Here is a 72,089-nt window from a genome sequence, read left to right on the forward strand (position 1 = left end):
CTTACCTATATATAGGAGTAAGATCAAATGAGAACACCTAAAAGGTTGAGAACGCGAGAACAGATCTGGAACATCTAATATACAAAAAACATAAATTTTTTTGTTTTTTTTTATTTTTAGAAAGCCATTTTTATCGAAAAATTATTTTAAATATATCAAAATTCATAATTTTTTATTCACTATAAATAGACATTCATATTGATATAGTTTTAAAATAAAATAAAAAATTTATTTTTTTTAGAGTTTCAGCTCTCGTTATTTATAAGTGAATAAAAATCTATCAGATTTTTATTACAGTACATTCGTTATTCACTTATGAATAAAATGTATGCTTAACTTTTTTTTATAGTTCAAGTATCGTTCATATATGAATATGACACGTAATAAAGTTTTCTTACTTCAAATATATTTTTTATATCATCTTTCGTCATATATTATATTTATATATGAATAAAACGTGTATTAGTAGTTTTCATATTTTATATTCATATATAAATAAAACATTTATCGGGTTTTTGTTACAGTTAATTTGTTATTCATATTTGAATAAGTAGTATAAATGATATTTAAACTGTAAAAAAAAATTAATTATATATTTTTATTCATAAGTGAATAACGAATGTACTTTAGCAAAAAACTGATGCATTTTTATTCACTTATGAATAACGATAGCTGAAAATATAAAAAAAATAAATTTTTTTATTTTATCTTAAAAGTATATCAATATGGATGTCTATTTGAGAATAAAAAATAATGAATTTTGGTATATTTAAAATCATTTTTCGATAAATATAGCTTTTTTAAAAATTAAAAAAACGAAAAAGCTATGTTTTTGTATATATTAAGGTAATGATTAACATAGTTTAAGGAAACATGTTTTGTTGGAAACACATGTGTATTCCTTATCCATTTCCGCTGGTACAACGGAGACTTTTGCAGCAAAAATAAATGAGTGACTGAGAATGATTCCCTCATTCTCAACATTTTTTATTTTCTCAATTGAACTTACCTATATATATGAGTAAGATCAAATGAGAACACCTAAAAGGTTGAGAACGCGAGAACAGATCTGGACCATCTAATTTTTAAGATGTGTGGTTATAATTAATTGTTATTTTTCTAATTATTAATACATTTAAATTTAAAATTTTAAATTTTAAATTAAAGAAAATTATAAAGGCTATTAACATAAATAAGCATTACCCTAATTTTGTAAACTCCTATAATCACTCTCCGCCTCTCTATTTCGTTGACCTAATCTCATTGAGCATACAATCGACATCTTCATCGTATCACCGCCTCATCCCTACTCCACTGTGACATCCCCAAAATCACGGCCAGAAAAGACCGGTTTCATTTATGCTTTTAAAATAATTTCAGAGTAAATCCATTGATTTAAAAGAGTTGCGGAAATTTGTCCCCAAGACAAAACATGATAAAATAAAGTTTATCAAAGCATTTCTTAAAGAAATGTATTTTCATTATATATCAAAACTCGGGATGTCATGTTCCGATACAGACCAAAAGCATAAACAATACAATATAGACCTTACAACAGTTACATATAACTACTGGTCTATAATCCAAAAATATCTTGACAATGTCATCCAACTTATGCTCTCGCGCCACTACCTGTAATACAAAGAAACTGAGTGGGTCAGGCTTGGGAGCCTGGTGAGCATATATGGTTTTCAACCCACAATAGATAATTATATTTAGTTCATCGACCAACAATAACCCGATTACCCATTCCCGTTATCCTCGCTTTATGTCCCTAAAACAACAACTATTACAAGGGACCTAATCTACGATTTTCATCGGGACGGACATTACTGCAAAGGGGTTTCCTTAACAATAGATGTCCTACAGGCAACCATGAGGGGGATAGAGTACACCGGTGAACACATCGTTCACAACACCTACAGGTTATGAGTCTGCTAGCGTTCCACTGGACTGTCTAGAAAGATTCTGTGGTCGTCATCCATACTCCGCTAGATGACTAGATCAATAACAACATCGAGGCCTCTCATCATTTTATTTTATCACACACCAACTGTCTACCCTTGTTCTACCCAACATATTAGTAGATAAAATATATACATTTATATACAGCTTAAAACCTGTACAAAACATCCATTCAACAACTAGTTCAAATAAACAAATAATATATAAACACATAGCACGTATTTTATAAAGAATACTTCATATCTATGTGTTAGAAGAAAACGAAAATACACTCACTTGATAAAACGATGATCGGACAGCACCTCGTCTCTTAAAATAATCTTTTCCGATAAAACCGGGATGTTTTTCTTGAAAACCGGGCTTCTTGCGGGCAGAGTTTCGGCTTGGAAACTTCACTTCTCGGGATCTTCGGGGCTTCGGAACTTGCCTCGGGTCTTGGGAATAATACCGGGGCTTCGGGGTATTTCTTGCACGCAAAACGAGGAAAATTGGGGAGAGAAAGAAAGAATTTTGGCAAAAGAAGTCGGCAGCCTCGCATACCCTTTTATAGCAGCGAGACCTCGAACTACGCTGGGGGTACCGAGGCCCTACGATGGGCGTACTCCGGATAAGGCTTCCACGTGGTGAAGTCTCGGTGGAGGAACGTGGCCTCTTCTGGACCGAGGAAAGCAGCAGTACGCTGCGCGTACCCATCTCGTACGCGGGGCGTACTTCGGATCAGATCGATGACTCCCCCCTCCTTCGGATAATATCCGAATTAATATTAAAATTAATATATTTTTAATTATTTATAAAACTTCCAAAATTCATATCTTCCTCATACGAACTCCGTTTTCGACGTTCTTTATATCCACGCGTAGGTGAGACTATGCTCTACAATTTTCATTTAGACTTCGTCGGCTAAATTTGACTTTATTTTATTATATTATTTTTAGTAGGTCGGGACAGGAAAATTCCGTTATAAAATCATAACTTCTTCATCCGACATCCGTTTTCGTCTGTCTTTTTACCGTTGGACTACTATCGATGAGATCTTCAATTCTCATTTAGAAAGTTTCGGCTAGAAACCACTCGATCTCAAATTCGAGTATTCGGGCTGCATACTGCTAAGCTGAAACTTAGAAAAATCATAACTTCCTCATACGAAGTCAGATTTGGGCATTCTTTTTATGCACTTTCTCGGTTTAACGTATTCTACGACTTTCGTTTAGATTACTAAGGCTAGATATCGCTCTATCTTAAATTTGTATTTTACGTCATACAATGTCGTGCCGGTTCTGTCGCGAAACTTCGACAGGTCATAACTTCTTCGTTATAACTCGGATTTTAGCATTCTTTATATATTCGGAAACCTCGTCACGACCACTACGTCTTCATGTATCAATATTGGGTTTTTCTAACATTTCATTTTGACGCTTATTCTTAACCTTAATTAAATTAAGACACACTATTAAGCACAAAACACACAATACTCAAATAATACACTTCTATTATTTCAAAATGGGTTACAAAGGTTAACCTAGACTATCATATCATCATTAATGTCTTGCCCAGAAACACGGGCGTTACATCCACCATGCTACTATTATCATCATGAGACCTCGCCATCACAAAACCCTCCAAGGCTTCAACGCCAAATCATTCTCCTGCAACTCGATCTCCAATCGGTCTCCTACAACTCGATTTTAGTTCATCGGTATTCATTAGAGATTCTAGACCTGCAAATCGATTTCAATTTGGAAGGTATGGTCTCGATTTTGCTTGAATGTTGTTGTGAAGATAAAGGCTGATGATGGAGTCGCTTCTTTTTTTTTCTCTACTCATTGAGACAACGCCCCATTTCTCGTCCGTCTTCGATCTTCAACAATCCATCTACCTCTCACCAATCTGCAACGCCGTCGCCTCATTCAGCCGCGCCAACCCTGCCAACGCAAGCTTCGCCGAAGATGGTTGCAGCGACGTCGACTTCCGCTTTAGGTATGGTTTTTTGCCCTGAAAATTGAATACAGATAGATGTTTTGTATTGTTTTCTTTCTGGAATCTTTTTTATATTGTTTTTTTCTCTAAATCAAATATATATTGGTATAACGGTGCTTATTTTTTTTCTGGATCTGCAAGCATGGTTGTAGATGTTGAGTTTTCTGATGTTGAAATCATATGCTTGTTTTTTGTGCTTGATGAAGCATATGTTTTGCTTGAATATGATATGATAATGATTTTGATAAAACCTGTCATTAATAGCATCAATTTCAATTTCTTTGCTTATAATATGAGTTGAACAAACTTGTTATTTGTGGTTTCACATGCACCCTATGTGTTTGATGAAATGCTTGATTGAAATCATGATACAATAATAATAAGCAATTAATATGTACTCATCTGATGCTGAAATCACATGTTTGAAATCTGATCTAATTTGCCTAAAATCTGATCTGCTTGAAAATCTGATGTTGAAATCATATGCTTGAAAATTTGATGTTGAAATCATATGGTTGAAATATGATCTGATTTGCTAAAAATTTGCATTTGTTTTTCTGAAGATGTGCAGGGCTTGTTGGATGAAAGGTTTCAAATTCAGATTTATGAAGTTTTTTGAATGTTCTGTTAGATAAGGGTATTGTACTAGTTTATGATAGAATATGTATTTATTTATGAATATCAGTGTATTCATGTGTGAATGGTTGTATCTTTTTTTATGAATAGTAGTGTATTCATGTGAATGAGTGTATTTATTTATTTTTAGAGGTATGCATTTTATGATAGAATGTGTATTTATTTATGAATAACAGTGTATTCATTTGTGAATAGCAGTGTATTCATGTGTAAATAGAAGTGTATTCATTTGTATTTATTTGTGAATAGTAGTGTATTCATGTGAATGAGTGTATTTATTTATGATTAGAGGTATTAATCTTATGAAGAAATGATTATTTTTACACTATTTTTATTTTCAGTTGATGAAAAAGGCATTGAATTATTTGTAAATTGATGTGTATTCATTTGTGATTGGAGTAGTAATAGGTTTTTTGAAGAAACATTTCGTTTGTGAATACAAGTGTATTGATTTGGGATTGGATTTTTATTCATTTTTTTTTAAAAACAAAAACGTGAAATAGGAGAAAAAAATGATTTTTTTAAGAATTTTTTTTCAGATTTAAAATAAATTTGAGTAAAAATGTTTTTTATATTCCATTAATAAAAAAAATAAAAAATTGAATATTTCATTGTTTTCTGGTAACTGATCCTAAATTTAAGGGAATTTGATTGAATTTTATTTTATTTTAATTTAATTAAAATATACAGTTGCTAATATGCCCTTATATATTGATTGGTCCAGAACTGCTCCCGCGTTCTCAACCTTTTAGGTGTTCTCATTTGATCATTTCCATATATATATATATATATATATATATATATATATATATATATATATATATATATATATATATATATATATATATATATATATATATATGAGTTATGTACCTATAATGGATAATATCGTAAATGGTGGTGTCATATAGAGATTCCATTATGTTTTAACTTATGGACACAAAATTTTGTTTCCTTTAGCATTGGGACCTTTTATTTTGATATTTAAAACTTATGGCATACATCGAATGTCAAATTATGTATGTATTTCGTTGAACTTGTTAATATTATTATGATTATCATAAATTTTGGGGTTAAAAATCCAAAGAAAAAAAAACTAATATTAGTTTAAAGGCTTTTAAATTTGATGTGTCTGATATATAAGAAAATATACATTATAGAAGATAGTAAGATGATCTTTTGATATAAAATATTTTTAAAATTGAGTTTATTCAATTCAAGAACCACATGCTTCAACTTTACTTTGGAATGGATGTTGTTCAAATAAAAAAATAAAAAAATTGGAGAACTTATCCAACTAATGACGTATATGTTGTACTCCATGTAATATACAAAATAAAATGTCTCTACATATATAAAATTTAATAAAAACAAAAAAATATTAAATTTTCAAAAGGAATACATTAAGCACGAAGCAAGAAAAAAAAATTACAAATGGAATATTATTGGTTGGCTTTTGGAGCCAATTAACCCAATTCAAATTTTATTCTAGTGTTTTTATGTAAGAACCACGAATACGAAATAGTAACTAACTAACTATTCTATTAAAAAGAACTGCTTCTCAGTTTGGTACTAGCCAAAACGTACGCATTCCTGAATTTACGTATGGTTCACCACGACCACATGTATTAGAAATAATAAACCTTCGAAATAATTAAAAAAGAAAAACGTTAATTAGATAAATAGACAGAACATTGGCAAATTTTTTACAACTTCCCTTTGTGGCTTAATTGGCAAGGTTATAAACTAAAAGCTTTTACTCCAATGAAAGCAAGGTTGAAGAGGCTAAAAACATTGATTCGGGATCTTCCGTGTAGTAGTTGCAATTTATTGTATTATTTAGGAGTGAACGGTTCGGTATGGTTATTGGTCAAAAGCTCCTCACTAACCGCAAATGCGGTTAATCCATTTTCAAAACCGCTTGGTGCAGTTATTTTTACGATGTGGTTAGACGGTTATTTTTGCGGTGCGGTTTCGTTTTTTTTTTTTTTTTTTTGTGTTTTGGTTATTAATCGTATGGATTTGGTACGGTTATTTTGTGTGGTTTTTAACTGCAGTTTGGAGTTCAAATGGTTTAAGAGTTCAAACATATTACTTATAATAATAAAAAACAATAATGTATAAGACAATTAATTTAAATCACAAACAACTAATTAAAATTGTCAAATTTCACCATTTTCCAAAGTTAAACATAACAAAAAAATCAATACTTTTATCTTTTAGAATTTTATCATTCTTTTATCCATAAAATTTGTCTTATTTTTAATATTTAGTATATTAATAATTAATAAAAAAATTATATATAATATATGCGATGTGGTGCAGGTTTTTTTTGCAGTTTTAAAAACTAATAATCGCACCGCACCGTAAATTTGCGGTTTTTACAGAAAACGTAATCATCGATTTTTATTGTGGTTGCGGTTTATGCGGTTTTTGCTCACCCCTATACTATTATTGATGTAAGGGTATCCATAATCCATTGAACTTTATAGAATTGACACATTATCTATTAAACATTTATACAACTCCACGTACCACCCATAACCCATTAAACACTTATTTCGTAATCATTATTGTATTTCTTCTATTGAACCATTCAATAATCATTTAATTCTTCCATTCAACTCTACTCCATGTCATCACACACAGTCCATTTAACTCTTAGGTGTTGTTTGTTTTTTCGAAGCGAAAATGTCTGAAGTCTGCGGACCACCTCTGCAACCCTCTATAGCATAAGAGGGGGTCAAACGGCTGCAACATGTAATAAAGAGTTTGTTTGTTTTTTAACCTCTGCAGACTGATGCAATAAGTTAAAGTAAGTCTTCTGAAAAACAAACAGTTGTGAAGGGTCAAATGTTGTGCGGCGTAACAATAAATGGTCAGAAGTGGTTTTTTAGAAAAAACAAACAACACCTTATTCAATCCTAATGATCATCCTATTTAATTCTTATATTACATGCATTGTGGATGCTCTAACTTACTAGCATCTCACTAGCTTTGCGTCAATGAATTTCTTTTTGTTAAAAAAAAATGGAATTTAACACTATGACGTATTCTATTCGACTTCATATAACATGCATTTTGTAAAGAATGGTTCTATGAACTTAGATTGCACATATTATTCATTGTATATGTTGATGTCCTTGGGAAACGTGGGCTCTATACTCTCCGAAAAGAAAAGGTTCATTTAATTCAATTCAATCAAACAAAACATTATATAAACCGTAGGATTATAAAAAAATCCACTACACGTTATGGGAGTTGTATTGATCATATTACATAATACATGGATATACATAAATTAAGAAAATAATAAATACAAAGTAATTATTTTTTTACTTTACAAGATTTACATAATCATTAAGACATTTTAAACGATATATCATTAAGGGAGGAGGGAGTCGTTCCCTCCCAACCCACTGAACACACTGTCACATCAATTTTTATCTTTTTTGTTTCTTTATCTTTCCCAACCGACAACATACGGAAATCCTATCTTTATCAACTCACTCAATTAAAAAAAAATACAAAACAACTAAAGTACAAGTTTTAAAACACATGAGACAAGAGAAAATAAGAAAAAGAAAGTAGAGAGAGATGATGAAGTGGGTTAATGAAACCAATCAACCCACTAGTTGAAGCGGGAGTGGTACCGCCGATAACTCTATTGCTAATTATGATTTTACCTTTGATTGTTTTGTATTTTTTTTAATTGAGTGGGTTGAGTGAGTTCAAAAAAATAAGATTTCTGTGTGTTGTGGGTTGGGAAAGATGAAGAAAAATAAATTAGAAAAAGTGATGTGGCAGTGGGTTCAGTGGGTTGGGAGGGAATGACTCCCTTCTCCATAATACCCCTCAAACAAATAGGTGGTGGACTAATTCAAAATTTTGCAGAAAATACTCAAATAGTGTTTGTTAAACAAAACAAAATCTCTATGGTCCAGTCATTAACAACAGAGTGATCGAAAGATTGCTCACATTGTGTGCTGACGACAGAGGTCTTGTTGACGACTTAATCGGCCAGATTCGACCTTAGTTATGTTTTTCAAGAACGTTGAGATGGTTTATTCTTCATATATACAAGGTATTTCATTTGATTCAGACCCAAATCGACTAGGTCTTGTTTCGATTCCCTCTTTTGTGTATAAAGAATCTAAGTTGAATGAAATGCTTAATGTTGAGAACAAGGTTATGCTACTCATGTCTTTTAGAAATTCACTACACCTTGGGAGTTCAGTTGTTATATTAATCAACCCGTGTAGTATATATGTCTCAAACCTAGTATATAATATAAGACAATTAACAAAATGATAAATACAAAGTAACTATTTAACTATTTTCCTACTGCACATGACCCAAATTTTTTTATTATATATTTTTATTTAAAAGGTAAATATTTATAATAACGATAAGGACATTTATTTTCTGATTTGTTCCGGGGCTTTGAAAATATTTAATTCCTGAAGACCGACCATGAATTTAAAAAATTTGTGAGATATATTCTAATATAAATGATATAGATTTATTCATTATAGTTGTAAACAACTCTATGGTTTATTATGTTAAGCCTCTTTTACCTCTAACGTGAAATAATTTCTAAATTCCTCCCCACGTGTATGACAGTATGAGATATGGTTGCGTACGTGGGTTGCAATTTGTTTCTTCTTTGTCGTTGACATTTGGGAGAAGGATGTTCTTTCATATTTGTTGTTGCCAATGGTGGACAGTTGGTTTTGCATTACTAAACTCGTGTCATCTGTTTACGATGCATAGATTCTAATTTACCGAGTAAATTGCATATGTACAAGACTTAAATGTATTATCTTTTATTTGTAAGTTTTTTTTTTTTTTTTTTTTTTTTTTTTTTAAAATGGTGTTAAGTAATAACATTATAACATATGAGCATCGGAAAAGCCTGAGCCCAAGGCCCAAATCCGAAACCTAACCAACTCATCACTTTAATCTTTAGATCATGTCTTCATAATCCAAAAGTGATAGAATCAAGATCAACATTATTTTAAGAGTTTTATGCAGGTTTTTTTAGTAGGTTTCGATAAAACTGAATTATTCAATTGCACAATTTGAATCGGATTATTTGGTTCGAATATTCAGATTTTTTTTATTGGTTTTCAACAAAAGCGAATTATTATTTTGGATTTCAAATTGGTTTTTTTTTAAATAAGAAGATAATAGTTTAAAAAAACCGAATAAAAATTTAAAATTTATTTATTTATATTATTTATTTTAATATTTAATAATAATAATAATAATAATAATAATAATAATAATAACAAACTACTAAAATGGTTCTTGTGGTTTGCCAAAGTTTCGTGTTTGGTCCCTAATGTCATTTTGCACTCGGAACATCCGTAGAGTTTGATTTTATTGCGAATTTTGTTCCTAACACACCTGAAAAGACTATAATGCCCTTACTTATTCTTTTTTCATTTATTCAATAAAATAAAAATGTTTAGTAAAGACGTGGGCTCCACTCCCACCCATCATCTCCTCTAATTGCCCCTTATCAGACTCTTTCTTTCTTTCGTTCCACATAAAAAGCTCAAGAACTCACCACTGACGACCTTTACCACAGGTGACCTTCTCGCTAGACTTCTCACTTAGGGCTCAGGCTGCATGCTTCAAGTACCCTTCTTCCATCTTCGTCTCTCACCTGACCTCATAATACTTTGGCTCCATCTCTTTCTAGGAGAATCATCACCACCACCTCTCCATCTTCGGTCACCGCCGCCTCTCCCATCACCCTTCTTCTTTTGCGACACTCTCTCACGATACCTGTTAACACGTTGTTGCGGACGTATTAAACAAATAAAATAATCACTGTTGGTTGCACTAAAAATATAGCAAAGGGAATTAGGGTCGAATCCTCAAGAACTCAGCCTAACGGTCAATGTCTTTTTGCATCAGACACATTCTAGTCAAAACATAAATTATTAAGAAGGGGGGTTTTTAAAAACTAAAATTGTAGTGAAAATAAACTAAACGAAAATCAATAATAAAAACGATTTCAGTTCTGCTGCGACTTTCCTAATCATGCAATTAGTTCAGATCTGGTTATTCAGAATGCGTTATATCTAAGCTGGTACTGAGAAAAACTAACAGACTCTAGTATAATCTATTTTACCTAAATTAGTTAACCAAAACAGGCTCTTCAGTTAACCCTAAATTTTTACTGTTCAATTAAACAAGCTCTTAATTAAATCAGAAAAACAACTTTATGATCTGTGTAAGATTCACAACAATACCCAATACTTCTCACAAGCTCGAAGGCGTAAGGATTAGGGGTGAGCAAACCCGAACCAAGAAACCGGAAAACCGACGAAACCGAAACCGAAACCGAAGCAAAACCGATGGTTTGGTTTTCAAATTTTTAAAAACCGAAATATCGGGTTCGGTTTCGGTTTTTGCCTAGAAACCGACCCATCCAACCCGAGAAACCGACTCAACGGTTGAGTGCCATGTTTTTGTATATGTAATCATATATATATATATATATATATATATATATATATATATATATATATATATATATATCTGAGGCGCGAATTATATATACAAACACCCTCTTGGCCTAGCGGTTGAGCGTCTTCCCCTTGAACCAGATGTCAAGGGTTCGAATCTTCCTGCTTGCCAAAATTTTCCCCAAGTTTTCTATTTTAATTTGGAACTTGGTCTATCCCACATCGACGGATGTATGAAAGTTACGCATGTTTCACCCTTAATATAAGGAATCGATACCTCTATCCTGTCCCATATCAGTTTATTTGAGATTAATATTGGGTTTGGGTTTAAACCCGGAACAGACCCATGAAGAAATTAAAAACCGAGAAACCGAACCGACGGTTTGGGTTCTGGGTTCGGTTTTTATTTTTTTGAAAACCGATTTTATTGGGTTGGGTTCGGTTTTAGGTCAAAACCGACCCATGCTCACCCCTAGTAAGGATATGGTTTTTACAATTTATATCAGAGTTAAATCCCAAATAAGGAACCAATCTGATACTTGTTACTTATTACCAGTTGACAAGAACAATTGCAGATTCTATTAACTGATTAACTGGAATGATAAAACCCTAGCTAGGTGATAAGACTAATAAGAATTTAAAACCAAACGTTCATTAATATCAGAACTGAAAAATCTAGATAGAAACACAAAAAGAAAACCATATCTGAAAACTAATCACATGAAAAGTACTAATATAATGTAGAACATAAAACTAGGTTTTGAGCCGGTCATGGCTAAAAACAAAAGTAAACTAATAAAGAGAAACATTTACTGATAAATCTAGATAAACTAAATGTGTGAGATGATTCGTAGCTTCAGATCTCCAGAAATCGTTGAAAGGTACTAGAAATCATCTTCAGAAGGGTATTATGTCATCTGGAATCGTCCAACCTCTGGATCTGATAATGAGGGTCGTATTTATATGCGAGACGGAAACTTCCGGTGAAAGAAACCGAAAAATGAGATCGGATATTCTGAAAATACGATCGTATATTTTCTAATTTTTTCCATATTTGCCCCTGAATGATGCAGGATTCTATTTTCAACGTTTTCGGGACTCCGGGACAAAAATGTGATCGCAAAAGTGAAAATGCGATCATATATTTTGTTTTTTTTTTCTTCAGATGACTTATTTTGACCCTCGGAAACTTCGTGGCAAAAATGGGATCGTAGAATAAAATGTGATCACTTATACAATCACATTTTTGGCTTATGTGATCGCATTTTTGGTCTTTTTCACAAACACAAAAGTCGTCCAAAATTTTGTATAGTTTTCAGAACATTTTGAATCTCGTCAATCGGAGATACGAGTCATGAGATATGGTCAAAATACTAAAAGGGGGTCAAAGTTGCCATCAACATCCTTTAGGCTTCAGATTGTAGCAATCTATCTTCCTATGATCAATTCGATCGAATATTTCTTGACCAAAACATCTTCCAAGCATTCCTCAACATCTTTGTAACACCTGGTTTCGAATCGCTTTATTATTCGGGGTTGCGACCCGATCATCAGTTATCATAAGGTTTGGGAGCTTGGGAAAGCAAAGTTCTGGCCCCTTTTGGATGAGGATGTTAAAGTCTAAAGTGATCCGAGTGTTCAATGGTGTTTCAGAGCCCAATGGCATAATCATAATTTGTTAGTTTGGGCCTTTATGAATTTTGGGTTTTGGTTCGGGAAGTTGTATGTAACACCCGAGAGTTAGGCTAAACATTAAGGGGAAAATAATAATAAATATTTGTTTTATCAAATAATTAAAATCCTCAAATAAGATAAATTTTCTTCATATGCGTATGCGTTATAAGATATATAAATACTTATTTATTGTATACGTGTTATGTGGACAAATATTATGGGTATGTAATATTTATATAAATCATGTTATAAACTTATCGAAAAGTGATAAAATAACATTTTTAAATAGAAAATTATTTAGGATAAATTATCTTAACGAAAATTGTAACGATTGTAAAATCTCAAAGTATATAAGACGTATTTGGTCTAAATACATTTAAAGGTGAACCCAAGTAATAAAACGATAATTTTTCTGTTTTTCGATAATAATTGACCGGGTACTTTTTACGACGTTAGTTATCGATTATAAATAATGTGGATAAGATCAAATTAAGTAATGTGGATAAGATCGAATTAAATAATGTGGATAAGATTGTAGATAAGATCGAATTAAATAAAGTGGATAAGATCGAATTAAATAATATGGATAAGAACGAATTAATTAAGCTTAATGGCTAAGTAAACTTAGTAGCTAAGAAATCCTAACACTATAAATAGGGACTCAAGTCTCTTCATTTTGTCACACCTTTCTCTCTTAAATCTCTCTGCCTCAAGATCTCAGTCATTATGAATTGGTTTCATGTTCTCGAGTGTCGTTAGTAAAACATAGAAACATTAGAGCATTGGAGAATCTTTTATTAGAAAAACTCTAAGCATCGAGATTACACTCGCAATCTTTCGGATTCCATTCGTCAAGTTGATACACGACTGATCAGGTGAGTGCATAGTTACTTTCATCTTACACACACACACACACACACACACACACACACACATATATATATATATATATATATATATATATATATATATATATGAAGTATTTAATATAAATTACGTGCTATGTGTGCATATTATATGTGTTCTTGATATCTATATTGGATAACCAAAATATACATGTTTTATTCGATTTAAACTGTATACGTATTTTATAACTATTATTATGATGAGTAAAGATGGATAGATTAGAGATGAGATGAGAAATGAATGATGAGATGAATGATGAGAGATGAAAGATGATATAAATGATGAGAGGTGAAAGATGATGAGAAACGATGACCCAAGCGATGGCCCAGTCATCTAGCAGAGTATAGATGACAACCACAGGCTATTCTAGACAGTCCAGTGGAACACTAGCAGGCTCGCAACCTGTAGGTGTTGTGAACGATATGTTCATCAGATGTACTCTAAAAACCCATTGAGATGTATTGTGGGTGGACTCCCTAAAATAATATTATCAATAAAAGAGAGAAACCCCGACAACTATGGACTTAGTGCCTAACAAATAACCTCGACAACTATGGACTTAGTGCCTGTTGTATAAACCCTGACAGAGATGGACTTCGTGCCTATTCCTTAGGAATGAATGAGTGAATGATAGATGAATCTTAGGCTAGATCCTTAAGAAATAAAGAACATAATGGGGATAGGTAATTGGGTTAATTGTTTGATGATGAAACATAATAACTTTATTATTGTGGGTTGAAAACCCTATGTACTCACCAGGTTTCCCAACCTGACCCACTCAGTTTACTTGTATCGCAAGTATCGATACGAAGTTACATTACGCTGAGAGATTAAATGAGATGTAAATTACTAGTGTAAATAAATGTAACGTCTGTTTATGCTTATGTTTCTGCATTGATGATGACATCTCAAAGTTTTGATATAAACAAAATACATTTCTTTAGAAATGCTTTGATAATATATTTATCATGTTTTCTGGGAACAAACTCCGCAATAATATTCTTTAAAATAAATACTCTGATTTTCAAATAAGCATGAATAAAAATTTTAAAAGAACCGTGAATTTGGGGATGTTACATTGTAAGGCTAAGGTGAGTTGTTAGAAGTGTAGGGCTTCTCGTCACCTTTCCGTGGATATAAAGTTCGTCGGAAACAGACTTAGATCGAGGAAGTTATGGCCTTCAAAATATTTAGGATTTTGGAAGGAACCTTAGTACGCGGGGCGTACCAAGGGAGTACGCAGGGCGTACAGCTGCGGAGATCAGTACGTGTGGCATAGAGAGGCATACGTTGGGTGTAATGTGAAGGTTGGTGCGGGGGTGCGAAGCCTCGTACGCTGGGCGTACGAGGGTAAGTTGGAAAACCCTAATTTTTGTGTTGTGCTATATATAAGCGTTATGATAGTCCATTTTGTTCATTTCTAAGACAACCTCCATGCTCTAAAACCCTAATTCGACCCCCTAGCCCATGTTTGGTGATTTGGAAGCTCTTGTGAGATTTTTGGAAGGTTTTGTGGATCTAGAAGAAGAAGGGGAAAAATTAAAGACTTGTTGTTTGAAGGAAAGCTTTAAGATCCAACATTTGCACATCCTTTTGGTAGCTTGGGAGGTATAATGTCACAACCTTGCCTTTTCATTTCATAGATCTTCTTCTTGGTTCATTTTTGGTCATTTTGACCCTTTTAGTGGATGATTGGGAGTCTAAGTCGTTTGTGAAGCTTGAAATTTGTGGATCTAGTTCTATCATGGGTTCCTTGGGCATAAAGGTGCAAACTTTATTGTGGTTTTGGTTCCATGCATGTATCAATTCAAGTATTAAGCTCTTTTGAGCTCTAGAGTCCCATTTAGCCATGCATGCACATAAAGTTGGAAACTTTATGTGATTAACCACCGTGGGGAAGTCAGATCTGAGTTTGGATCCAAATCTTAACGGATTAAGTGCTTAATTGGAAAGTTGGCTTTGGGCTGGTGAGTATGTTGGGTGTACAAGTATGTACGTTGTGCGTACAAGCCTCCCAAGCAGTACACAAAGCATACAGGCTGAGTACGTCCCACATACTCAGTAGACTAGGGCCTTTTTGCATTTTGGGCTGGGCTGTGTTGGGCCATATTGGGCCACCTGGATTTTATTGTTGGGCTGTTGTATTTTGTTAGGCCTTCTTGGGCAAAGGCCCATGAAAGGAATTAGGCCCAATTTGGAAAATTAGGCCATATTTGGGCCTTAGATATTATTCTTGGATTTTGGGCATTTGGTCGTTTAGTTAAACCTTGGCTTTGGGCCAGGCTTGAGGAAGGGTAAAAAGGTCTTTTACCCTAATTTGGACTCATAGTGTGAGTCAGTGGCTAGACGTTGATGGGTTGTCATTTTGGTATTTGATAGCGTGTGGATTATAACGGATCTGCAGTCAGAGATTATTCATGGAATCATGTAACATCCCGATTTCCCGATATAAGTTTAAAGCTTCTAGAGTCATGTTCAAGGGCGACTCGACGAGTTGGAAGGCCTAACTCGCCGAGTAGATACCGAATCATCCACGTGGGTTTTAGACCCTACTCGACGAGTTGGAGGACCTGACTCGATGAGTAGGTGCTGGAAAGTGAAAACCCTATTTTTTTAGGGTTTGCACCCTATTTAACGTTCCTTAACTTTCCTCCTCAGCCTCCCTTGTCACCTTCACGTCCAGAGAAACCCTAATAGATAGCTATCCTCCATTCTTGAGTGTGGGAGACCAAAAGAGAGTGTATTGGAGCATTTCTTGAGGAGTTAAGAGCTTGGAACAAGGAAGAGCTTGTAGATCTAGCATTTCCAGTGTTGTGGCAGCAAGATTGAGGTATAAAGCTACCACCTTTACATTTCATTGCTTAGATCTCCCTTTTTGTAAAAGAAATGGTCATTTCTAGGGCAAGATGGGGTCACATCCGGGTTTGAGCTTGTCACAAGGGCATAGTTTTAGATCTTGACTTCCCAAGGCCTTATGGACATAAAGCCTCAAGCTTTATATAGCTTTAGCCCTCCTTCATGTCCAAAACCTTCTCCTAATGCTAGGTATGAGTGTTTTAGCTTCATAGAACCTTGCATGCACGTAAAGTTAGCAACTTTACGTGATAACAACACCCTAAGAGCATAGATCTACTGTTCGGAGCTTTGGAGCAGCTTAAAATCGTCTGAATGAGTGATGGACTGAATGGGACTCGACGAGTTGCATGGTCGACTCGACGAGTCGGTTGAAGATTGTCGTATTGGTTTTTTCATGGACTCGGCGAGTCAGTAAGAAGACTCGACGAGTCAGTTAGGGTTCTTCCCGACATTTGGACACGCATGGACTCGACGAGTTGGTTGGAAACACAGCGAGTCAATTAGGGTTTTTATGGTTTTCTGAGTTTAGGAGGAACTCGAAGAGCCAGTAAGCTGCACTCGACGAGTCGGGTCAACATGGACTGTTGACCTTAACCGTTGACTTTGACTTTGACCAGGGGTTGACCAGTTGGACTTTTAAGGGTATTTTGGTAATTTGGGATTATGATGGATTTGGTCCTATGGAGGTTATAGGTGGTCGAGTTCGTGACAGTGATTTGGGAGTTGGATTTTATCACTACAGTCGGCATTGCAAGGTGAGTTATCCTCACTATATCCAAGGGTCTAAGGCACCAAGGTCGGCCCTTTGAATTATTACTTGGATTGTTGTTGTTATGATAGATTAGATCGATATCCTAGTAGATAGGATGGTTATTCTTAGTAACTTGTAGTTTGGTCTGTCTGTTTGTATGTTGTTAGATGATTACCTGTTATTTGTGCACATGCTTATTATGGTAGTTGAGGGTATTCCATCCCGAGGATGAGTGGACCCTAGTATGTTGTCTTTATAGACCGTTGTATGATTATCTGATATAGGTTCACTTGTTTGATTGGTTGTGGGCATTCCAACCCGTTGGTTGTGGGCCGAGAGTATTCCATCCCGATGGATGATTGGATTCGTAGTATGTGGGCATTCCAACCCGATGGTTGTGGAGCGAGAGTATTCCATCCCGATGGATGATTGGACTCGTAGTATGTGGGCATTCCAACCCGATGGTTGTGGGTCGAGAGTATTCCATCCCGATGGATGATTGGACTCGTAGTATGTAGGCATTCCAACCCGATGGTTGTGAGCCGAGAGTATTCCATCCCGATGGATGATTGGACTCGTAGTATGTGGGCATTCCAACCCGATGGTTGAGGGCCTAGGGTATTCCAACCTGATGGTTGATTGGACCCATAGTATGCAGTTTATTATTATATGTGTATTGTTGTGTGTATGGGTATATTGGGGGTAACTCACTAAGCCTTCGAGCTTACATTCATCGATTATTGTTACAGGTACAACGGATGACCGCGGGAAGGCGAAGGTGTGACCGTACACTTCCTCGATTTATGTTTGTGATTTATGGGAACTCTGATGTGAAACTATTTTGAAAACAAATTGTAATAACTTATTGGTTTTGAATGTTTTTAAAAGTTCAAATTTGGCATGATTTTTATGGATGTTACAAGTTGGTATCAGAGCCTTGGTTTGAGTGAATTGGAGGAACACTCGTGTGAATCCAGTCTCAAACTAAGGAAAATATTTTTCAAAATGATTTTTAAATGATTTTTAAATGGTTTTCAAAATAAGAAAAGGAGGATGCAGAGTGTACGATCAGCCGGAGCCAGTAAGTAGACCCCAAAATACTATACAGATATTTGATTATGTGATATGTTAGAAGCACATGCTAGTACTAGGCTAGGGATCTTCAGGAATTGCATGATAGAATTGCCTGATTGTATGATGCCTGATAGCCTAGGGTTTTCTTTATATGAGATTGACATCATTACTGTAGTTGCTTAGTGTATGCATCACGGCTGTACATAATTAAGATCTTATAGCCTGAGAATGTTTGGTTTGGCCTTATTTCCTGTTCTTGTCTGATGAAGGGCTTAGGGTAGCATCAGGTATTCGAAAGTATATAGGGTCCAACGTTATGTATGGCTAGCATACACGAGTGTTGCAGGGTTGGTGGAAGTTTCATGGATGGATGGGTTGGTTGGGATGACTCCACCGGTTATGAGATATTTAGCCTTCCTCTAGGAGTGAGGATTGAGTGCTCGCTATGTTTATGTATGTTGTTAGGTCGTTGTGATGATACTTGAGACAAATATGGGTAGGTGTGGAAGGTAGTATGTGCCCGTACTACTGAAATCAAAGGACCCATAAGCGTAGCAAGGAAGTCACAACCCCTAGGGTTTTGGTTGGGAGTTGGTTCCCAGATTGCTAGGTGGAATATCTTATATCTTTTCGGTATGTTTTCAGCATGGTGGTTACACGACGATTCGTGACTGGATCCGGGTCAGGATCAGGAGAGGGCGGACAGGAGGCGCCAACAGCACCCGAGACTATCGGCCATATGAGGCCAGAACATCCATTCGTTTTCGGTATGTCTACCCATGTTCTACCCAACATATTAGTAGATAAAATATATACATTTATATACAGCTTAAAACCTGTACAAAACATCCATTCGACAACTAGTTCAAATAAACAAATAATATATAAACACATAGCACGTATTTTATAAAGAATACTTCATATCTATGTGTTAGAAGAAAACGAATATACACTCACTTGATACGACGATTGATCGGACAACACCTCGTCTATTAAAACAATAATCTTCGATGAAACCGGGATGTTTTCTCCAAAACCGGGCTTTACGCAGGCAGAGTCTCGGCTCGGAAAATTTACTTCTCGGGATCCTCAGGGCTTCGGTACTTGCTTCGGGTCTCGGGAATGATATCGGGGCTTCGGGGTATAAGTTGCACGCAAAACGAGGCAATAATGAGAGAGAGAAGAATTGAGCAACAAAACTGGCAGTCCTTGAGTTCTATTTATAGGGGATGAAACCCCGATTTACGCTGGGCGTAAATCCTGATTACGCTGGGCGTAATGCCTCTACAAGCAGTACGCTGGGCGTACGAAGATCTACGCGGGGCGTAGTTCGGATAAGCTTTGGTATGCGTGCCTCGAACTTCAAAAATTCATAACTTTCGCATACGAGCTCCGTTTTTGACGTTCTTTATATCCACGTGTAGGTGAGACTATGCTCTACAACTTTCATTTAGACTCCATCGGCTAATTTTGAATTTATTTTTATTATATTATTTTTAGTAGGCCGGGACAGGAAAACTTTGTTATAAAATCGTAACTTCTTCATCCGACGTCCGTTTTTGTCTGTCTTTTTACCGTTGGACTACTAACGACGAGATCTTCGATTCTCGTTTAGATTGTTTCGGCTAAAAGTCACTCGATCTCATATTCGAGTTTCGGGCTGCATACCGCTAAGTCGAAACTTAGAAAAATCATAACTTCCTCATACGAAGTCAGATTTAGACGTTTTTTTTATGCACGCTCTCGGTTTAATGAACTCTTCGACTTCTGTTTAGATCACTAAGGCTAAATATCGTTCTATCTTAAATTCGTATTTTACGTCATACAGTGTCATGTCGGTTCTGTCGCGAAACTTCGACAGGTCATAACTTCTTCATTATAACTCGGATTTCGGCATTCTTTATATATTCGGAAACCTTGCCATTACCACTACAACTTCCTTCATAGATATCGGACTTATCTAATATTTTATTTTATATTTCTCTTATTTTTAACCTTAATTTATTTAAATCACACAATTAAGCAATAAACATATAATACTCAAATAATACATTTAAATCAAAACGAGTTATAAAGGTTAACCTAGACTATTACATCAACATTAATGCCTAGCCCAGAAACACGGGCGTTACAATTCTCTCCACCTTAGAATGATTCCGTCCCCGGAATCACACATCAACAAACAAATGCGGATAGCGACTCATCATGTCACTCTCCATTTCCCAGGTGAGATTTGGCCCATTCGTATGTTTCCATCGGACAAACACTAATTCGACCATCTTGCGTCGCAACTTCTTAGTCTTTCGGTCAACGATTGCCTCCGGTTCTTCAATTAACCTTTTGTTCTCATCAATTCTTAACTCAGAAATTGGAATTATATCGGGAACTTCTCCCGTGAACTTCCTCAAATAACACACATGGAAAGTGTTATGAATTCCATTCAGTTCTTCGGGTAATTCGAGCTTGTAAGCTTGGTTCCCAATCCTCTGAAGAACTTTAAACGGTCTAATAAACCTTGGACTTAACTTTCCCCTTTTGCCAAACCTTATAAGTCCCTTCCACAACGATACTTTAAGCAAAACCGAATCTCCAACTTCAAAAGTCATCGGCCTTCGCTTGTTGTCAGCATAGCTCTTTTGACGATCCTGAGCTGCTAACATTCTCTTCCTAATTATTTTCAACTTTTCAGCAATTTGATGGACTATTTCCGGTCCCATAAACTGCTTTTCCCCAGCCTCAAGCCAACAAGACGGCATACGACACTTCTGTCTGTACAAAGCTTGATAAGGTGCCATCTTTATGCTCGAGTGGAAATTATTATTGTAGGAAAATTCTACCAAAGGTAAATGTTCATCCCAGTTACCTTGGAATTCCAGGGTACATGCTCTCAGCATATCTTCAAGTGTTTGTATCGTTCGTTCGCTTTAACCATCAGTCTGTGGATGGTAAGCTATACTTAAACACAACTTGGTACCCAATTCCTCTTGTAGACTTTTCCAAAATCGCAAGGTGAAACGGTTGTCACGATCTGACACAATCGTTAACGGAACACCGTGAAGCCTAACAATTTCCTTCACGTAAGAATTCGCAAGCTTATCCATAGACCATTTCTCATTGGCTACTATGAAGTGCGCACTCTTAGTGAAGCGATCAACGACCACCCAAATCATCTCGTGACCATTATTTGTTATGGGCAGTTCCATAGTGATGTCTTCCCACTTACCCATAGGCACAGGTAAAGGTTCTAAACTCCCGTATGGTTTCTGATGTTGTGCCTTGACTCTCGCACAGGTCACACACTCCGCCACATACTTCGCAATGTCGAGCTTCATCGTCGGCCATCAGTAATAGGGTTTTAGGTCCCTATACATTTTAGTGCTGCCAGGATGAATTGAGTACATGGTTTTGTAAGCTTCTTTCATCAGAAAATCTCTTATTCCTCCTGACTTAGGTACCCAAATACGATCTTGGAATACCTTCAGTCCATGACCGTTTATACCGAACACTAACGTTTTGCCCATACGTTCTTCCTTTCGGTCATTCTTCTCAGAAGCTTCTTCTTGAGCTTTCTTTATACTCTCCATAATTGTCGAGACAACTTTTATTCTCAACGCTTTTGGCCTTTTTCTTTCAAGATTGACTTTCCGACTGAGAGCATCAGCAACAACATTGGCTTTACCGGCGTGGTAAAGTATCTCACAGTCGTAGTCCTTAAGTAATTCTAGCCAGCGTCGCTGCCTTATATTCAATTCCTTCTGACTAAAGAGATATTGGAGACTCTTATGATCAGTGAAAAGTTTGCACTTCGAGCCATAGAGGTAATGCCTCCATATCTTTAGAGAAAATACTACCGCTACCAACTCCAAATCATGAGTGGGGTAGTTCTTTTCATGCTCTTTCAGCTGTCGATACGCATATGCTATCACCTTTTCTCTTTGGGTCAACACACAACCCAATCCAACACCAGATGCATCGCTATAGACAGCAAAGTCTTCAACTCCATCGGGTAGAGAAAGAATTGGTGCTTCACATAGCTTCTTCTTTAGCAACTCAAATGCTTCTTTGTGCTTATCACTCCAAGTTTAAGTAGCTCCTTTGTGAGTCAAAGCTGTTAATGGAGTAGCGATCGAAGAAAAGCCTTGGATAAACCTTCGGTAATATCCGGCTAATCCTAAAAATCTTCGGATCTCCGCGGGACTTTTCGGTTGTTCCCACTTCATTACAGCTTCAATCTTTGCTGGATCAACCATTATTCATTCTTGGTTGACCACGTGACCCAAGAATTGGACTTCTCGAATCCAAAAATCACATTTGGAGAACTTAGCATACAGCTTCTCCTTCTTCAAGACTTCCAACACTTCTCGCAAGTGTCTGCCATGCTCCTCTTGGCTTTTCGAATAAATCAGAATGTCGTCTATGAACACTATCACAGATTTATCAAGGAACGGATTGCAAACTCTGTTCATTAAATCAATGAATGCTGCGGGAGCATTGGTTAGTCCAAACGACATAACCAAAAACTCGTAGTGTCCATATCGTGTTCTGAATGCAGTCTTCTCGATATCCTGCTCTCTTACTTTTAACTGATGATATCCTGACCTTAGGTCGATCTTTGAAAAATAACTTGAACCTTGTAGTTGATCGAACAGGTCATCAATCCTCAACAATGGATATCTATTCTTTATCGTTGCCTTATTCAGCTCTCTGTAATCAATACACATTCTCATACTCCCGTCTTTCTTCTTCACGAATAACACCGGAGCTCTCCAGGGTGATGAACTAGGTCTTATGAAACCTTTGTCCAATAACTCCTGAAGTTGCATCATCAGCTCCTTCATCTCCGTTGGTGCTAATCGATAAGGTGCTTTTGCTATTGGCGTCGTCCCTGGTAACAAGTCAATACGGAATTCTACTTGTCGATCAGGCGGTAATCCAGGAAGATCTTCGGGAAATACTTCCGGATAATCACACACGACAGGAATGCTCTGCATCTCCTTTTTCTCCTTCTTTGCGTCAATCACGAATGCCAAATATGATGTACATCCTTTGGCCAAACACTTTCTGGCTTTCATTAGAGAAATGATTCCAGAATTTACCCTGCGTTTGTCCCCATACACCATAAACGACTCCTTCCCTGGCGGGTTTACTTTTACTATCTTCTTCTTGCATAATATCTCGGCATCATTGGTGCTAAGCCAATCCATTCCCAGCACGATGTCGAAACCGTTAAGTTCGATAGGCAATAATTCCTTGTGGAACTTATTCCCATTCAGGTCGATTAAGATGTTTTTCATACGATGGCTAACAGGTACAAACTTGCCACTAGCAACTTCGACTAATAAAGCATTATCTAGTCTATCAACAGGCAAAGCTAGTTTTCTACCAAATTCATGCGAAATAAAGGAGTAGTTGGCTCCAGAATCAAATAAAATTTGGGCAGGAAATTCGTTTACGAGAAAGGTACCTGAAGCGACATCGGCTTCTTCTTTAGCAGCTTCCAATGTCATCTGAAAGGCTCTCGCCTTCGGCTTTGGTGGAATGTTGGGTTTTGCTACTTCCTTCTTTTTCGGACAATCCCTCGAGATGTGCCTCTCCTCACCACACCCATAACAAACTTTCTTGGTGAGGGTGCATTCGTTGGCATAGTGCCCTGGCTTTCCACATTTGAAGCATGTGACTTCCCCGTCACATTTCCCATGATGCTTCTTCTTGCATTTGTCGCACCACTTCGCTTCGCCTCCTCCTCCTCTCGAACTAGACTTCGAGAATTTCTTTTTCTTGCTGGACCCTGAAGGTCGATCGAACTTCCTCTTCTCTCCACCCTCTGACTTCTCCAGACCTTTCTCCCTGATCTGGGTCTCAACATTTCTAGCAGCCCAGATGGCGGCTTTCAATGTGGTTGCTTGCTTAACCATTGGACAATAGTCCGCTGCTAGTCCGAGGGCAAACTTGTTGACCTTTGAGAGTTCTGTTGGAACTAGGTATGGGATAAGCTTCATCTTTTCCGTGAAACTAGCAGCGTATTCAGTAACGCTCATTTTTCCCTTCTTCAAATTCTGAAACTCGTTATTGATTTCCAGAAGGTCCTGCTCGGAGCAGTATTGCAGTTTCAGTTGTTCCATAAAGTCTTCCCTAGACATTTTGCTCGCTTCTCCCTTGGGCATAGAGTCAGCTAACAGCTTCCACCAACTCAACACGCCAGATTTTAACAAAGGGATCGCAAGAGCGGTCTTCTGCCTGTTGCTGCATTCGTAACTTTCAAACGTTGTCTCCATTTCGGAGATCCAATCCATAATTTGCACCGGCGTCGGGCTTCCGGATAGACACGGTGGCTTAGATGCCATAAAATCATTGTATTTACATCCTCTTCCATCATTTCCTCCATTACGATTGTTTTGTCTAACAATCGGTGGGTTGGCTTGACCAACAGTCCCACTGAAGTTTCCTTCTTCCGACGGCCCTCCATTCACTTCGGGCTCTTCAACTTGAATTGAAAGTTCTTCACGATTTTGTTGAAGCAGACGTCTAGTTTCTTCCATCTGACGATCCAACATCGTCTGAATCATCAATTGTACACCAGCCATTGTCACCGGCTCAGGTGCAGCAGCTACAACAGGTATTTGCTCAATCACTGGTGGTTGAGGCCGTTGATTCCTGTTTTCATCTGCGTTTCCAACGCCACTTCTTGTTCTTGTCATCGTTGATCTATACACCGAACAAGGTGAATTTAGATCCTCATTCACGACAGATAATTATCCAAATCACTTCGAAACGTTTACATGCTAGTTCTAATACCGTCGTCATACGCTTACAATCCTAAACACATAAGGTTTCCAGATCCGGTTGGCAACAAACCATAGATCTGAACAAATAATATCATATATGGCAAACATATAACATTTAGCACATAAAAGCATTTTAGGCAACTTTCCTAAAATATACTAGTGCTCGTGTCTTAAATATAACAGACACTCATAACACAATCTTCACTTAGCATTTTAAGTTTAAGTCTAGAAATCCTACAAATTCCTAGTTCGCTTAAACTAATGCACTGATACCAACTGTGACATCCCCAAACTCACGGCCAGAAAAGACCGGTTTCATTTATGCTTTTTAAAATAATTTCAGAGTAAATCCATTGATTTAAAAGAGTTGCGGAAATTTGTCCCCAAAACAAAACATGATAAAATAAAGTTTATCAAAGCATTTCTTAAAGAAATGTATTTTCATTATATATCAAAACTCGGGATGTAATGTTCCAATACAGACCAAAAGCATAAACAATACAAAATAGACCTTACAACAGTTACATATAACTACTGGTCTATAATCCAAAAATATCTTGACCATGTCATCCAACTTATGCTCTCGTGCCACTACCTGTAATACAAAAAAAAAAAAAAACTGAATGGGTCGGGCTTGGGAGCCTGGTGAGCATATAGGGTTTTCAACCCACAATAAATAATTATATTTAGTTCATCGACCAATTATAACCCGATTACCCATTCCCGTTATCCTCACTTTATGTCCCTAAAACAACAACTATTACAAGGGACTTAATCTAGGATTTTCATCGGGGTGGACATTACTGTGAATGGGTTTCCTCCACAATAAATGTCCTAAAGGCAACCATGAGGGGGATAGAGTACACCGGTGAACACATCGTTCACAACACCTATAGGTTATGAGCCTGCTAGCGTTCCACTGGACTGTCTAGAAAGAGTCCGTGGTCGTCATCCATACTCTGCTAGATGACTAGATCAACAACAACATCGAGGCCTCTCATCATTTTATTTCATCACACACCAATTGTCTACCCATGTTCTACCCAACATATTAGTAGATAAAATATATACATTTATATACAGCTTAAAACCTGTACAAAACATCCATTCGACAACTAGTTCAAATAAACAAATAATATATAAACACATAGCACGTATTTTATAAAGAATACTTCATATCTATGTGTTACAAGAAAACGAATATACACTCACTTGATACGACGATTGATCGGACAACACCTCGTCTATTAAAACAATAATCTTCGATGAAACCGGGATGTTTTCTCCAAAACCGGGCTTTACGCAGGCAGAGTCTCGGCTCAGAAAATTTACTTCTCGGGATCCTCAGGGCTTCGGGACTTGATTCAGGTCTCGGGAATGATACCGGGGCTTCAGGGTATAAGTTGCACGCAAAACGAGGCAATAATGAGAGAGAGAGAGAAGAATTGAGCAACAAAACTGGCAGTCCTTGAGTTCTATTTATAGGGGATGAAACCCCGATTTACGCTGGGCATAAATCCTGATTATGCTGGGCGTAATGCCTCTACAAGCAGTATGCTGGGCGTACGAAGATCTACGCGGGGCGTAGTTCGAATAAGCTTTGGTATGCGTGCTTCGAACTTCAAAAATTCATAACTTTCGCATACGAGCTCCGTTTTCGACGTTCTTTATATCCACGCGTAGGTGAGACTATGCTCTACAACTTTTATTTAGACTCCGTCGGCTAATTTTTTACTTTATTTTTAATATATATTTTTTAGTAGGCCGGGAAAGGAAAACTCCGTTATAAAATCGTAACTTCTTCATCCGATGTCCGTTTTCGTCTGTCTTTTTACCGTTGGACTACTAACGACGAGATCTTCGATTCTCGTTTAGATTGTTTCGGCTAAAAGTCACTCGATCTCATATTCGAGTTTCGGGCTGCATACCGCTAAGTCGAAACTTAGAAAAATCATAACTTCCTCATACGAAGTCAGATTTAGACGTTAATTTTATGCACGCTCTCGGTTTAAAGAACTCTTCGACTCATGTTTAGATCACTAAGGCTAAATATCACTCTATCTTAAATTCGTATTTTACGTCATACAGTGCCGTGTCGGTTCTGTCGCGAAACTTCGACAGGTCATAACTTCTTCGTTATAACTCGGATTTCGACATTCTTTATATATTCGGAAACCTTGCCACGACCACTACAACTTCCTTCATAGATATCGGGCTTCTCTAATATTTTATTTTTTTTCGCTTATTTTTATCCTTAATTCATTTAAATCACACAATTAAGCAATAAACATATAATACTCAAATAATACATTCTTATTATTTCAAAACGAGTTACAAAGGTTAACCTAGACTATTACATCAACATTAATGCCTAGCCCAGAAACACGGGCGTTACAGAGGTTGATTACTGGATCATATTCGGATGATCAGCGCGCTGCGGTTACTTGGGATCGATTTCGGGATATGTTCCGTACCTGTTACGTCCCGCGGGTAGAGCGGGAGAGACTAGCGCAGGAGTTCTTGGATCTGCAATGGGATTCAGAGTCGGTTACAGAGATCACCCACTTGTTTACTGAGAGGGCGATGTTTTTCCTTGAGTTTGCTTCGGAGCAGGCTCAGATAACCCGATATCTGAGCATGCTCAATACGAACATCAGGCAGTTCGTGTCCACGCAGAGATGTGATTGTTGGATTAATGTCTAAGTCCATAACTATATTTGTTATGTACTTGACCCGACCCGGCATGGTCCATTTGGGTTGCACTTCACCGGCACAATTTATATGGATAGTCTTTTGAGAATAGTATATTTATGATTTATATTAATATAATATAAGTTCTAATATATTAATATGGAATCATATTATTTAATTAGTATTGATCAAGAATTAATTTAGAATTAATTAAGTGATCAAAAAGAACTAATTAAATATGGACTCTTATATATATGGAATGGGCCAAGTTCATTTAGGTTGGGCTAAGCTTTCATGGATGGTCCATGGAGCTTTTAACCCATGGATCCTATGTAAATGAAAGGTCATGGGTATTAGGGTTTACATGGATGTAACCCTAATCCTCCATAATATATAAAGGGGTCCTTGGCTCACAAAATTGGCACAAGTGTGTGAAAATAAGAGTGGACCGATTTTAGTGTGCATACATATTCTCTCAAGTTCTTCCAAGGTGTTTTGGTGATTTGTGATTCCATTTGAGGCTTCCACACTATTGGGGCTAAGCTCTTAAAGCTTGAAGACATCAAGCTACATCAAAAGGTATGTCATCTAACTAGAACTTTGTAGTATAGGTGCTTCATAATATGCTAGTTAGGATGAAACCTTGGAATAGTTAATATTTGCATGTATAATAGAGAAAACATAGATCCAAGGTTTATAGGGTTGCATGTACACCATAGGAGTGTTAGAATGCTCAAAACCCAACAGTGGTATCAGAGCCATGGGTTGTTTTCTGTTATATTGATGCAAATGTTTTATTTTCAAGTTGAAAAAAAAGGAAAAAAAAACATGACGTTTGTCAAATTTTAAGATAATTACTTGTTTTTGTGAAAAACTAATTATTTGTAAAATTTGAATCATTTGCTATATGAGTTGAATTATGTCAAATTTAGTAAAAGATAAAATGATATGATTATTTTATTAGTTTTAAAAGTTTGATCTAAAGAGTTTTTTGAAACATCCATAAGTTATGGATATGAAAAGGTTTTTAAAAAAATTGATTCAAAGTTTTTTATGGAGTTACAAAACTTGGTCTTAATGTTTTAAAGAATTCCATAATTTGTTCTTAAGTTATGGAACATAAAAAGTTTCATCATAAAACAAGTATTTAACTCCATAAGTTATGGAATCCAAAAGTTTTCAAGAGTTACAAAACTTGCCCTCAAGTTTTGGAATTTGGAAAAAGTTTTTTATGATAAAAAAAAAGAATTGAATTCTAAAACTCTTGGGTTCATAACTTAAACAATTAATTAAATGGTTTTAATTTTGAATTTAATAATTGGAATTATGATGTTTTTATTGAATAATTCAATTAACTCTTATGGACTTTATTAATAGATAATTAAAGTGTTTAATTAAAAGAGAATTAATAATTTCATAATGACATGGTTTAAATTTAATTAAATTAAGAGTATAGTTTAATTAATAGATTAAACCACCAAGTATTTTAAATGTCTAAAATACACCCTTATACTATTATAATATTAAAAGTTTAATATATTATATGTATAAGAGCAAGTCGTCTTACCATTAGTAGACCTCATTCACGAAGCCGGTCTATAAGGGGGGTATAAGGTTACTGCCTATAAAATGGCAGTTTAATGGGTGTCCACTCTCACCCACCGCTTCCTTGACTGGTGGAGGGTCGTTAGCCGAACAGGTAGGACAAGGACTATAATTCTCCCTTCATTATAAGTATAATGATAAATACTAAGTAACTAAACACTTATAAATTCCCAATCTTAGTTACTTAGGAAAATGTGAATAAGTTGCTAATCCATGAAATTACACTTTGCACTTTGTTTAAGCTGTTAGTGGAGCGTGTATGGTTAACCGGCACACTAACCTGGACTTAACAAGGTAGGCAAAGGGTAACTTAATGTTTATCATAGTATCGTTGGAGCGTGTGTGGTTAACCGGCACATCGATTGAGGGGTAAATATTAAGGATACAAAGTATATTTGCATGGTTACTTCACACCTTGTTTTGTGATCCTCGGCATCCCAGTCACAAAACCTGAAGGGCACACTCGAGATTGAAACATGCCATTGAAAAGTTCAATGAATCTCAAAAGAATCTAGGAGTTTCAAAACCAATTAAAACCTAATAATATATTTCGTTTATCTTGGTGGAAATTGGTGAATCGTCATTCACTTACCTTCAAATATTTTATAGCTTGGATTACGACATCCCTCTTCCAAGTTATAAAATAGTTTGTTGGGTCCTAGCCTTAATATATCATATTGGGTGTTATATTAAGGACTTAAATCAACTTTACGTGAATTTCTCCCATTGTTGATGTCTGGTTTAGACAACAATGATCTTCCCAAACCAAGCTTTCCTAATGAATATGACTTCCCGAGTTTGGCTCATGGAAGTCATACTTCTCTTCCTCCACCTCCTCCAATTATTCTCCCTAACCCACAAGTTCAAGGTCACTCAAGCCCTAATGGCAAGCAAGGTCTATGTGTGATCACATCTTAGAGATGAAGTCACATATTGACAAGCCGGGAGAGTTGGGTGTCAAAGTCTTGAGAAAGTTGGATGTTCAATCACTTTCTAAGTCACATAGTGAGTTCCTTTGGGACTACTATGAAACAGACTATGACATGAACCTTAATGATCATATCTATTTGTTTGGTGCTGCTGAATCAGCAATGATTTGGAACGATAGTAAAGAAAATTTGATTAGAAGATCAACTTCCCAAAAACTTTATGGACAGTGACAATGGTGACACTGGAAATCCAGAAAAAGCATTCTCTTCCCAATGGAAAGGGATTGGCCATAGTCAACCCGGTTGACCAAATGGTAAAGAGAAAGGCTAAGTCTGAGATAGTCCCATTACCAAAGGGTCCATATGTTTATTTTGCCAAAGGAAGGGGCATTGATTGCAAAGTTTCCAAATTTACCTAAGGATGTTAAAGTCAATAAGTTTGACTCTACATCAGGTAGAGCCCATTATCTAACTCTGTTAAGTTCTATTCTGAGATCCTCATTACATGATGTGACTGGGTCACATGTTGATGTTTTAAGAATAAAAGAATAGAGAGAAATCTTAAAGGACGTATATGCTGATTCTGATCGCGAAGGTGGATTTTGATCACATCAGAATTTTGAGCAGTTGCTTAAGAAGTTATGATATATTGCTAAGGAATAGATAACAACAATTTTCCATGTGGATTGTAAGGATAAGTTTTTCCGCAAAGTTTTAAAATAAAAGAAAATTGTTTAATTTTATTTATTTGAAGTATCCTTACAATGGCATTTGTGGAAAATTGTTGCTTATATGATTCCACTGACAGCAATATTGGAAAATGGATTTGATTCTTTCATTTGTGGTAGTGTCTAAATTTACCAAATCAGGAAAGTTCCTCATCGCCCAAGTTTCAATTGGACCGAAACTTGGAATCATGCAAGTTGAATAGTATGATGAATGAGAACTTTCAAGCATTGGAAAATCAAGACTAATTACTTGTTCACATGGATGTGTGAGTCAAGTGAATGACTAAAGGGATCGAGTACACATTCTTGTGCACTGGTCATGTCCACCACAAAGCTCGTTAAGACTATTTGATTTACTAAAGTTTAGTAAATATGGTTATACTTACAAGTTTAAGTATAATTCTGAAACATTGGAAAAGTCTCAATGTATGGCAGAACGAATGGGAAGAATCAAATTAGGCAGAAAGATAAAAGTTTCTCAAATCTGAAAAGATGGGAGAGTACTTTAGTATCATGTTTGTGATCATCTTAATGATTTAGAAATCATATCACAATTAGTCCTTTAAAGGTCATCTTAGTGCATTCTTATGACTAAGAAGAGGAGTCATGAATTGTTGAAATGGTTAGATCAGGAAGATGAGTCATACTTCGTTCCAAAACAATTCTTAGAGTCATACTCCAAGATTGTAACTTGAGTGACATATCTTAAAGAAAGGTTTAAAACACTTGTCAAATGTAAGAGTAAAAGTGTCCTACTCTTGTACATTTGAAATTGGTAAGTTGTGATGTTTTGGATAAAACAAAGACCAACTAAGGCCAATTGTGTGAAGTGTTTGTCTTGATAAAGAATCCGCACTATCTCTTGAATATTTGGCAAGATAGTCTTATATGTCAAGAGGATAGTGGGAGTCTTAAAGATCCTAAAAAGGATTTCAAGAACTAATCAAGAATAAAACCTGAGGTTCTTCACTAGCACACGACTTGAGGTTTATAACCTATCGTGTTGACATATTTTGTGCCCATTCCAGTTAAAGTTGGCTTTGCATAGGAGTTCTGAAAGTTCTCAATTGGTTGCATAACAACTTGGAAGCAATGGCAGGCCCTGTACTGCCAGGTGGCAAGAAGTTAAGATTGCATAAGTTCAGTCCATATGAGTTTGGATTTGTCATTATCCTTGTCTTGTGACTATGGTTTTGACGATTCACATGGATAAGAACACATACACCATAAAATCTAAGGGTCATAAGGTTTCTCTCCGATTCATGAAAATGATGGTGAGGAAACACTTCCACCAAGTAGATTTGAAGCAGATGGCAAAAGGTCTAAACAATTGAGACTATGATTACGGCATCCCTTTTCATAGTTCTGCAATTGTTTAGACGCACATGCATGCTATCTAAGGAAAGGTGTATGATTTTGATAAAGTTTTATCAAAGCATCTCGTATCAGAAATCTGAACTTTGGTAAGAAAGTCAATAAAGTATTGATTTCTAGAAGTCCAGCTGATTTCTGAGTACATGTCAAAGCTAGTGGGAGCATAAGTGTTATGCTAATAATCATGATGTTAGTGGGAGCATGATAATTATTGTTAGTGTTGCAAGTTAGCAATGTTAATTATAGAAAACAAAAGTTTCAATTCGTGAGGCTGCAGGGATTGAAAAAGTTGTCTTGCTATAATTAAGGGAGAGGATATACTTCATTTCAGTTCTAAAGGCTTAGATTGAGACCTTAATCATCTTTAGTCAAGAATATATATATGAATTTCATGTTGGATTGGTTCAACTTAAGGAAATTCTATATATTGCGTTCTCAAAATTCGATTATGATTACGGCATCCCTCTTCATAGTCAAATTTTGAAAACATGGCAAATAAAAATATTGTAGCAAAAGACTAGTCTAGAATCATGTCTTTATGTGAGACATCATGAATCGTATACCATTTGCTTTGGGTACAGGATCGATTGCATGTGCTATAATATTTGTCATTTCTAAATTTTTCCAAATGCCCAGAGGCATTAAGAAGGGAAAAGGTCTAGAATTGGATATGACTAAAATGGTTAAGCAATTGTCGAGGACAATCTGAGGTTTACCAAAGATTGGTTGCTCAGGGACAGTTGGAAGTATAGTGCTAATTTTGGAAGGACCATATTGACATATTCTGAAAAGAGGCATCTCTTATTCAGAAGTGATAGTCAAAATGAGAATATGGAGTTGTCTCCATAGGTGGAAGTTATCTGTGTAAGATTAGAAAACTTAATGCAAGAAACATGTCCAAAGCAATGTACTTTGAATATGAGACTTAGTTTCCATGGAGTTGATCTCCATTAGAATACCTTATAATGACTGTTGACAAATCTTTGTGACTTTGTACATATTCATTACAGGAGGGTCAGTGCATATAAGTTTAAAATCTAAACAGATTTCGATAAATGATAGGAATTTGAAATTCTCACATTTTTCGATAAGGATTTGGGAGTGTGAAATTAGAATCATTGAAATTATCTTCAATTGGTTTATTTCACAAAGTAAGGATCATAGACAAACATAGAGTGCATACTTGGTGTATGGCAAAGCTATTGTTTAAGAAAAACATAGTGTACATGCTTGGAGCATGGGACAACTAGTGTTTTTAATTCAAGTATAAAGTTGATAAAACCGAAACAATGAATAATGAGTAATCATTATGGTGATAAATAAAAGTGTTTATTTATATTCATAGGGTTTGATACCATATTTGATTCATTTATTCTTGTGTTTCACTTTGCATGTTTTGACTTCCAGAATAACTAAGTCGCTCTTCCTGAATGATTAAGTTATTCAAACCATCCACAGTCGGTCATATGTTGGAAGTAGATATGAATCAAGACTGTCATGGGTTGGTTTGTAGAGGTCCAAGTTGGTGGACAAAGTGGTGCTACAACACTCATGAGTGCTCATAAGTTCTGAGTATTGGATTCAACCCGCGCTCATTTGAATCACTTCATGGATTTTATCACGAGTGATCATGAGACTATAATATCTTATATTCCTCAAACCTAGAGATATGAGTTGTTACTATGAGTTGGTTATACATTGATTGCACGAAAACGCATTTGGTAACTCGATGTTATAAAACGTGCCTTTGTGTATGATTCAACAAGTAGTAGAACAAGCCATATGAGTCGAAGTTTATCCATTCCTTTTACCTTCGGGATAAAAGCGATATCTGTGGGCCCCTCGATGATTTAGCGATGACACATGTGAGTGCTTGGCCAAGCCAGGACTGATTTGATTTGTTCAATCAGTCAGTCATCATAAATCGAAAATCGGGAAACAACAAATGGACAGAGAGAATGATTATAATCCATGTCTCAGTCCATATGATATCTAGAATGGAGGAATATATGATCCCTTATCTAATGGACAAGTCATTGACAAGGTCAGAGTTCGACAGCGGCTTTAAGAGCTACGATTGCCAGTTAGGTTTTGAAGTCATACTCAATAATAGTTTTAGACTTATCCAAGTGGGAGACTGTTGGATTAATGTCTAAGTCCATAACTATATTTGTTATGTACTTGACCCGACCCGGCATGGTCCTTTTGGGTTGCACTTCACCGGCACAATTTATATGGATAGTCTTTTGAGAATAGTATATTTATGATTTATATTAATATATTATAAGCTCTAATATATTAATATGGAATCATATTATTTAATTAGTATTGATCAAGAATTAATCTAGAATTAATTTAGAATTAATTAAGTGATCAAAAAGAACTAATTAAATGTGGACTCTTATATATATGGAATGGGCCAAGTTCATTTAGGTTAGGCTAAGCTTTCATGGATGGTCCATGGAGCTTTTAACACATGGATCCTATGTAAATGAAAGGTCATGGGTATTAGGGTTTACATGGATGTAACCCTAATCCTTTATAATATATAAAGGGGTCCTTGGCTCACAAAATTGGACAAGTGTGTGAAAATAAGAGTGGGCCGATTTTAGTGTGCATACATATTCTCTCAAGTTCTTCCAAGGTGTTTTGGTGATTTGTGATTCCATTTGAGGCTTCCACACTATTGGGGCTAAGCTCTTAAAGCTTGAAGACATCAAGCTACATCAAAAGGTATGTCATCTAACTAGAACTTTGTAGTATAGGTGCTTCATAATATGCTAGTTAGGATGAAACCTTGAAATAGTTAATATTTGCATGTATAATAGAGAAAACATAGATCCAAGGTTTATAGGGTTGCATGTACACCATAGGAGTGTTAGAATGCTCAAAACCCAACAGTGATACCTTGCTAGAGTTATAGGAGGCCGCCAGGCGGCGTGAGTTGGAGATTAAGCTTCAGCTGAGAGAGCAGAGACGGGCCCCGACGCAGTCACAGCCTGCACCGAAACGGTATAGGGCCGTTGATTATAGACAGGAGAGTCAGAGGGGTCACACTTGTGGGAAGTACGGAAAGGTGCATGATGGGATTTTCTGATCTTCTTCAGGATGCCACAAGTGTGGCAAGGAGGGTCACGTCTCGAAGGATTGTAGGCAGCCGACTCATGGGGCTGGTGTCAGGCTTTGTTACCATTGTGAGCAAGTGGGCCATATGAAGGCCCATTGTCCCCTACTAGCTGCCAGGCCGGTGCAGGCTCCAGCGCTGGCTACCTTGAGGATTACTGGTGGGGGCCAGGGTAGAGCAGAGCCTCCGAAGGCTCAAGGACGCGCCTTCCAGCTTACAGCCGAGGAGGCTAGGACAGTACCTGATGTGGCGACCGGTATGTTCTTTCTCATATCTATTTGTTTATGATTGTATTAGGAGCTTTCGTTTTCTTTATGTATAAGTTATTAGGACATAGGAGATGTTAGGGGGGATTTATTGTCAAGGGATTGTAGATGGTTAGGATCTAGATATGCATTCGAGGATAAGGAGTTAGGATAGAGAATCGCCAGTTTAGGATGAGTGGTCGTAATTCAGAAATTCAGAGGTCATCAGTGGAATTAAGATTCTCTTGAGGTTCGGTTACTTCGTATCGGGAGGATTGTCTTGCGTGGGTTAACCCCTCTAAGGTTAAGTATGGTAATACTCGATTGGGACCGTTAAGTCATGTATCAGCTTCACCACCAGCGGGTAGTGGTTAGTACCCTAAGTGGGGGAGAATTGGGAATTCTCAGATTGAGCATCAACCCTTGAGGGTTTTGTTTAGTTATCAGGGCTCAGCAGTACTTTCAACATGGGTGTGCGGGCTATTTAGCGTATGTGGTGGATACGCGGGTCAGGGATCAGACCACGGAGGGTGGACGATCAACATGAGTTCCAGAGTTAGGCCGGGATTATAGTCTACAGATTAGATCAGGAGTTCGAAACCCCAAGTGGGGGAGAACTAATTCTATAAATGGATAGTGTGTGGTGAGGTTTCAGTACTATGGCACTTGTTGATGTTATGAAGGACATGGATTAGGCCTTATTGGGCAATGGAGGAGATGAGTATCTCCATGATGGAGTGTTGGGCAATTGAAATGACAACAACAGTGTAGATAGGTTATCGGGAGCATTCCAGTCATGGGCTGAGGGCCGGAGAGAGCATACCAGACTCATGTTGTGGGCTCAGAAGCAATCTAGACCTATGCTGAGGACCATGTAAGGGTATTCAAGTCATAGGCTGTGGGCATAGAGATTGTGATGGTTATGACACTTTGGAGCGCGTTCGGAATGGATGTATTGTTGAGATTCGGGTGGGTTGTACTCGGTTGTGACGAATCAGAGGATTGTGGATGAGACGCAAGGATAGATCCTTGGATCTCAAGTTATGAGTAGACCCGAGTTATGTTCATAGAGGTATTCCAATCTAAGGTATTCCATCCTGAGGATGACCGGACCCTATGATTGATTGGACCTGACATGTTTGGTATTCCAACCCGAGCGTTGATTGGGCCAAACATGTGTGTGATACGAGGGTATCCCATCCTAGTAATGACTGGACCTGTCGTAGGCATGCCTTGTATTCCAGCCCGAGGCTGATTGGGCCAGGTATAAGTGTTCGTACTTGTTAGCTAGTTGTTCATGTGAGTTGTGTCGGGAGTTGAAAGATACAATCTTGTCAGCATAAGAGGATTCGCTTCAGGAAGGAAGGGGGATGATGAGTCCGCGATTCTTCGAGTCGTCAGGATTATTGTCAGGATTGGAAAGGTGGCAGATAGATTAGGCCTTTTGGAGGAGCTTAGCCGGATTATGGCGATTTCCATCGTTCGCAAGTTGCAAAAGTGCATGTAGAACGGGAATGTTGTGGTATCATTGGGTGATACTCAGGTTGATTCAAGTCAAAATTAAGTTGAGAGACAGGTGGTATCTTGGAAAAGGAAAAGTAAGAGTCCTGCACAAAGAAGAGTTACCTTGGCAAAGGTACAGTAGCAGCGCTTGGAAGGATTTGAGTTGACAGGGAAGCCGGAGGTTGCAATGTGAGGGCATTATCCGAATTTGTGCACTGCAGCAGGCTTCGAGGACGAAGCCTAGTTTAAGTGGGGGAGAGTTGTAACATCCCGATTTCCTGATATAAGTTTAAAGCTTCTAGAGTTATGTTCAAGGGCGACTCGACGGGTTGGAAGGCCCAACTCGCCGAGTAGAGACCAAATGAGCCGCATGGGTTTTAGACCCTACTTGACGAGTTGGAGGACCCGACTCGACGAGTAGGTGCTGGAAAGTGAAAACCCTAATTTTTTAGGGTTTGCACCCTATTTAAAGGTCCTTAACTTTCCTCCTCAGCCTCCCTTGTCACCTTCACGTCTAGAGAAACCCTAATAGATAGCTATCCTCCATTCTTGAGTGTGTGAGACTAAAAAAGAGTGTATTGGAGCATTTCTTGAGGAGTTAAGAGCTTGGAACAAGGAAGAGCTTGTAGATCCAACCTTTTCATTGTTGCGGCAGCAAGATTGAGGTATAAAGCTACCACCTTTACATTTCATTGCTTAGATCTCCCTTTTTGTAAAAGAAATGGTCATTTCTAGGGCAAGATGGGGTCACATCCGGGTTTGAGCTTGTCACAAGGGAATAGTTTCAGATCTTGACTTCCCAAGGCCTTATGGACATAAAGCCTCAAGATTTATGAAGCTTTAGCCCTCTTTCATGTCCAAAACCTTCTCCTAATGCTAGTTATGAGTGTTTTGGCTTCATAGAACCTTGCATGCACGTAAAGTTAGCAACTTTACGTGATAACAACATCCTAAGAGCATAGATCGACTGTTTGGAGCTTTGGAGCAGCTTAAAATTGTCTGGATGAGTGATGGAATGAATGGGACTCGACGAGTTGCATGGTCGACTCGACGAGTCGGTTGAAGATTTTCGTATTGGTTTTTGCATGGACTCGACGAGTCAGTAAGACGACTCGACGAGTCAGTTAGGGTTCTTCCTGACATTTAGACACGCATGGACTCGACGAGTTGGTTGGAAACTCGGCAAGTCAGTTAGGGTTTTTATGGTTTTCTGAGTTTAGGAGGAACTCGACGAGTCAGTAAGCTGCATTCGACGAGTCGGGTCAACATGGACTGTTGACCTTAACCGTTGACTTTGACTTTGACCAAGGGTTGACCAGTTAGACTTTTAAGGGTATTTTGGTAATTTGGGATTCTGATGGATTTGGTCCTATGGAGGTTATAGGTGGTCGAGTTCGTGACAATGATTCAGGAGTTGGATTTTATCACTACAGTCGGCATTGCAAGGTGAGTTATCCTCGCTATATCCAAGGGTCTAAGGCACCAAGCTCGGCCCTTTGAATTATTACTCGGATTGTTGCTGTTATGATAGATTAGATCGATATCCTAGTAGATAGGATGGTTATGCTTAGTGACCTGTAGTTTGGTCTGTCTGTTTGTATGCTGTTAGATGATTACCTGTTATATGTTCACATGCTTGTTATGGTAGTTGAGGGTATTCCATCCCGAGGATGAGTGAACCCAAGTATGTTGTCTTTATAGACCATTGTATGATTATCTGATATAGGTGCACATGTTTTATTGGTTGTGGGCATTCCAACCCGATGGTTGTGGGCCGAGAGTATTCCATCCCGATGGATGATTGGACTCGTAGTATGTGGGCATTCCAACCCGATGGTTGTGGGCCGAGAGTATTCAATCCTGATGGATGATTGGACTCGTAGTATGTGGGCATTCCAACCCGATGGTTGTGGGTCGAGAGTATTCCATCCCGATGGATGATTGGACTCGTAGTATGTGTAACAACCCGATATTTCGAATCAATGTAACGATCCAAAGTCAAGTTTTGTAACGTATCTTAATACAGTATTAAAATATAGTCAAAATTAGCCGACGGAGTCTAAGCGAAAGTTGTAGAGCATAATCTCACCTACGCGTGGATATAAATAACGTCGAAAAACGGAGATCGTATGCAAGAGTTATGATTTTCTGAAGTTTTTAAATAATTAAAATATATAAATTTAATTATTTATTCGGATAATATCCGAAGAGCTGACGAGTCCGATATGATCCGAAGGGTACGCCCAGCGTACCGAGGAGTACGCCCGACGTACATGTCGACACCGAGGTACGCCCTGCGTACGAGATAGCTACGCACAGCGTACAGCTGCTTTCCTCGACCCAGAAGCGACCACGTTGCACTATCCGGAGCTCGCCACCTGGAGGTCTGATCCGAACTACGCCCCGCGTAGAGCTTCATACGCCCAGCATACGTGCGAGGTTCAGCCCCTATAAAAGGGCATGCGAGGCTGCCGAGTTCTTTTGCTCAATTCTTCTCATTCCCGTGCTTTTGCTCTGCGTTTAATCCCTTGAAGCCATCCTGAAGCCTCGGTTTTCATATCCAAGTTCCGAAGGAAGTTTTACACTCCCGAGAATCCCAAGAAATCAGCTTTCTCTAGTCGAAGTTCTGATCGATTTTTGTCTCACCTTCTTCAATCTACCAAGTGAGTTCATACCCCTATCACTACATTTTTAAATACCTTTTTAAATGCTTTTAGGGGGGGGGGGAATACAAGTAAACACACGGTTAAACTCGGGTGAAAAACATCAATCTTTTTCTATACTTATTTTACTATTGTTATAACTATTATATGAAGTTGTTAACATATAAAACATCACACATCGCAACCTTACCCTCATGGGATACAATATGTTTTATAAATAGAAATATGTTTTATTTATATATCTACATACTACATCCTACCAAGGGTAACCATTTCAACTATAACATCATGTTTATACAAGAAAATACAACTCATTATTATGCCTTTGTTAACACTGTAGAAGGGGTTATCTTTTCAGAAATCATTCATATATATTTCAAAATACGTGACTTAATTGAGAATATGTGAGTCAATCGTCTTCACCATACCTGTCAAGGTACCACTAGAAAGCCCTGTTTTATAACCATAGTCTCTGTTGTGAGAACGTGATACGTGTGTATAGATCTATACGGGACTGATGATCCCGCACCCTGACTGTTAGCTACAGTATGCGGGGTGACAAATATCATATCGCTTCGACGCCTGAAGAACGTCGCCGCAGGCAAATCCATCATAGTACGGTTATGAAAACTCACAGGATAGACAATTATTATGGTATTTATGTTTTTGCGGGAAAAGTAATATTACAATTATCTTTACGCGAAATTACAAACTTCTTATTGTTTTGTTTACTAATAAAACTATGCATCATTATTTTAAGTATGACATATTTACTTAAAAAATCATAGTCTTGGACATTTGAGACTACTCTCCACTGTTAGGAAAATATAGGTTTTTCCTGGTTCAATACATTCATATTATACAAACAAAGATTCATAACTCCTTTTATGAGAAAATATCGGATTTTCTGAAAAACAAACACGAAGCTTTCGAATGGCATACATTTATACAAATATATACTTATGAACTCACCAACTTAAATGTTGACACTTTTTCTTTGAAATAACTTGTATTCTCAGGAAATCGCTAAGCCATGTAGCAACTACTTTTGAAGACTAACGCGCTGGCGTTAGTAACATATTTTGGATCACCATATTGTATTTGATATTTAAACATGTAACACTTTCAATCATGTAAACTTTTCAAATATATATGTTATGGTGGTGTGTACTTTCTTTACTATTCAATTGTTATGATACTGAATATGACGTCTTCCGCCCCCGAACGTTTCCGCCGTTCAGGTTTGGGGGTGTGACAGATTGGTATCAGAGCTTTGTTTATAGTGAACTAAGTATATCAAAACCATTTATTTTTGATATACAACTATAAACACAACTAGGCAAAAACACTCTGACTGAGAGTTATACTTTTAAAATGAAATTTTTATAAAGTATACATGCATACATCATATATCAGGGTCAGTATCATAATGAAAACAATATAGAAGTATTATGGATAAGTTGTGCACCACAGGTATGCCTTGGGATATGTAATCAGAACTGGGATGAATATAGCCTGATCAACTATATTTATCCGAGAGCCGACTAACGTATGCCAAGGAATAGCTGCAGTGGACAACAAGTCTAAAACTTACCAAACATATAAAATTTAGAATCAAACATAACATTTAAAATACTATAGGAGTATTTTGTTAATGCAATAGTTTAACCTACATGTTCAGATTTACATGTTTGAAATTTCTAGACAATTCTCATATCCCTATTCTCGCGCAGACACAATGGCCGGATTTTACTTACCAGGGGACCCCTACTACCCGAACCAAAACGATGGAGGATGGATTGGGAATGATCCAGAGGAGGATCCAGAGGAGATTGTGGACGAAGAAGAATTCGGGGAAAGAATGCAAGAAGGCCCCGACACCGACCCCGGAACCAATAACCTACCCTTAGTGACTCCGACCCAAAATCCAAATCCTCGACCGGAATTTCAAGGCTCGACACCTCTGTGGGCAATGAACCTGAATAGGTGGAGTCGTGAACAGGGTCAACCCACTCCGTTCAATGGAGACCGAAACTTCTACAATCTGATCGAGGGAGGCTCAGCAGACAGAGTCCTTCCTATAATGGTTCGCCGAATTGCTCGTAATGATGAGCAAGGAAGGGCAACTATCCAATGAACCGAGGAGAATGATGCAGTTCGCATCCGACAGTTAGGATTAGCCCATGGAAGAATCGTGAATCACAATGAAGCTCTACAGAGAGAGCTAACTACAACTCAAACTGCAGTTAGAAAACTTCAAGCACACCAGGTAATGTATGAAAGTCGTATGCGCGAGATGGAGCGTCAGTTAGCAGAAACAAAGGCTCATCCAAGCAGTTCACATCACGAGTAGAGGGCACACTACTCGCTCTTTCTGTTGGTTTGTGGAATAACCTTAGTATGTACTCCAAGTAGTACTCTTTCCATGTAAACATTTCTATCTAGCAAGTACTGTTTTACTAGATCTCTATGTTGTCAAGTTTTCCCTGTGTGGTGTATTGTAGACCTACTCCAAGGTCAAGTTTTCCGAATTCTATGTAACTTCTATACCAACTATTATGACAGACTTCTTGTTTCCTTTAAAGATCATCACTATCAATCCATGCTTTGGCTATGTAAACAGTTCATGTCATAAACTGTCTTGGCAACTCACTACACTATCCTTGTTGACCTAATCTATGGAAGTTCAATGGAATTGAACTTGGAGCTTTGTTGAAGTCTTGCCACTGTTTCATCTTCAACCATATAGATGGAAGATGTCGTCTCGCTAATCAAACAGACCCAATCCTTCGATAAATCCAACTTTCCTATCACCTACACCCTTTAGAGAAAGAGACAGTTACCATAGGATATCAAATCTCTACAACTTCAACTAGGGCAATCAAAACAATGACAAAGATTCAACACACCTGAGAAGGACACCCTATATAGATCCTAGGAGATAACAAATCATTACCACCAAAAATAGGACAGAGAACAGAGGAAACCACTCGAGAAGCATGCGAAGTGGTAGAGAGCCTAATGCGTCAAACGAATAATTAATAATTAATATTACCCAGTGAATTGGTAATTATATTACTCGCGCTATGAGATAGGTATATCACATCCTTCTTCATAACTAGAAATAGTAAGAAATATACCCTCTTCCAAAACCCATGAAACTAGATCGACCTAAGATTTCAACATCTATACCCTAATTTGCTAAAACTTAACTCAAATACGATACCTATTTCAACCCTCATTCATTAATACATCATAAGGATGTAGGTCGAAGCATTAAAAACCGAATAAGAGGATGAGAAATTTATACTTATAGAATTCAACTAACAACTACCGTAGTTAGCTAACCGAATCGTTTCATATCGTGTAACAGAATCATGTCTTCACATGGAAATAACCAACCAACCAACGAAACACCACTCCTGTATATAGACTCAACTACTTTTCAAGCTGCGGTCACAACCGCCGTGACAGTCATCATGGCACATCACAATGCAAGTAACGCTAGTAAAAATGAAAATGGTATCGACAATTCAAATCTTAGAAACAACCAAGGAAAACAACAAGTGTCTACCTACAAGAATACTCCAACCCACAAACCTAAAAACATGAAACAAAAGTTCTGGAACAAAAAGGGGAGCAGTTCGACTCAAGGGCCTATCAAAAGGCAACAAGAGGTAGAAATCCCTACCCCTACTGGCCCTACTCCCTCAACATTGGCAACACCATATTTAGGAAACCTCCCACAATGCAAAAGGTGTAACTATCATCATTACGGAGCCTGTCGGGAGATGTATTGTGATAGGTGCAAGAAGAAAGGGCACACCAACGATCACTGTAGGACTCCGATCCTCAATGCTGGAGTAGATCCAGTATGCTATTTATGCGGTGAAAAGGGGCACTTTAAGAGGGATTGCCCGACAGAGAGGAATGGTGGAGGAACGAGAAGAGTTTAACGACGAGACATAAAGAAACAACAGGGAACCTGCTGGAATTTTGGTACGTTTTCCAAATAACAATAATTAAGCATCAAATTTTCATAAAAGTTTTAGACAATTAAATCAAAATCATAAATTAACACATCAGTCATATAAAAACTTAGGATCCATACGGGTGAGCTAGGATGGCTTAGTATAACATTAGGGTCATACATTGTTAAGATTTTGCAGACTTAGAGCAAGTAATTCCACTTTACTTCCTGTTTAATGGTTGATTTTGGACTTAGGGCAGAGCTGCTCAGTCGACTATCGTCTCAATCTTAACTATATACGATTTGTTTACACTAATTGAGTATAAAGGGACTTTGTAGGGATCATATTACGGGATTTGAGACTACTCTCCACTGTTAGGAAAATATAGTCTTGGACATTTGAGACTACTCTCCACTGTTAGGAAAATATAGGTTTTTCCTGGTTCAATACATTCATATTATACAAACAAAGATTCATAACTCCTTTTATGAGAAAATATCGGATTTTCTGAAAAACAAACACGAAGCTTTCGAATGGCATACATTTATACAAATATATACTTATGAACTCACCAACTTAAATGTTGACACTTTTTCTTTGAAATAACTTGTATTCTCAGGAAATCGCTAAGCCAGGTAGCAACTACTTTTGAAGACTAACGCGCTGACGTTAGTAACATATTTTGGATCACCATATTGTATTTGATATTTAAACATGTAACACTTTCAATCATGTAAACTTTTCAAATATATATGTTATGGTGGTGTGTACTTTCTTTACTATTCAATTGTTATGATACTAAATATAACGTTCTCCGCCCTCGAACGTTTCCGTCGTTCAGGTTTGGGGGTGTGACAGTATGTGGGCATTCCAACCCGATGGTTGTGGGCCGAGAGTATTCCATCCCGATGGATGATTAGACTCGTAGTATGTGGGCATTCCAATCCGATGGTTGAGGGCCTGGGGTATTCCAACCCGATGGTTGATTGGACCCATAGTATGTTGTTTGTTATTATATGTGTATTGTTGTGTGTATGGGTATATTGGGGGTAACTCACTAAGCCTTCGATCTTACATTCATCGATTATTGTTACAGGTACAACGGATGACTGCGGGAAGGCGAAGGCGTGACTGTACACTTCCTTGATTTATGTTTGTGATTTCTGGGAACTCTGATATGAAACTATTTTGAAAACAAATTGTAACAACTTATTGGTTTTGAATGATTTTAAAAGTTCAAATTTGGAATGATTTTTATGGATGTTACAAATCAGCTGTTGATTAGGTGTTGTCTTGATGTTAACGGTTTGGGGAGTTGTCAGCCAATAACTAATGATCGTTTTGAAAAGTTTAAAATTGTTGAAATTTTTGGGATGTTTCAAGTTGGTATCAGAGCTTTGTTTTGAGTGATTTGGAGGAACACTCATGCGAATCCAGTCTCAAACTAAGGAAAAAAAGATTTTTTAAATAATTTTCAAAATTGTTTTCAAACCAATCAAGGAGGATTTGATGTGTACGATCATTCGAAGCCAGTAAGTAGACCCCAAATTACTACACTGTTATTTGACCTTGTGATATGTTAGAACAACATGCTAGTGATAGGCTAGGGATCTCAGGAATTGCATGATAGAATTGCCTGATTATTTGATGCCTTGTCTCTTATAGAATCCCTTATTAATTATGGTATGACTCTTTCGCATGTGAACTGGCTATTGAGTGAATACGCCTAAGTCACATGCTGCATGGTTTAAATGATCTTAGGGTAAGGGGTTTGGTCTGGTTGCGCTGCTCTTGTTTGATTCCAACCGTTTTAGGATTGAATTTGTTAACCTAAGATTGTTTAAACTGTAGGGTATGTTATTGTATTCATGCAATAGTCATCTAGCACCAATGGAGAGTCGCATGGCAGCTAGTGGTATGGTGAGTCGTGTGGGGTCAGCCGGTCAGTTGCGTTATTGGATGAGGAGGCGGTGGTTTCCCTATAATGGGTACGGTTCATAGCGGGTCAACGTGAGGAATGATTAGATACTCTTAAGGGAGTGAGGGTAGGGTGAGGGTGCGCTCGAGATGCTGGGAGTCTGAGATCGAGAGTTCGTATGATAATCTGTCTGATTTTATCGTGCTTTAGTGTCATTCGGCTCCTCTGCTCGAATGTTGCTTGCTTTGTGCTTTGTGGGACCCATGTCGATGAGACTTAACCATCGAATGAATACATTAAGTTACATGCCATGAGGGTTAAATAATCTTAGAATGAAGGACTTGGTCCTGCTGCGTAGCTCTTGTCTTAGTCCAATCGTTGTAGGGTTGAGTCCTTTAGTCAAAGGATTATTTAAGATTTGTTGCATGTAATTGTATTCATGAAGTGGTTAGCTGGCATTGGTAGGGTTCTTCAACAGTTGATGGCATAGGAGGTGTGGGTGGAATCCTAGGAGAGCCTAGGAAGTATTTATTGTGGTTGTTTCGCTGTAGAGCAGGTATGGAGAGTACTTTTTGAGTAGGTCTTGGAGGACCCGAGATCATTCTTGAGGCTAGTATGGATAGGTGTGGAAGGTAGTATTGGGCCCGTACTACTGGAAGCACAGGATCCATACTCGAATCGAGGGGATTTCGGGATTCTAAGGGCTGGTCGAGGAGGGTTGCATGGTTGGATACCATGATTTGTGGTAGTGTTTCCGTACATGTTGATCTTTTGGGTTGTTGGTGCAAACCAAGTGAGCTTATTAGTTTGAGGCCTCAGAGGTTTTGCTCGAGATCGGGTATTCAAGTCATGGGAATCATGAAGGAACGATGATTATGATCGGCTTGGGATCTGCAGCTGGAAGTGAAATGGTTGATTATTTGGTTGGAATGTTGTTATCTGTGGCAAGGGTTATGCCCTTTCAGTTTTTCCAAGATCGGAGAAAGAATGAGCAGGCTCGTAACTTCCACAATTAGGAAGGGTAGTGACGGCCTATGCTGGTTGAGTTATAATTTGGTACTAGCACCAGTGGGTGGTAGTTCGAGCCCTAAGTAGGGGATAACTGGGATTTTCAGGTTGAGTACTTTAGCCGTTGTGGGAATTATCGGTTCATTGTTTGGATTGTTGTTTCGGATTAGTTGGGCAGATGTTGATCGGTGGATCTTTTCCAAAAGCGGGTAAGTTCAGTTCCATGTGAGTATTGATTTTCTGGATTAAGTGTAAATGTGTCTTTGACCACGGGTCATGGGGTTCATCGTTCTGTGGAGGTTTTCTCAAAAGTTTAATTGTATCAGTCGAAATTCAACGGCCGGGCCAATCTGTCATCAAGTTTAGTATGTCCTATGTTCCTTTGGTCATCAGATATGTTTACCCTCAAGGGTGGAGTGGGAATTTGGTTCATAGCAGAATCAGGTTTTGTAACCTTCGGGATCATCTTGGACGTCTTCTCGAGCTAGATGTGTGGGGGTGGTGGAATCCATTCATTCTCAATCAAGTATGGGATCTTGTTTCGACTGATCATGGGAATGTTTTCTGTTATTGTTTGAGGTATTATTTCAGATATCTCTGGTAATTCTTCTCTCTTTGAATGAGATTATGGGTTCCCTAAGGATGTGCAGGGTGGTTTTTCATGTGAACTGGTCAAGATAACATTAGAGCCCTTGGTTCGAATTATGAGCATGGTTCTTTTGAGTTATAGCCTTTGAATTGGACCAAGAGTGCAGCCATGATCCTATTCTCGGGTCGCGTGCGACCATGTTTTTGTAAGGTTTTGCTTGGTAGCATTTTTGTGGTCCTCAGTTGGTGTTGTAATGGAGCTGATTAGGTCCCTTCGAGGTATGGAAGGAGGTGGGTATTTTCAGGCCTGGAGTGTTGGGCGAATGATGCGATGACGAAGAGTTCGGTGTGTTATCGGGAGCCTTCCAGACATGAGCTGTGAGCCTAGTAATCATGATGGTTCATTTCTTCTGCTTATACTGCTTTTGGTGTTGACGTGTTGTTGGGAGTCGGGCGAGCCACAAATCTGTTGGTTGGATAAGGGAAGCAGCAAGGGTTGTGGGGAGTATCAGTCAGGTATCAGAAAGTCTTTATGGGATGTATGCATTATAATTCCAGTTGATCACAAGCGTTTGTTAGGATTGTGATTTTCAAATTGGGAATTGGTTATGGAGTCGTAAGTCATAAGCTCTTTATGAGGTCTCGAGTGGTTGTTCGGGTGGGGGTACACCTGAGCCGATAGGAGTTGGTTGTATCGCGGAAAATTTTGGTTTGATCATCTGTGATCATCAAAGCAGTGGTTGGTAATGGCATAACAAAGGGTCAATTGTTATTAAGGTTTAGTACGTCATATGGTTTGGTTTTGGGTGAAGTTTGCGGTCGGTATGTGTTAAGGATAAATTATGTGTGCTTCTGGTAGTGTCTCCAGTCTGGGACTAGGGGTAGATTCATAACGGATGCTCATCAGTTGTAGGGAAGGTCCTTCAAGAAGCATATGAGTGGCCATTTTCTAGTGGGTTTTTGGTGGAAACTTGCTTTGGGAATCGTGAGTGTATCTGTGCAAGGTCTGTACTCAGAAACATGTGGATAAAGAAATTTGGATGTCATAGGCATCAGCTGGAGGGTTTAGGATTTAGCTTATGTGTTCGTGCTCTGGGATGGTTCTACCTGTGTGAAGGCGGGGAAAGTGATGAGGTTTCGACATCTTAGCAGCAGCATGTCGGTCCGGCGGTTGAGGAAATCTTTATCTAATATCTTTTGTGTTCATGGAATTGTTATCATCAAGAGTTGAATAGATAGTTTGATGGGTATGTGTCATGGAGTTAGCATTGGTTCAGTTTGGGGCGGTCTGTTAGGGAGTCAAACCAATTCGAGAATTCAGGGTTTAGGCAAAGTAATTTGGGTTTCTGCATGGGATTGTGGGTTCGTCTTCTTTGAGGGGAAAATTCTGTTGGGTTCAGTTGCGTTGGGAAGGCAATTGATTGTTCAAGATTTTGGTTGTGTCCCTCAGGCTGTTGGGCACACAAGGAATGATAAGGAATGATGTCGAGGACGAAATCGAATTTAAGTTGGGGAGAGTTGTATCACCCGGTTTCGAATCGATTCATTATTTGGGGTTGCAGCCCGATCATCTGTTATCATAAGGCTTGGGAGCTTGGGAAAGCAAGGTTTTGACCCCTTTTGGATGAGGATGTTAAATTCTAAAGTGATCCAAGTGTTCGATGGCGTTTTCGGAGCCCAAGGGAATAATCGTAATTTGTTAGTTTGGGCCTTTATGAATTTTGGGTTTTGGTTCGGGAAGTTGTAAGGCTAAGGTGAGTTGTTAGAAGTGTAGGGTTTTGTCACCTTTCCGTGGATATAAAGTTCGTCAGAAACATAATTAGATTGAGGAAGTTATGACCTTCGAATATTTAGGGTTTTGGAAGGAACCTTAGTACGCGGGGCGTACCAAGGGAGTACGCAGGGCGTACAGGTGCGGAGATCAGTACGCATGGCGTAGAGAGGCATACGCTAGGCGTAATGTGAAGGTTGGTGTGAGGGTGAGAAGCCTCGTACATTAGGCGTACGAGGAGTACGTTGAGCGTACGAGGGTAAGCTTGAAAACCCTAAGTTTTGTGTTATGCCATATATAAGCTTTATGATAGACCATTTTGTTCATTTCTAAGACAGCCTCCATGCTCTAAAACCCTAATTCGACCCCTAGGCCGTGTTTGGAGATTTGGAAGCTCTTGTGAGATTTTTGGAAGGTTTTATGGATATAGAAGAAGAAGGGGAAAAATTGAAGACTTGTTGTTTGAAGGAAAGCTTTAAGATCCAACATTTGCACCTCCTTTTGGTAGTTTGGGAGGTATAAAGTCACAACTTTTCATTTTCATTTCATAGATCTTCTTCTTGGTTCATTTTTGGTCATTTTGACCTTTTTGGTGGATGATTGGGAGTCTAAGTCGTTTGTGAAGCTTGAAATTGTAGATCTAGTTATATCATGGGTTCCTTGGGCATAAAAGTGCAAAATTATGGTGGTTTTGGTTCCATGCATGTATTAAGTCAAGTATTAAGCTCTTTTGAGCTCTAAAGTTCCATTTAGCCATGCATGTACATAAAGTTGGCAACGTTATGTGATTAACCACCTTGGGGAAGTCAGATATGAGTTTGGATCCAAGTCTTAACGGATTAAGTTCTTAATTGGAAAGTTGGTTTGGGTTGGTGAGTACGTTGGGCTTACAAATATGTACGTTGTGCGTACAAGCCTCCCATGCAGTACGCTAACCGTATAGGCTGAGTACGCCCCGTGTACTCAGCAGACTTGGGTCTTTTTGCGTTTTGGGCTTCGGTTTGGGCTGGGCTGTGTTGGGCCATGTTGGGCCACCTAGATTTTTATTATTGGGTTGTTGTATTTTGTTAGGTCTTCTTGGGAAAAGGCCCGTGAAATAATTTAGGCCAAATTTGGAAAATTAGGCCTTAGATATTATTCTTGGATTTTGGGCATTTGGTCATCTAGTTGGGACTTGGCTTTGGGCCAAGCTTGAGGAAGGGTAAAAAGGTCTTTTATCCTAATTTGGGCTCATAGTGTGGGTCAGTGGCTAGATGGTGATGGGTTGTCATTTTGGTACTTGATAGCGCGTGGATTATAACGGATCTGCAGTCAGAGATTATTCGTGAAATCAGCTGTTGATGAGGTGTTGTCTTGATGTTGACGGTTTGGGGAGCTGTCAGCCAATAGCCGATGATCGTTTTGAAAAGTTTAAAGTTGTTGAAATTTTTCGGATGTTTCAATCTTCCTTCAGTTCCAACTCCACTTAGGCTCCAAATATGCATCCAACTACGCCCAAAGTACAGCTCCACTAGAATTATCTGAAATTGACACAAAAAATGCCAGCAGTACGGGAATTCTGATAAAAGATATGAGTTGAACATTATTTGAACAAATGACATGAAAATGTACAAAATATGATAATAAAAACTACCGTAAAAGATGCATAAAATGATATCTATCAATACCCATCATCACTGGTTCCCCTCTGTCTTCAAAATCATCATTGTCCCACCTATCCATCTCCGACCACCACCCTATTATAATCCTCGTTGAAACAAAGATTGGATGAAGTTTGATTTTGATTATAGTCTCGAATGAATTAGTTTCAGGTTTGACAGCTAATTCACTTTATTTGATTAATCGATGTGTGAAACTACGGATTTTGGTTTTGATTACAACCTCAAGTCTGATTTTTGATTTCATGTTAGTTTTGGGGGCGGATTTTGGTGTTCTTCATCGAAGCTATAGAGAGAAGAGAGGAAGTAAAAGAGATTGAAGACGGAAGAAAACGAAACTAGATATTTAGATGTGGATCGAATTTCGATGTCACTTGATTTGGGGTCTCCGATGTTGCTTGATCTGGGGTTGGATTTTGATGTTCTTCATCGGCGTCATCCAGAAAGAGAGGAACGATGGTGTTTATGTCTACTTTCATTTGCGTTTTGGGTTTTTATTTCCAAAACTGGTTTTGATTTTAGATTAGGTTTTGATTCACGATTTTAGGGTTTGACTTTGGTTAGGTTTTGGTTTTAGGATTTGATCTTATTGTGGTCTTAATTTCTAGGTTCAAATTTGATTTTTGGGAGTTAATCTTGGGGTGTCACTTGCTGAATCGATAATGTGGGTTGTGATGGTTCCAGAATAAGTAGATAACAGTGGTGCCAGAATAAGTGGGTGGTGGGTGCCAACGACTGGTGAAGGTTGCCGGTAACCGGTGGTGGTGATGGGCGTGGGATTGAGAGGACTGTGGGTCCCACTTGTCTATAAATTAATTAATTCATTTTCTTTAGCTAATAAATAAATAAAAAGAAAAAAACTAAAAAAGAAAATACCAAGGGCAATATAGTCTATTTTAGGTCAGAGAGGGATGAAAAACGCAACAAAATCAAAAGTTGGGGACTATAGTTTATAAATTTATTAAATTGTCCTTTTAATAGATTAGATAGTTTCATCTGATACAATCCTTTAATATTTATTTCTTATCAAAATATTTTCTCCTATAATATGTTAAACTATAATATATTAATCTTGGTAGTTATTTATAAATTTTAATTCACAATAATTTTTTTTTCTTTAGTTTCGTTTACAAAATGGATTAGTACTCATGTTATATATTTATTAAAATACTACTTTATAATCCGTGTGAACCACGATTAAAAAATTAATTAAACTTTCATAATAAAAATTTATAATTATTAATCAATTGTTTTATATAAATCATCTTAAATAAATTATTAATTAAGAGAAATATCAAAATTTTAAAGTTATTATAACTTCAAATTTAACATATAATTAGAAAATATAAATTTGAATTTTGAAATGAGTTGCCTAATATATCTACATGACACATGTCATAATATTAATGAGGACTTGTATTAGAATGACACTTGACACAAGGAGATTAAAAACTATTCATTTATTAGAATATAGATTATGTCTATTGAAAAGCGAATTGTAAAAACCAATCCAACTGAATTGTAGTTTGGTTGGAGCATATATGATTTGAATTTAGTTTGGACTATTTAAATACATGTTTTGAAAACCGAAATCAATTTGGATTAACTTGACCAGATCGATTCGAACCGAATTATCCAAACGAACACCCGTAACTTTTACTCTTTTAGACGATTTGTCAATTTCTTTTTCAACGTTATTCATCTGTGCCAATCACCGTAAATAAAATTTTACCTACATTTATTCTTAGGGACCTGCTATTTCCACAACATTTTGTTTATCCATCTACTTAATAAAAAAATAGTTTTCCAATTATGCCATCTTTTTTATCGACAAAAATATGATAACAAATACTTTTTAATTAACTATAAGAGATAAAAGCGGATTCTCTTACATAACTTAATAAACAAATTCGTTTTTAACTTATCAATCGCCAATTGCATGGTTTTCTTTAACTTATCAACTGAGTTTCTCTTTAATTTACCGATTGTGTTTCTTAATATTAAACCTAATTAATACTTCAATTTATTAATTGTGTTTCTTAATTCCCTTTATTATTTTCTTCTTATTTATCAAAGAACTGTGTTTTTTTTTTCTAATTTGTATGTTATGTTTCTTAATTTATAAATGGGCTAATATCATAAAAGTCCTTAAGTTTTCAGGTTTTACCCTTTTTCATATTTTAGGTGTGTTAAAACCGCAACTTTAAATGAAATTTTGCATTCTTACCCTTCTAACGGATTTTCAAGTTAATAGAGGGTTAAGTACACACATCTTGCTGATTAGGCTGACGCTGAGATGTCATTTCCTTTATTTTAAAAATAATAGCATTTATAGGAGTAAAAGATGGCACCAGGGAGGGTCGAACTCACAGCCTCTTAAGAGCCACTCCACAAAGACAAATGACACTTCCACTAGGCTGAAAGATTTTTTTTTAAATCTACTCCCGAAATTGGATTATATTGTATAGCACTGAACGATTTTCAATATAATTAAGCTTATTATTATTATTATTAATATTATTATTATTATTATTATTAATTAAAGTATACATATAATTATAAATACATATTTAAATGTATAAAATATATTTTTATATGTAATTATACATTTTAAAAACATATAAATACATATAAATATATTTTTAAAATGTATAAACACATCTAAATATGAATAAATATGTTTTCAAAGCATATAATCATATAAATAGGAAAGTGATTAAACATGTATATATAATACGTTAAATATGTTTATACATGTTTAAATATTTAAAGATACACTTTTTAGACGCTTAAATATGTTAAAAACATATTTTATAGTTAGTTGACGTTATATATAAATATGTATAAAAACGATATGTATAAGTATGTATTATATGTGTATTTTATCATGTGAATATGATTTTTTTTTCAAATACAAACGTTATATGTATAAAAAACGTATTTATATGTCTTTATACGATTTAAAAACGTATTTATATATTTATATATGTATATAATATATAAATATGTATTTAATTGTATTTATACATATATATAAATATATAAATACATTTTTAAACTGTATAAACGTTTGTATATATATATATATATATATATATATATATATATATATATATATGTTTAGGTTCTATGGAAAACAAAAAACCTTTAAAAAAAACCCTAAAAATCATTAAAATGCATAAAAAAAATACTTAGAGATCAGAAAACTTTTTTTTGAATTTTTTTTATCAAAAAATCGCAACTTTTAGGTCAAAATCGCTGAAAAAAAATTTTGAAATTTTTTTTTTTTACAAAAAAAAAATATATTTTTTTTTTATTTTTTTTCAGCGAAATTGTAAAAAATGCTGCGATTTTTTGATAAAAAAATTCAAAAAAAAGTTTTGTGATGTCTTGGTATTTTTTTATACATTTTTATAATTTTTAGGGTTTTTTTGTTTTCCAAATAACCCTTCCCTATATAGGTATATATATACACACGTTTTTAAAATGTATAAATACATAAAAAAAAAATTAGTTTATGCATTTAAATATATATTTAAAATTATACGTATACTTTCATTAATAATAATAATAATAATAATAATAATAATAATAATAATAATAATCGTTCAGCGTTAAACATTATATTCAAATTTCAGGAGTAAATTTACAAAATAAACTTTAAGCCTAGTGGAAGTGTCCTCCCCTTTGGGGAGTCCTTCCCAGGAGGTTCCGAGTTAGACCCTCCTTACTACTACCATGTTTTCCTCCTTAATGCTCTAGTATTTTTAAAATAAAATAAGAGACACCTCAACGCCTATGTGGCGCATTGTCAGCCAAATCAGCACCATATGGCAGGCCATGTGTGTACCCGTTAGAAGGGTAAGAATGCAAAATTGCTGTTTTAACGCACCTAAAATATGAAAAAGGGTAAAACTGAATATTTCGTGAAAACTTAAAGGACTTTTATGACATTATCCCTTTATAAATTACATTATTTAACATTTAAAGTTTTGATGTGCAAAATTTATCCATCATTCCATCATGTTTCTTTGAGTAAATTACACGAATGGTACCTATGGTTTGTGGCAATTTGCACGTTTGGTCCATAATTTATTTTTTTTAATTCGGAGGGTCCTTAAAATTTGTTTATGTTGCGCTCTTGGTCCCTGTCTTACCTAAAAGACTATTTTGTCATTGATTTTTTAATCTATTTAAATATAGTGGGGTATGTAAGGTAATATAAGGTGAGGTGGAAGTGGGTTGGGGTGTGTTTATTTTTATAAATTAAAAAAATAATGGCAAAATAGTCTTTTTATGTAAGACAGAGACCAAACGTGCAACAAAAACAAACAGTAGGGACCTTTCAAGTTAAATAAATAAGTTAGGGACCAAACGTGCAAATTATCCAAACCATAGGGACCATTCGTATAATTTACTCTTTTTCTTTTAAATGTATACATGCACTAAGTAAAATGTTATCCCACAAAAATATTCAAATAAATGCATATCACAATAAAATGTTTAAAATACTGAAGTCGTAAGAAAATGTTTCCATAAAAATATTCAAATCACAATAATGTTAAAAAAAAGTTTGATGATTTCAATTGCATATCATCACTAAAATTGGTTACATATTTAAATGGAAAATAAATTGTTTATTAATTTATGTAATAAAAATATGTTTTTATCTCTATATTTTACTTAATTAAAAGGTATTTTGTTATCGTATTTTTGTCAAACTAAAAATTGGGGCATGAATGGAAAACTACTTTTTAATTAAATGGATTTTTAATTAAGTGTAAGGATAAAATAAGAGAGTACTTTGAAAATCCATTTAATAAACAATTAATGATATTTATTTTTTTATTATTTGAATAAATTCCTGTTTAATATTTTTTAAACAGTTAATAATTATATCCAAAATTAGTAAAAAGTTAAAAAAGAAATTACAAAATATCGAATTGGTTTTGATGCCACTAAAACCAAGAATATTAGGTCATTTGTTATACCTACTACTAGCCACTACAGTGGTGACAAATCATCACCACACTCTATACAACTAACCATAAGATACTTACCACTAAACACACAACTTCATCTCATTTTTTAATTAAATTTAATTCAAGAATACATAAAAAAAACATATAATTTTCTTTAATACTACTTTTTTCATTAAATTAAAATAGCACATTACATTAAAAAAATTACATTAATTATAATAAAAAAATATAAATTACAATAAAAATAAAAAACCTAAAAATACCAAACATAACTAAAATAAACTACCCCTATTCCTCGTCGGGCTCGAACGAACTCTTTCATCGCGATAAAAAGCTCCAAATCTTCTCCTCGATGATAATCTTGATCTTCCTTGTGAGTTCATAATATTTTTGCCGGATGCTTCAATTCCCACATGTATGCTCGTTTCTTTAGCATGCATGTAAATGTGTTATGATGAGTGGAGTCAGAGCACAAAAGGATAAGAAGATGGTATGGAAAAGTTAACTTTCAACAACTTCATATATATTTTTTCCTTTTAAGTTTGTGAAAGTTAACAAAAATCAACTAACAAGACATAGTTGGAGAATCAAGATTTCCTTATCAAATGCATTGCACAACATATAGGATATACAAGAAACATACAGTTAGGTTCTGTTTGATATGCATCTGACCGAGTCAGGTTAGACATTTTTTGTTGACTTGGTTAGCTGAAGGTGTTTTGAAATAATGTATAGTTACAAATAGGGCCGGTCCATAGGTTTTTGGTGCTGACAAAAATACTTAATAGTGTCTTGTAATTGTAACCCAATTTTTTTATTTAAACATAAAATACTTAATAATGCCCTTAATACTATTAGCATAAACAAAAACTAGCCAAATTCAATGGCCACGTATACTTAACCCTAGCATCCTTTATCATAAATTCTGTGTAACGATCTACTTTTTTCTATTTGTCGCAGCGAATACAAAAAACAAACAAGTCAATATATAACACCTTTTGTTTCTTATCCACATGTGGCATGGTGATTCATAATTTGTCCAAACAAGCTAAACAATTCAAGCTATTGATAACAAGGCAAAATGAACAATTAGCAAAATTCTATTATCGAGAGTATCAGAGTAACTAGCAAAATTTTAAACTATTAGAAAAATTTTTAAATTTTAAAAATACAGCGAATTGGAAAAAAAAAAAGACTGAAGTATAATGCACTAAAAGATAGAAATGAAAGTACAATGTTATCATACATGAATAAAGAAGAGTACATTGCTGTTTCTGTTCTTTAACCCTGAATTAAATGAGGAAAACCAGGATTATAATTTTACCAAGATAACTCCCTTGGACATCTACGAATCCTAAGAGTAGATACCAATACTACGAAATCCATAAATCTCAATCAAGATTCATCACAAATATAAAACAGTAAAACACCAACACTTTATTTGAACATGAAGAAGATAGACAGATTTAGATCCATCGAATTAAAACACTTCCGAAAACCAAAATAAGGCAAAGTAAAATCAGATAACCGTTTGAAACAATTTATAAACATAAGTTTTAGTGAGAAATTAGTGTTAGGAATTTCGAGAGAACTTCATATCTTCACTCCAAAAGTCTTGACAATTAATTTGGGAATTGAAGAAGGAGGGGGAAGGAGAACTCATAACCCAAATTGGTTATTTGGGAGAAAGAGAACTCAAAATTCAGAACCGAGAATCAATACAACATTCAAAGAAACCTCACGATTAGATTGTTGTATGTTGATTTGGGATTTGGTACAAGTAGAGAAGCCGAGAAGTGAAGAAGTGGAAGAAGCCGATCGACTCCAAGAAATCGTTTCAGTGAATCGATTAGGCGTGGGAATCGTTGATTAATCTGACTTGCCATGCGCTCAGCTTCAATTTAGGCGTGAAAGTCGTGGTTTCCTTTTGATTGAGATTGAGCGTTAATAACTCCCGCCGTTCAGTTCTACTGCCAACTGGGCTAAAAATGTTCATGGATTATCAAATTTGGGCCAAATAAATTATACATACCCATAACAAGTCTTGAAAATTTGCTGCCTCTAGTCCAATGTTGCCTTTGGGCCGGCACTGGTTCACACCAAACTATTTTTGGTCTAGCGATAATAGATAATAATGATGCGTTTAGTTCTGGAAAAATAAGCCGTTTTCCGAAAAAAATTTCAAGAAAAATGAGACCGTCTATTTTTCTAAATTTTTCACGGAAAATGAAAATTTTCCGTTTTCTAAAATTATAAAGAAGTTGGAAATTTTTTGAAAAACCAATAATTATTGTTTTCCACATTTTTCTAATTCAATTTTTTTTTTAAAATATAAACACACACTCACTCCCACCTCTACCTACCCCCATCTTAACACCTCCAACCCACCACACCCCTACCTACCCATACCCACCCACTCCCAAGCCCACCCCCACAAACACACACACCCACAAACACACACCTACCCTAACCCACTCCCCACCCACACACACACACAAATACACACATACACACAAACACAAAGCCACCCCCACCCCCCACAAACACACACACACACATAAACAGACACCCACCCCAACCCTACCCACCAGAGCTCTGTTTGTCTTGGGTATGGCGAGAATGATTGGCTCTATGTTCGACATCAACTACTAGACGAGTTATTGAGTTCATACGATGCATATGCTAGAGTTTTCACTGATGGAATCGGTGAACTATATACTTCGTTGAATTTCTTAGAATCGCCGGCACCTAAAATATATATTTATGTTTTAAATACTCCAAAAAAAATATTAATATTCAAGCATAAAATAAAAAAGAAAATATAAATAAAAAGTAAAGAAAATAAAAATAAAAAGAATGCACGTGAATTAAAAAAAAACAAAAAGTAGGGTATACAAACTTCGATGTAAAATGGCATTGTTGACTTTTTTTTATTAGGGTGTTTTTTTAGCATAGGTTGTGTTTCTAGTAAATGGGAGTGTTTATTTAGCCATTCCCATAAATATATACATCTGAATTAAATAATCCATGCTTAATCATAGAAGTTGTCATTATGGTGGGTTTATATAAACTTTAGTACATCTTTATCTTTATACAAAATAAAAACATCCGACTATAAAGCTTTGAGTTACTTTTGAAGGACTGATAAATAGGAATATAAGATTGTTATTTTGTAATTCTAAGTTATATTTACATAGTGGATAGATTGCACTAAAGAATAATAATAATTTATGCTTCCCAACTTGGTGCTTATTATTTCAATAATCACATAATTCATTGGTATTTGACTATTTTCTTTTTATTGTTATTTCAATGAACACAAAGTTTTTTTATAAATGTTTTAGACACCCTGCTTTTAATAAAACCATGATTGAACGACAAACAAATATATCATTTTATGTTTTAACAATAATGGTAAATAAAATTTAATTTCAAAATAGTACAGGAGCTTTGGAAAACAATTTCTCCGTTCATAACAATTTATATTTTATAAAGTTATACAATATAATATTTTAATGCGCAAATTGTTGTATATGAAAAAAACTTGTTGTGTACGAATAAATTACTCACACATTGAAAAAAAAACTGAGTTTTTGGCTTAAGTCATATCGGGCTTAGCCAACAGGCTTAACCGAGCCGAGTTTTCATACTCAAAGAGTAGGGCAGGAGCTTTTAAGCATGTGCTTACTAGGACTTTAACGACACATTCTTTTAGACCAAATCTGCCAGACCAAGCCAATGTGTAGCACTACTTTTAGCCAGATTGTAATTTGCAAATCCAAATACATTAAAGTATTAAACAAATTAATTTGTACTAATATTTACTATCTTGTAAATATTTCGATGCATCTCCAATTCGTGAATTCCATATGAATCTTTACCACTAAATCACCAAAACAAAGTGTTAGAGGACGTGACGACTAGCTAACTTAATTCTACACGTATCTCTATCTGTAACTCGCAAAAAAGATATGCTTTAATATAGTTTGAAGAGAAGTCACATTTTAAAGATGTTTTCAAGAAATTTTCTTCTTTTTAAAAGCGTCGAACATACTTTAATGTTGCAACACTACATGTGTTTGCAACTGTATTATATATGTTGCAATCGTATTGCATATGTTGAATATATATATATTACAATTATGATTCTTAAAAATTCTAATGGAAATTTAACTTGAGTTTACATGTTGAATATATATATATATATATATATATATATATATATATATATATATATATATATATATATATATATATATATATATATATATATATATATATATACAGAGGCTTAAGTTATTCTATTCTAACTAATTATTGTGTGGATGTAGGAATAATTGTGGGCCAATAAATTTACTTATTTTAAGAAAGTGATTAATACATATTATTAAATTAAAGATAATTAAAAAATATCATGTATTTTCACTATAATGGTATTTTAGACAATTGAGATCAATTTAAAAAAAGGAAAATTCCATATTTTTAGGGATAATTAATTCTCTTGATTTTAAAATTATAATTTTTTTAATTAATTCAATTTTAATTATAACATAATTTTTAATTTTTAATTAAACCCGATTTTATTCTGTCGGAATAACATTCTGATAGAATCATATTCTCTAGGAATGTCAGGATACATATTTCTGTTATAATGAAATTTTATGAGAATGTCAACACTGACTAATAACAAATTTTTGGATACAACTTAAATTTTTCATTACCTTCTTAAAAAATAAAAACTTTATATAATATTCTATGACAATGAAATATTCACTAATAACAAACAAAAACATGTATATTATTCCGCCTGAATATTCTAGCGGAATATATTATTACATATAGTCATATCATTCTATTGTAGATTATTCTATCAGAATATAACGACTAATAGTTCTTCCATTCTGACGGAATTGGAATTTGAGATTCCATTCCGGCATAATTGTTGTCAGAAATGCAGAAATGCACCCTTGCAGAATATGTAATTTTCGGTGTCAGCTTCCCACACTAACCCACACACTGAATTGCTTTATCACAGCCTGAAACAAAAAAAATATCTAGAATATTAACAAACTAATAGATAGCCATCTACATTCTAGATGTAGATAAATGACATCAAGAGTTAAAGCAAAGACATGTGTACGGAAACAAAGAAGGTACTACATCCACAAGTAAAAGATACAAATATAAGAGTAGTTAACAAAAAACCTAGATATGAGGAGCAAAGAAAATCCAAAACTATAGGTAGACATAGAATATGCAACACCACAATCCAGTTAAGGCCAGGAAGAATAGTTAAAAGTAGCATAAGAGACATGGTTTCTAAGAATAAATCAAGCATTGAATGGATAATAGATAGAGTGAATTACATTTTCATGTTTACCTTTCATAGACGAGTTAATCTGTAGAACTTCTCGAACTGTTGGTGTCTTTGCATCTCCATCTCATCAATAATCACCACATCTGAATACTCATACCCACTCGTGTGATAACTCAAATTAAAATAAACATATAAGCATATGGTATAAATATATTATTATAATTATGATTAATGAATTAATTAGGAGTAAATAGAGAAATTATGGAATTTTAATTCCAAAACCCATCACTTGATTAGAGTCATAAATTTGGACTTTTGGGTTAACTAGAAAGGTTACAAACATGGGCATTATAAAAGACATGAGAAATAGAGTGGAATGCCACAAAAATTGTGAAGAAAGGTGGAGAAACAAGGGAGAATTCGTTGAAGGAAGTTGTGAAGTTATTTTTCGTAGTTTGAACAATTAAAGTGCAGGTTAGCAACAAAGCTTCGGATATGATTTGTCGGTTACAAGGTGAGTTTTTTCCGTGTTCTGTGGTTGCTCGCACATAAATGTTTGTCATACGTTATTATGTGGTTTTTATTTATTTATTGACAGTATGTTTTATGATAAGTATGGTTGCGTGCAAATGTTATTTCAGATTTGTTATGTATTGTGTTTGCATTTTTTTTGGATGACATGTTTAGCGAGAACGGGTGGGTGTTTAATCGCCGTGAGCATGACGGATGTGTGTGATCGGCGGGGATGGGAATTGAGAACTATACTCATTTCCTTGGATATTTAAAATACTTGAGTACAATGGATGATGAGTTGTCTCAAGGAGAAGGGAAAAGAACCTTTGGCTCTTTCTCTGGATAATTAATCGTTCCCCTAAATTATGTCATCGGGTGATATGTTTGTTGTATGATTTATTGAAGATATATGATAAAACTATTTGTTTTTTTAAGTGATGGACATATATGTGCAACACGAACTCACTAGGCCCTAGGCATACCTATTGAGAAACTTTAAATGTGCGCAACCCAGAAAACTATTTAGCAAGTGGCAGTAAGAAGGCAAGGAGAAGGATTTTACAACAAGACGATAAAGGAGTTCCGAAAAGACGTAACACCCGAAGTTCTTCAATTGAAGATTTTATTTTATTTTATTTTGCTTCCGCTGTAGTTTAGTCTATACGTAAGTTTAGAATTGATCATGGGAGATGTTGGAACGATTATTTGTCATTTAATCGATAGTTGAAAATCGGGGTGTTACAAGTTGGTATCAGAGCGTTGTTTAAGCAGATTAGGTGTTTCCGTAAACACTTAAGCTTAGACGGAAGGAGCGAGAGGTAACACTAGAGCGGGAAGACATTCTAGTTGGATCTGAAGTTGCTGCACTCGGAGAAGTACTAGAGACTCCCGTAAACCCTACTTCCAGTTGTTGGCGTGGTCAAGGTCGAGGTGAAGGTAGGTGTAGGGGAAGAGTTCTAAGAATCGTCATAGCACCAGTACAAGCACAATTGGTGCAACTGAGCTCTAACTCCAATCGAGGTCGTGGTCGGGGTCGAGATTACGGACAAGGTTGTACAACAAATATGGTTACTCGAGAATAATTAATTGACGAGATTGCTCAGGATATGCAAGCTACATTGTCGAATGTAAATGTTCAGGACCGAGATGCACAATAGAATGTGAATTGTGGCAACATGGTTGATGAAGAGCAAGGATATGGATATAGTATGTCACTTCAAGTTTCTGACCCTAGTGTTGCAGTACGATCAAGGCAAGATGTAAACGACAAATGATGAGGTAATTGTTACAAGTCGTTCATGACTTGTAAACCATGAACGTTTTGCGAGGACGTTGATCTTATTGTATCATCAATGTGGATCACGGAGATAGAGGAAACATTTGATACCGGTAAGTGTGCAAATAAGGACAATGCGGTTTATATCGTGATGATGTTTAAAAATGAGGCTTTATACTAATGGGGAGGGTAAAAGTAGTTAGGGTGTTGGATACAACCAATAGGTTGTCATGGGATGAGTTTTCAAGAATCTTTAGTGATATGTATTTTCCTCGAATGACGATCAAGCAGTTGGAGGAAGAATTCTTGATACTGGAACAAGGAAATGTGACAGTGAGATAGTACAACAACAAGATGAAAGAATTTAATAGCAGTTGCAAGATCTTCTTGATAAGGTTTTTATTCGACATAGTACATCACCATGGGGTGCACTAGTAGTGTTCGTCGCGAAAAAAAGGGGGACGATATAGATGCGCATGGATTACCAAGAGTCAAAGAAGGTGTAAGATCGTTACTAATTATGGAAGTTTAACGTTGTCACTTATTCACTAAGTCGTATGTAAGGAAGGAACCAATTAAGATTTAGTTGACGAGGATTGATGTAACCTTCGATTTATTAGGTGGACAAAAGAAGAGTCGGAAAGAATCCTCGGTAGAGGAGAAGTGGAAAGTTTTTAGAATTGTTTGCCTAATATATGATGACACATTTAATGGAGACATGAGTGTATGATAGTCGGGAACATAACAGGTGTGTTGAGACCGACGGAGATAGGATTTGAGATGTTACTCATTTCCTTAGATATTTAAATGCTTGAGCATAATGGATGTGTTGTGCCAAGTGGGAAGGGAAGTGGACCATTGGTTCTTTCTCTGGATATCTAAAATGTTCCTTTAAATTGTGTCATTGGGTGAAATATACTTGATGGAAATTTGGTTAAGTTGTATGGTATGAAGTGTACCACTATGTTGGTATGATTTAAGAAAGAAACGAATGGTTGGACTCGAGCTTGTCCAACAAACTACCGGTAAAAAAATTAGTAAATTACGGATAACTGGAGGATGCACCGGAACAACCAAAAGGTTATGTGGTTAAACGTAGGAAGTCAATAGTGTTTCAGGTGGAGATAAAGTCATATTGAACGGATTCTCATGGAAAGGCATGGTGCGGTTTTGTAAAGGTAGGTTGAGTTTCCGGCCTATTGGGACTTCTTAAGGATCGAGTCGGGGGTGGCTTATTGATTGGAGATACCAAAGGATCGAATGCATCATTAGAAAGCGACCGAGATATGAAGATCAAATATCCATATTGGTTTACTGAATTCAAATTCCGAGGACGGAATTTTTCGAAGGGGGGAAGTTTGTGATAACTCAAATTAAAATAAATATATAAGCATATGGTATAAATATATTATTATAATTATGATTAATGAATTAATTAGGAGTAAATAGAGAAATTATGGAATTTTAATTCCAAAACCCATCACTTGATTAGAGTCATAAATTTGGACTTTTGGGTTAACTAGAAAGGTTACAAACATGGGCATTATAAAAGACATGAGAAATAGAGTGGAATGCCACAAAAATTGTGAAGAAAGGTGGAGAAACAAGGGAGAATTCATTGAAGGAAGTTGTGAAGTTATTTTTCGTAGTTTGAACAATTAAAGTGCAGGTTAGCAACAAAGCTTCGGATAGGATTTGTCGGTTACAAGGTGAGTTTTTTCCGTGTTTTGTGGTTGCTCGCACATAAATGTTTGTCATACGTTATTATGTGGTTTTTATTTATTTATTGACAGTATGTTTTATGATAAGTATGGTTGCGTGCAAATGTTATTTTGGATTTGTTATGTATTGTGTGTGCGTTTTTTTTTGGATGACATGTTTAGCGAGAACGGGTGGGTGTTTAATCGCCGTGAGCATGACGGATGTGTGTGATCGGCGGGGATGGGAATTGAGAACTATACTCATTTCCTTGGATATTTAAAATACTTGAGTACAATGGATGATGAGTTGTCTCAAGGAGAAGGGAAAAGAACCTTTGGCTCTTTCTCTGGATAATTAATCGTTCCCCTAAATTATGTCATCGGGTGATATGTTTGTTGTATGATTTATTGAAGATATATGATAAAACTATTTGTTTTTTTAAGTGATGGACATATATGTGCAACACGAACTCACTAGGCCCTAGGCTTACCCATTTAGAAACTTTAAATGTGCGCAACCCAGAAAACTATTTAGCAAGTGGCAGTAAGAAGGCAAGGAGAAGGATTTTACAACAAGACGATAAAGGAGTTCCGCAAAGACGTAACACCCAAAGTTCTTCAATTGAAGATTTTATTTTATTTTATTTTGCTTCCGCTGTAGCTTAGTCTATACGTAAGTTTATAATTGATCATGGGAGATGTTGGAACGATTATTTGTCATTTAATCGATAGTTGAAAATCGGGGTGTTACAACTCGCACTGAATTGCTTTATCACAGTCTGAAACAAAAAAATATCTAGAACATTAAGTAACAAATAGCTAGCCATCCACATTTTAGAAGAAGATAAGTGACATCAAGAATTAAAGAGGAAGCTCTGTGTAGGTTTTCAAGAGGCTTGGGAGAAGGTTTTCAAGAAGAAAGAAACCCTTTAGATTATAGATAACGTGCAAAAGCAATAAAATTACCAAACATCGACTACTTGGTTGGAATAAGTTGGTAAATACAGACAAACAATTTATCGGTCTGATTAGAGAAAGAAGAAAAAGATAGCTCGAGATATCCACTACTTCAAGTACTAAAACCACTAAAACAATCATCATTTGAGCATACAAATACATATAAATTTACTGTAACGCCCGTAGATCCGGGCTAGTCAATTTAGAGACGATAAACATCAAAAATGACTTTTTTATGGAAGATTATTTAGAAGGATTAATCTTAACTAAGTTTTAGTATATGTTACAAGGTTTCCGAATATATAAAGAACGCCGAAATCCGAGTTATAACGAAGAAGTTATGACCTGTCGAAGTTTCGCGACAGAACCGACACGACACAGCGCGACGTAAATAGTGAATTTACGTTAGAGCGATATTTGGCCTTAGCGATCTAAACGAAAGTCGTAGAATTAGTTAAACCGAGAGCGTGCATAAAAAGAACGCCCAAATCTGACTTTGTATGAGGAAGTTATGATTTTCCGAAGTTGCGACTTAGCAGTGTGCAGCCCGAATACTCGATTTGAGATCGAGCGGTTTTTAGCCGAAACAATCTAAATAAGAATTGAATATCTCTTCAATGGTAGTGCAACAGTAAAAAGACAGACGAAAACGGAGTTCAGATGAAGGAGTTATGAATTTCGAACGGAGTTTTCCTGTCCCGGCCTACTAAAAATAATATATTAATAATATATTAAAATTAAAGTCAAAATTAGCCAATGGAGTCTAAACGAGAGTTGTAGAGCATAATATCACCTACGCGTGGATATAAAGAACGTCGAAAACGGAGTTCGTATGCGAAAGTTATGAATTTCTGAAGTTCGGGGCGCGAAACCCCAAAACTGTCAGAGTTCACGACGTGAATACAGTGTTCACGACGTGAACTCAGTATTTATGACTTCTGGAGCCTGACAGACGCAAGTGGCGATGACGCACCTGATGACTATTGAATTCACGACGTGAGAAATTAAAATTCACGACGTGAGAGGTGAAAATGACCCTATAAATAGAAATCGAGGGTCAGCCGATTTTGGTTGCTCTATCTCTTCTCTCCCACTCCCGATACCCTCTCTAAGCCCTATTTTAACCCCCCCGAAGCCCCAGTATCATCCCGAGACACGAAGCAAGTCCCGAAACCCGAAGATCCCGAGAAGAAAAGAGTTTCCGAGCCGAAGCTCCGCCTGCGAGAAGCCCGGTGTGTGAACATCTTCCAGTTTTACCGAAGAATACTACTTTACGAGCCATAGTGCTGTCCGAGCATCGTCTAATCAAGTGAGTGTATAGTCCCTTTCATAAACACGATTTAATACAAGTATTGTTTGAATGTATTAAGTATATGTTTGGTGTGAGTGTGTAGTTACTTTCTTCTAACACATAGATATGAAGTATTTGCTATGAAATACGTGCTATGTGTTTATACTTTGTTTGTTTACTTGAGATGGATGCTGAATGAATGTTTTATACGAGTTTTTAAATAGTTTTAAACTGTATATGTAATTTATATCTACAAATACGTTGGGTAGAACATGGGTAGATGAAATAGTTGGTGTGTGATGAAATAATGTGATAAGAGATAGGTGAGGATATAATGGTGATGATAATTAGGTGATGATAGATAGGTGATGAATTACGAGTCCAGGCGATGTTGTGGCTGCGTATTCATGCGATGATAGTCTAACCCTTGTTATGAATTACGAATCCAGGCGATGTTGTGGCTGCGTATTCATGCAATGATAGTCTAACCCTTATTATGAATTACGAGTCCAGGCGATGTTGTGGCTGCGTATTCATGCGATGATAGTCTAACCCTTATTATGATTTACGAGTCCAGGCGATGTTGTGGCTGCGTAATCATGCGATGATACCCTAACCCTTACTAGACACATATTGAGGGAGTGATCCCCGAATTAGTATTGTCTATGCGATGTAGGCGATGATCCTTAGGAAAAGTTCTTAGGAACAAACATATAAGGAAATAAGATGTAAGGAGATGAGAGGTAAACATGATATAGGAGATGACCCTTAGGATAATATATTTAGGGAAGATTAAACGAAGATAATGGGGATGGGTAATTGGGTTGATTGTTTGATGATTAAAAATAATAATTATATTATTGTGGGTTGAAAACCCTATATGCTCACCAGGCTCCCAAGCCTGACCCACTCAGTTTTCTTTGCATTACAGGTAATGGCACAAGAGTATAAGTTGGTGGACTTGACGATAGATTTTGGATTATAGATCAGTAGTTATAAATAATTGTTGTAAGGTCTATTTTATACTGTTTATGCTTTTGGTCTGTATCGGAACATGACATCCCGAGGTTTTATTATTAAATAAAAATACATTCTCTTTGAAAAATGTTTTGATAAGTTATTATCATATCTTGTTTTGGGAACAAATTCCGCAACCGTTTTCTTTAAACGATTACTCTGATTTATAAAACAAAGCATAAACAAATCGGTCTTTTCTGGCCGTGAAAATGGGGATGTCAAATTTACATGTAAAACCAATTAAACTCACACAGCTTCGATTAAAAACACTCAAAACTTACTGAGATTGTAGATTCATGGCTTTGATTAGATGAAGAAGTAGGTTGAAGGTGCTGAAGCAAAATCCTCTGTCTATTAATGGCTTTATCCATCTCTCTCCCTCTCGCTGATCGATGCTATATTTTCTAGAATTGATATATGTTATGCGATATAGCAGATCGCACACGACGTGTATGTGTATATATAATGGGGGATTTGGGGTTAGGGCCTTAGGTCTGGTGTGGGGCAGGGCGGGTAACCAGGTGTGAAAGCAACTTGGAATTTTCGTTACAGTTTCAGTGGAAGGATGTCACACCCCCAAACCAGAACGGCGGAAACGTTCGGGGGCGGAGGACTTCATGTAAGTATCACAACACATGCAATATAGTAATCAAATTACAAACAACCATTGCATTAATAAGTATAAGTTTTACATAAGTGTTTAAACATTACATATTCAAACACCAAAGTAGGTACAGTAGAAGACAAGAGTCGCAGTACGGTACTAGGTAGTCTTCTCAAAAGCTTCAGGAGTGTACCTGTCTACTGGATTCCTGAGAATACAAGTTATTTTGAAAGAGTAGATCAGCATTTAAGCTGGTGAGTTCATAAGTATTTTAGTTCTATAAAGTATACTCTAAGTTCTTTGGAAAAGTTCGCTGGTTCCTCCAGAAAATCCTATGTTTCCTGAGGTGATAAACTGATAACCTCAATAGTTCCCTCTGCAATTACTTAGTTTATACTAGTTATATATAACCTAATATCGAATGGACAGTTAAATGGGTGTATCTGCCCTAAGCCCACAACCAAACAAGGAACATGAAGTAAGGCAGAAGTCACACATTTCACTGTCAATCGGATATTACTTATGTATAACTCTGATGTAAAAACTAAGGAATTATAGAATTAACCACTAAAGGTCATTTATACTAGTTTAAAGAGAGTGAATGACTAAGTTCCATTTGATAAGTAGTTTTAAATCCCCATAAAACTGTTTCCGAATAGTAGTTTTAAATCCCCATAAAACCGCTTCTGAATAGTAGTTTTAAATCCCCATAAAACCGTTCCATTTTTAAAAGTAGTTTAATCCCATAAACCGTTTCATTTGTAAAAGTGTTCTTAGTTATATCCGTTCTACAGTAAAACATTGGTATTAATCCTGGAAAGTATTGTATTATCCATAATACTGATTTGTGGTTTTAAATGTTCCAAAACCAGAAGTACAAGTATATTTGCCATACTTGATTTCATGATACGTAGTTTTTACTGTAAGTAAAAACTAACAGAAGGTATATTTGGTCAGGATGTAATTATCTTTTTTTTACTGTTTTAAGATAAGTATATTACTAAGTAATTTACTCGTTGTTTTATCCATGTGAGTTCTATTAACCATACTAATATGACTGATGTGCCTGATGCGACGTTCTTCAGGCGTCGGAAACGATATGACATTTGACATCCTAGGCCTGCCGGCCAAACTGTAGCGAACAGTCAAGGTGCGGGATTGTCAGTCCCATATAGATCTATACACAAATTCACGCCCTCCCTACAGGAGATTCTGGTTAATAAGTCACGACTTAAGGTCGTACTTAGATAAGTACACCATGAAGAGTCTCACAAATTTATTGTTTCAACGAGCTTACGATGTATTATTACCCCGTGATTGCTAACTCTGGTACGTTGTATTTATACCCCTGTTAATGCAAACCCGGTATGATGTATTATTACCCCGTGATTGCTAACCCTGGTACGTTGTATTGTACCCTTGTTAATGCAAACCCGGTATGATGTATTATTACCCCGTGATTGCTAACCCTGGTACGTTGTATTGTACCCTTGTTAATGCAAACCTGGTATGATGTATTATTACTTCTTTAATATATTATCCTTATACTAAAAGTATTATACATATCCTGGTATAGATAAATGAATTGTTGGTAATTTCATTGGAAAGTATACAATCGTGAATCATACTTGTATATTTAGTTTTGAATCATAAATTATACCTATTATAATTTATATGTTCTATCTGATTAGCATAATTTCTCATGGATGAACACCTTTGCTCAGCATGATACATATAGAGAAGTAATGAATATGGTCGAATGACTTGATTTGTATTCCAATATTAACACGCCATATATAGTCTCAATTACAAACAGATTACAAGATATTCAAGAGCTATTCTACATGAGATATTTTTGGATCTATTGACTATACAATTGAATAAGTAAATACATTGTAAACATGAGTATATTGTGATGGGCTATGATAATGCATTGGGCTGCTGTGGATCCGATGCTATATGTTGTGGATCGGGCTCTATATCCTTGATACGCCCCCGCAAGATGGAGGATCCATCGGAGACTCCAATCTTGGATCTGTGCTTCAAGAAGGGTGCTCGCGAGAGAGGTTTGGTTAACATGTCAGCCAACTGATCTTGAGAGTGAACATGGAGAACTTGTAATGAGCCAGACGTAATTTTTTCCCGAACAAAATGATAATCCAAGGCTATGTGCTTCATTCGTGAGTGGTAAACTGGATTTGCACACAGATATGTTGCCCCCGTATTGTCACAAAAGAGTGTAGGAGTATTAGTAGTAGTAGGAGTGACACCAAGTTCTTGAAGTAAGTTCTTGAGCCAAGTGAGTTCTGCTGATGCATTTGCTAAGGCCTTATATTCAGCCTCCGTGGAGGAGCGAGAGACTGTTTTCTGACGAGTGGATCTCCATGACACAATGTTGGTGTCGAGGTAGAGCAAGTAGGCTGTAGTTGAGCGTCCGACACTATGTACTCCGCCCCAATCAGAATCAGAAAACGCTGAGAGTGTGAGAGAGGAGTTACGGTTAAGAACTAGACCATGATGTATTGTACCTTTGAGGTAGCGAAGGACATGTTTGAGAGCTTGCCAATGAGTTTGGCGAGGAACATGCATGAATTGAGAGAGTTTGTTTATTGCAAAGGAGATATCCGGACGAGTAAAGGCAAGGTATTGAAGAGTACCAACAAGTTTGCGATAAGGTGTGGCATCAACTGTGGGAGATTGATCAGTGAGAGATAATGGTTCAGTAGCACTAAGTGGAGTGGTGACATCTTTGGCCCCTTCCATGTGGAATTGAGTTAGAATGTCCTGGATATGTCGATGTTGGGAGAGAAAAAGACCGGTGGGTGTGGGAATTACCTCAACACCTAGAAAGCGATGAAGCATACCCAGATCCTTGAGGGAAAATTTGTTACTCAAGGATTTGATGAAGTGAGTGAGAAAGGAGGTGTCATTGCCCGTTAGGACAATATCATCAACATAGACCATGAAGTAGCAAGTGATAAGTTGGTGTTTGTATATGAACAATGAGGCATCGGCTAAGGATTTTCTGAAACCGAACTGGATAAGAAAAGTGGTGAGCTCAATGTACCAGGCTCTGGGAGCCTGTTTTAGACCATAAATGGATTTTTTGAGTTTACAGATGTGGTTTGGGTATTGAGGGTGAATGTATCCAGGTGGTTGAGACATGAAAACTTCCTCATGAAGAGTACCATGAAGGAATGCATTATTGACATCAAGTTGTCGTAAGGGCCAATTATTTGATAGAGCTATGGAGAGAATAGTACGAATGGTGACGGGTTTTGTGACTGGACTGAAGGTATCAAAGTAGTCTTTGCCATATTGTTGATGAAATCCTTTTGCAACTAGACGGGCTTTGTATTTAGAGATAGTACCATCCATATTTCGTTTAATGCGGAAGACCCATTTACAGCCAATAGGTTTTTGAGTGGATAAGGGAACAAGATCCCAAGTTTGATTTTGTAAGAGAGCATTGAATTCTGAGTCCATTGCATTTCGCCATTTGGGTTCTTTCAAGGCTTGTATATGAGTAGATGGTTCAAGTGTAGGAGGTATT

Source organism: Lactuca virosa, chromosome 8 (genome assembly GCF_052849685.1).
Source record: "Lactuca virosa cultivar CGN04683 chromosome 8, Lactuca_virosa_CGN04683_v6, whole genome shotgun sequence".
Taxonomy (NCBI): Eukaryota; Viridiplantae; Streptophyta; class Magnoliopsida; order Asterales; family Asteraceae; genus Lactuca; species Lactuca virosa.